General features: G+C 35.3%; 5 protein-coding genes, 1 long non-coding RNA gene and 1 pseudogene across 7 annotated transcripts; 5 read left to right on the top strand and 2 right to left on the bottom strand.

Annotated features, from left to right (window-relative positions):
• Window positions 1-19,756: 19,756 nt before the first annotated feature.
• LOC123917841 (DNA ligase 1-like) lies at window positions 19,757-22,239 on the top strand. The gene is made up of 3 exons (XM_045969707.1): window positions 19,757-20,012; window positions 20,713-21,106; window positions 21,200-22,239. The coding sequence occupies exons 1-3, from the start codon at window positions 19,938-19,940 to the stop codon at window positions 22,054-22,056; spliced, it is 1,326 nt and encodes a 441-aa protein (XP_045825663.1). The 5' UTR covers window positions 19,757-19,937; the 3' UTR covers window positions 22,057-22,239.
• Window positions 22,240-24,361: 2,122 nt separating this feature from the next.
• Window positions 24,362-33,074, top strand: LOC123903040 (vacuolar protein sorting-associated protein 35B-like). Its single transcript, XM_045952900.1, has 22 exons — window positions 24,362-24,847; window positions 24,941-25,037; window positions 25,139-25,262; window positions 25,696-25,884; window positions 26,088-26,175; window positions 26,394-26,450; window positions 26,545-26,634; window positions 26,736-26,858; window positions 27,340-27,414; window positions 27,482-27,541; window positions 28,017-28,133; window positions 28,247-28,486; window positions 28,559-28,624; window positions 28,821-28,910; window positions 29,001-29,090; window positions 29,550-29,639; window positions 29,880-29,948; window positions 30,960-31,040; window positions 31,127-31,234; window positions 31,663-31,766; window positions 32,343-32,456; window positions 32,539-33,074. Exons 1-22 carry the CDS (start codon window positions 24,755-24,757, stop codon window positions 32,747-32,749), a joined length of 2,376 nt encoding a protein of 791 aa, XP_045808856.1. The 5' UTR covers window positions 24,362-24,754; the 3' UTR covers window positions 32,750-33,074.
• A 795-nt stretch (window positions 33,075-33,869) lies between these two features.
• LOC123893814 lies at window positions 33,870-39,075 on the bottom strand (annotated as a pseudogene).
• A 528-nt stretch (window positions 39,076-39,603) lies between these two features.
• On the top strand, window positions 39,604-44,157 carry LOC123893727 (synaptotagmin-2-like). The gene is made up of 12 exons (XM_045943555.1): window positions 39,604-40,155; window positions 40,745-40,843; window positions 40,970-41,020; window positions 41,121-41,244; window positions 41,338-41,456; window positions 41,605-41,706; window positions 41,811-41,885; window positions 42,140-42,216; window positions 42,312-42,558; window positions 42,699-43,052; window positions 43,543-43,674; window positions 43,767-44,157. The coding sequence occupies exons 1-12, from the start codon at window positions 40,045-40,047 to the stop codon at window positions 43,893-43,895; spliced, it is 1,620 nt and encodes a 539-aa protein (XP_045799511.1). The 5' UTR covers window positions 39,604-40,044; the 3' UTR covers window positions 43,896-44,157.
• Window positions 44,158-45,085: 928 nt separating this feature from the next.
• Window positions 45,086-48,519, top strand: LOC123896963 (UPF0329 protein ECU05_1680/ECU11_0050-like). The gene is made up of 2 exons (XM_045947459.1): window positions 45,086-45,589; window positions 48,024-48,519. Exons 1-2 carry the CDS (start codon window positions 45,209-45,211, stop codon window positions 48,192-48,194), a joined length of 552 nt encoding a protein of 183 aa, XP_045803415.1. The 5' UTR covers window positions 45,086-45,208; the 3' UTR covers window positions 48,195-48,519.
• A 2,372-nt stretch (window positions 48,520-50,891) lies between these two features.
• LOC123896836 (dentin sialophosphoprotein) lies at window positions 50,892-56,787 on the top strand. 2 transcript variants are annotated; one of them, XM_045947277.1, is made up of 2 exons: window positions 50,892-51,216; window positions 53,109-56,787. In XM_045947277.1, the coding sequence occupies exon 2, from the start codon at window positions 53,218-53,220 to the stop codon at window positions 56,329-56,331; it is 3,114 nt and encodes a 1,037-aa protein (XP_045803233.1). In that variant the 5' UTR covers window positions 50,892-51,216; window positions 53,109-53,217; the 3' UTR covers window positions 56,332-56,787. The 2 variants fall into 2 exon arrangements, with proteins under 2 accessions (XP_045803233.1, XP_045803302.1); XM_045947346.1 differs by having other exon boundaries at window positions 50,904-51,216; window positions 53,155-56,787.
• Window positions 56,788-61,429: 4,642 nt separating this feature from the next.
• Window positions 61,430-63,376, bottom strand: LOC123924856. The gene is made up of 2 exons (XR_006814861.1): window positions 62,909-63,376; window positions 61,430-62,564 (listed from the first exon to the last, which is right to left on the bottom strand). It is a non-coding gene; the product is annotated as an uncharacterized LOC123924856 (long non-coding RNA).
• Between the last annotated feature and the right edge of the window lie 212 nt (window positions 63,377-63,588).

Genomic DNA, 63,588 nt, shown 5'->3' with positions numbered 1-63,588 from the left:
TTTCATATCAGTCGTACAATCAATATGACAAGAGGTTGTAGCAGGGATAGAAACAACCGTCGTCGTTGCCAACCTCAACAGCATCAATGGTCTCAGTCTTCTTATCAGTGGCCTCTATGGACCACTCCAGCTTATCCCAGACAGCAGCAATGGGCATATCCATGGCAGCCACCATCAGTTACTCCACCTCTTATAAACAGTCAGGCTGCAATGCATACTTCCTCTACCTCTCCTCCTGATGATCAATGGTATATGGACAGCGGAGCGACTTCTCATATGACGGGCAATGGAGGTAATCTCACATCTTATTTTAATATGAGTAATAATATTACTGTTGGAAATGGTCATCATATTCCTGTTATTGGTTGTGGACATGCATCTTTACCCAACTCCTTAACTTTAAACAATGTTTTACATGCACCGAAACTTATAAAAAATCTTGTTTCTGTCAGAAAATTTACAATTGATAATGATGTATCTGTTGAATTCGATCCTTTTGGTTTTTCTGTGAAAGATTTTCAGACAGGAACACTTTTAATGAGATGTAATAGTTCTGGTGACCTTTACCCTCTTCCCACAAGACCAAACACAACAACATTACCATCATCTGCCTTTGCCGCTTCATCTACCGAGTTATGGCATAGTCGTTTAGGACATCCAATCCAGGAACTCCCATTTTAAATTCTCTTCATCGAAATAAAATTTTGCTATGTAATAAGTTTCAAAATGATTTCTTTTGTCACTCTTGTCCACTTGGGAAACAAATAAAATTGCCTTTCTATAATTCGTTGTCCTTTACTTATATGCCTTTTGACATCGTTCATAGCGATCTTTGGACTTCTCCGGTATTAAGCTCCGGGGGACATCGCTACTATGTGTTATTTCTTGATGATTTTACTGATTTTTTATGGACTTTTCCAATCTCAAACAAATCACAAGTACATTCTATTTTTTTACAATTTCGTGCTCACATTAAAACACAATTTGAGCGTGACATCAATTGTTTTCAATGTGACAATGGCAAAGAATACGATAATGCTCTCTTTCATAAGTTTTGTGAACTAAATGGAATGTCTTTCAGATTCTCCTGTCCTCACACCTCCCCTCAAAATGGAAAAGCCGAAAGAAAAATTCGTACAATCAATAACATAATCCGAACCCTCCTTGCTCATGCTTCTGTTCCACCGGTTTTCTGGCGCCATGCTCTTCAAATGGCCACTTACCTACACAACATATTTCCAAATAATAAACTCACTCTCAAATCACCCACCAAAATTCTCTACCAAAAAGACCCATCTTATTCATACCTTAGAGTTTTTGGGTGTCTTTGTTATCCCTTAATTCCTTCCACCACTAGGAATAAACTCCAACCTCGGTCTACACCATCTGTCTTTCTAGGATATCCGTCTAATCATAGAGGTTATAAGTGTTATGAATTGTCAAGTCGCAAAATCATTATCTCTCAGCATGTTATTTTTGAGGAAAATACGTTTCCCTTTTCCACCATGAATGCTCCTACAACGACTAACTATAACTTCTTAGATGACGACATAAACCCACTTCTTACCTCACAAATGTACACCACACCTACACCGGCCTCCTTTCCCAACATAAGAGTAACCCAACCATCATCACCAACAACTCAACAAACTACTTCCCCTCAAACCACGAACCAAACAACCTCCCCTCCCTCAACAACCCCCTCAGCCCAACAACCTATACCTACAGCTAAAACATATTCTCACTCTCAAACAACGATCTCATCTTCAAAAACAACACCTACCACCTCCTCTCCACCTACTCAGACACCTATTACCCCTCCTGCACCTCTTTCACCTCAAATGACAACCCGAGCACAACATGGAATTGTCAAACCCCGTATACTTTTCAACCTACATACATCAACCCACAATTCTATCTCTCCTTTACCTACAAATCCCATTGATGCATTAAATGATCATAATTGGAAAATGGCCATGAAAGAGGAATATGATGCTCTTATTGAAAATAAGACGTGGGAATTAGTTCCTCGTCCCTCTAATGCTAATGTTATTCGAAGTTTGTGGATTTTCAGGCACAAAAAGAAATCTGATGGTTCTTTTGAGCGATACAAAGCTCGACTTGTAGGTAATGGTGCAAATCAACAATCAGGTGTTGATTGTGGTGAAACATTCAGTCCGATCGTCAAACCAGCCACTATCCGCATGGTACTTAGCATTGCATTATCTAAGTCATGGTGTCTTCATCAACTAGATGTCAAGAATGCTTTTTTGCATGGAAATCTTCATGAAACTGTGTATATGCACCAACCTCCTGGATTTCGTCATCCACAGTATCCTGAGCATGTTTGTCTCCTCAAGAAGTCTCTATATGGTCTCAAACAAGCACCTTGTGCCTGGTACCAGAGATTCACTGACTATGTTACCACACTAGGTTTCTCTCACAGCATCTCTGATCACTCTTTATTCATTTATCATCACGGTAATGATACTGCTTATATCCTTCTATATGTGGATGACATAATTCTCACTGCTTCCTCTGATGCTCTTCGTGACTCTATTATGTCTCAACTTAGCTCTGAATTTGCCATGAAGGATTTGGGTCCTCTGAGTTATTTTTTGGGAATATCTGTCACTAAACATACAGGTGGTCTTTTTCTGTCTCAAAAGAAATATGCAGAGGAAATTATAGAACGAGCAGGCATGTCCTCTTGCAAGTCATCACCCACACCAGTCGACACCAAGGCAAAACTCAGTGGCTCTTCTGGAAATCCATATCATGACCCAACCGAGTATCGAAGTCTTGCTGGTGCATTACAATATTTAACTTTTACAAGACCCGATATCTCTTACGCTGTGCAACAAGTGTGCTTATTCATGCATGACCCTAAAACACAACATATGTCAGCTCTGAAGCGTATCATTCGGTATATTCATGGCACTCTTGATTTTGGCCTTCACTTATATCCCTCCTCTATCAGCCAATTGGTGTCTTACACTGATTTGGATTGGGCTGGTTGCCCAGACACCAGGCGATCTACCTCTGGCTATTGTGTCTATCTTGGTGACAATTTGATTTCATGGTCTGCCAAACGCCAACACACTCTTTCTCGGTCCAGTGCAGAAGCCGAGTACCGCGGAATAGCTAATGTCGTGTCTGAATCTTGTTGGATCAGAAACTTACTACTAGAACTACATTGCCCAATTACAAAAGCTACTTTAGTCTATTGTGATAATGTGAGTGCAGTTTATCTATCCGGCAATCCAGTTCAACATCAACGCACCAAATACATCGAGATGGATATACATTTTGTGCGTGAAAAAGTTGCTCGCGGCCAAGTACGAGTCTTACATGTTCCCTCTCGTTACCAGATTGCTGACATATTCATCAAAGGACTTCCGTTGCAACTCTTTGAAGATTTTCGTGATAGTCTCAACATTCGTCAACCTCCTGTCTTGACTACGGGGGTGTATTAGACTATTATTGTATTTGATTAGTCAATAATTGTATTTGATTAGCAATTATTGTATTTGATTAGTCATAATTGTATAGAAACATAGTATGGAAACTCTCTTTGTATATAACCCAACACAAAACAATGAAAAGGCAAGGCCTATTATTCTTATGAATTAATCTTGTCAAACCAAATAAAATTTCTTATTCATTTATCAAGTACTATTTATTAAATAGATAAGCCAAAAATATATTAAAAAAAAGTTGTATATCATCATATTAATTCATATTATATATAACATTTTTCCTTTTGTCAAAAAAAAATTGCATAATACAGTAGTACTTTTCACTAGAAGCACTCTACCAAGAGTAGACCATAAAGATGTCTTTCGAGTAAAACAATTATTCCACATGTATTGTACCGTTTCGAATTTCCAAATTAGTGACCGAAAGTGTTCTTTTGTTTGTATAAAGTTTTTTTTGGTTGCTTGTTTGTATAAAGTTGATATTATTACTTTTGTGTTATTTAAAATTTTATTAAAAAACTCTTTATTTCTAGTTTCTACAAGAGAATGTTTCATGTCCTATTTAGTTTGGTTGCTTGTTTGTATAAAGTTGATATTATTACTTTTGTGTTCTTTTGTGTTTTAATTGGTAATTTTATTTTTTTCGGTTCAATTTTAATTTTGTCTATCTAGTTCAACTTCAATGTTGCAGAATTTTGTTCTGCTAATCTTGACTTTGTATCTATAAATAGAGAAAACTCAAACCACTTAATCAAACTCATGCAATGTATAATTAATAATTGCAAGACCTCTAAGAGCGGATTTGGATTTCCTGTTGTACAAAAAACACGCAGTTTCACGCTGTACTGCTTCCTGACCGTCCGATCACAATCCAACAGCTTAGATTAAATACAGTAAAAAAGCAACCACTACAGATCTAATCTGTTGGATCGTGATCGGACGGCCAGATGCAGTACAGCGTGAAACTGAGTGCTTTTTGTATAGCAAGAAATCCAAATCATCTAAGAGCATACACATCAATAACACTAAACTTGGTCATTTAAATAGGACTATGTACAAATTTTTATATTATTTTATACTTCACGATTATTTAAACAACTCAATTATATTTTTTAAATATTCATGCACATGGAAAAAATTACAACGGAGTCCCACTAATCTCACATTATGCTCTAAAATTATTATGCTGCAGTGGTATCGAGGGAAACATTGCACAATTGCACTACGGTGCTTGAAGGTGAAATATCCATAATATAACACAATGAAATGACACTGGTAAATGTGATATCATCCACAAAAATAACCCATATTGGTGTGCTCTAAACTTGCATCAAAAAATATTGGTGCTCTAAACACGTGATCAAATTCTTGTGCTATACAATCGTCTGCAGAGAATCAATAATCGAAACACAACAAATTTCCCTTTGAATGGGAAGATGGTAACACAACAAATATTCAGATTTGGCACTTGATATTTTTAACCTTTGATAAGGAACAAATGGTGAAGTCAATTAGAGAGAAAATTAAAGTCAACCTAATTTCAACTATATTTAGTTAATACTGTATAATTTTCAGTCTTGTAATCAAATTTATCAGGAAAAAAAAAATTAAATCTCGTCTAAAAGCATGTTGGTACTTGCTACACATTAAAAAAAAAACCAAGTTGGAAGTGTAATGATACGAAATTGGGCCATGCAAATTTGCAAACAAAAGAAAGGGGCCTAATAAACCACTAGGTTGATCCGGAACAAAAATATCATAATTTTGCCCTCCAAAATATACTCCTACCCCAAAACACTTGAAGTTGAACTCCCAAAAGATACATTTTTTTCATGACTTTCTAGTCATTTTTTCATGTTTTGATATGGATTTCAAGCTATAAATCTATAATTTTCTTTATGTGCATTCTCAATCATAAATAAATATATATATGTTATATCCTAAAAGAAAATCATATATTTGAAAATTGAAAAATTATATGCAAACATAAGTGAAGAGACTATTATATTGCCACTTCATCCAAAAATAAAACTTATTATTATTATGCTAAAAACCAGCATGTTTCTACATCTCACTTAATTTTATTCCACTTTTTTTTTTCTTAGGGCTTTGGACCCGTTGTTTACCCAAAAAAAATATCATGCAGAAGGACTTTGTCAGCTTTTGTAATTAAAATTTAAAAGTATAGTCAATCTGAATCATAGCCAAGATTAAGTTTTATTTTATTTTTTTGAATAAATTCTATCATTTCTTTTATGCAATATAAAGAAACAACAATGAAAAAAGCAGCTAAATTAAGTCTGGATTAAGGAAATCCCCATTGAGTCAGCAAGAAGGTAGGTAGAAAGAGGGGTTGGACACTGCCTCTAAGAGACCACGTCCCCCTTCAATCATGCTCCATGTTTAGTTAACCAGTCCACACAATTATTACCCCCTCAAAGAGTGATGGAAAGACAAGAGCCAAGGATAGTCAATGAACCTATTGATGAGGTCAATAACATATGCGTAAAGGTGAGTTGTAGGAACTCCATCCTGAATAAAATTCAAAGTCGATTGACAATTCAATTGACACTCAACATGCTGAAAATCGTTAGTGTCTCAGATTAAACCTCTGAAAACATAGCGTCCCTGGTTACGAAGAGAGCTACCATGAACATTTAATTTAACAACTGGACTTGTAAGAAATTTCCAAGCTAGCATATGTTTTTTCTTATGACTATTGGCCGAAACAAAACACCTAACAGTTGCTTCTTGTTAATAATTAATGAGATTCAATAAAATCCAGTCAGCCCACAAGTTGTTAGAAAAAAAGTTGTTCATTGTGAGCTCTCTATGAACCAACAAGATATAAAAAATATTGTCTATCCTTCTCATAAGCAAAATGTTTAATGCACTCGTAACAATTAGACCTCAAAAAGTTTTGAGAACTAAAAAAATGCAAGAAGTTCCAAATTCTCACGACTTTCGGACAATCCTTCAAAGTGCACATAATTGTTTCCTTATCCACCCCACATCTTGGACAAGATGCATCACTTGTCATGTGATGATTAAATCAGATAGAGTTGTTTGGTAATTTTTCATGCACAATCAACCAAGCAAAAAATCTGATATTTTCAGCAACTGTAACTTCCAATCCATAACCAATTGGAATCCTTAAGGCACCGATTGTTGTCTATGTTCAACAACCACCTATAGGAACTTTTGGTCGAGTATAAGTGCCTGAACTATGAGGTTCCCAAATAATGAGGTAAGCATAAGTATTATTCAAAATAATGTTTTCCATTTCAAATCTTGTGTCCGAAGGAATTTGAGTAGCTAAAAGACTGAAATTCCAAGAGTATTCAGATTGAACTACATCACAAATCTGGAGATTAGTATCACTTATCACTTATATTTACAAAGAGAAGTCTAGTACATAACTTACCTTTATGCAGCCACTTCTCATACCACAAAGATACTATTCGAACATATCTAGGGTCTGTTTGGTAAAAATAAGCTATAAGCTAGCTGATAGCTGATAAGCTAGCTGATAGCTGAAAAGTTAGCTTATAGCTGATAGCTGAAAAACTAGCTTATTGAAATTAAAGTGTTTGGTAAAATTAGCTTTTAAAGTGGTTATTAAATATAAAATTACTTAATTGATAGTGGGTAGTTTATTTTTTAGAGTGGGTAGTTATTAAATTAAAGGGTAAAAATGGAATAAAGTGTAAAAAGCTATAAGCTATAAGCTTAAATGCTACTTGAAATAGCATCTGGAAAAAAGCTATAAGCTAGTACAAAAAGCTTGTTACCAAACACCTCTAATTTTTTGAAACAAGCTTATAAGCTCATATAATAAGCTATAAGCTAGCTTATTTGTGTTACCAAACACACCCTTACAGTTTTCCTAACAAATAATAATATTTAGAGTTTACTAAACTTATTATTATTAGTAGATAATTAGTAGTTAATGTAAATTATTATTAGGATATACTGCTATATAGTATTTTTTATTTATTTATCAAGACATAGTATTATATACGGAAGAACATGATATGAGTGAAATACATAGTTATATATAGAAGAACATGATATGAATGAATACAAAGCCTAAAATTATCTTATGATGATATGATCAATGCTAATAATAATAATAATAATAATTTTTTTTGAAGAAGCCAAAATGAAATATATTAACACAAACAGCCTCCTTAGCACAAGATGTACCAAGGTAGACTAAAAAAGTTTACAATATAGTCATAGAGATACAATCACAATCAAATCAAACAAGACCCAAACACAACCATGGACTAGACCACCAGCTATGGTAGTTCAAAGTTAACGTAATACTCGTCGACTTCAACCACCTAAATGAGAATAGCTTGATCTTGTCCAACAAAAGATGAGGTGTGCCTTGATGGATTATTTCGCAAGTGAACGAATTACCACGTAGTAATAAAAATATCGATCCACAGGGATTGTGTGATCAGACTAGTCGAACAGTGTTCATAGACATTATGCAAGAAATACACATAGATTGGGGGTTTGGTTTGAAGGATGTGTTTGTACGAAAATGTTGAGAAATCAAATGATTAAGAATGAGGTTGGATCGTCGACAATTCCCTAAACAATAGTATTCACATGCAATTCAATTGTATCGTAATGAATCACTCGAATGTTACAACTAGATCAACAATATGGTGAATCGCAATCTCTTGTCAAAATCCACCCTATCCTCTACCGATACTTCTCCAATCTCTTGGATGGAAGCTACCGGTAGCGGAGTATTTGAAAACGCGTTGATCGTATGCTACATTCTATGTTTCAATCTCTCGACCGGAAACACTCAAATGCACAATGAATTCAGTTCTGATTTCAACTCATACTCTCGTACATAATTAAAATCTAAGTTCATTGCAAGATTGATCAGAAATTGTAAAGCATTAAGGATAGAATTTCATTGAATAACATTCATAAAAGAGAGATTCAGTACAGATACAATTGATTACATGAAATACATTGGTTTAGTTCCTCATCATGATCCAACCTTAATGGAGGTCTAGCCTCTCATCGTGAAGTAGCTCAATTCTTGCTCCAACTTCAAGGAATCAACTCCCATGATGTTGAATGGTTCCAATCTCGCCACCTTCTTCCTCTGGAACACAGGATCAGTCTGCGAATTGTGCCTGGAATTCCCAAGATCAAGATCAGATTCCCCAAATTTTCCAACCCGAAAACAGAATTATGCAGAAACTATATATACAGAAGGCAACCACGCCGCGCGCCAGATCTATCACGCCGCGCGTGGTTGCAAATCCATCAACTACGCCGCGCGTGGTAACCGAATCACGCGGCGCGTGATCAAGTCAGAGAGCAATCTTCATCTTCAACACAGCTTCACGCCGCGCGTGGTAAGGCTTCACGCCGCGCGTGATCAGAGTAAAATTCTTGGCTCCCTGTGAGCTCCATCACGCGGCGCGTGATGGGCTACGCCCCCAGCGTAGTGAAAATCCTCCATTTCCTGCAATTTTTCCTGTTTTCTTGCAAATCAAGTAATCAAGCTTTTGGTTAGATTTCTCTTATATTTATTGCTAAAAACCTACTAAAATGCATCTAATGTTGCTAAAATAGGCATGGATTAGAGAGTGTGACGATTCGTCATCACAACCCCAAACTTAAACCTTTCCTTGTCCTCAAGGAAACAACTTTTACCTCAAGCTTTTGTGTCAAGACCTTGGCATTTTCCTTAAATTCACTCGAATCATACATACGTGAGACTCACCTGATGATCAATGATCCACCTGCAAACAATGCTCAATTGCACAACCGTTCTCGCAAGACATTTTCAAGTAGTTCACACTTTTCGACCACGGCTCTTATGATTTCATCACACTACTCACATGCACTCTTCAGTATGGGTAATTCACTCAAATCAACACATCAATGCAAGTCAACAATAATTTTGCAAGTAGTCTAAGAATTCATTCGGTTCACTTTGTGCACACACATTAGAGGTCTTTTAGGGTTATAACGTGGCTTGGCTAGGGTGGATGGTGACATTTTTGGATAAGTAGTAGAAAAACTTGGAGTTAGATCCCCCTAAGGTCAAAAAAATTCATAAACCAACCCTTTTCTTTTGAACTATAGTGGACTAGAGAACATTTCATTTCAACACACAAGTTTGCAATTCTTTTTGTACTCAAAGCTATCACTTCTTTTTGCATTTCTTTTCTATTTTTTTCACATTCATCTCTTTTTTCATTTTTTTTCATTTCTTTTCAACATATCTTTCTCTAACGCCTTGAATCTTTGAAAAATTTTCAATTTTTTTAACCAAAAACTTTTTGTAAGTTCTCTAGTACCCTCACCCCAAACTTCATTGTTTGCTAATTCCAAAGAGCAACCCCAAACTTAGTGGTGAGCATTGCGCATCAACCACTAATTAGGTGCCTAACCTCCAAGAAAGTCATGCCTTTTTTTTTTTTCAAAAATTTCTTAAGGTTTTGCAAAAATAACATATTTTCTTTCAGCTCAAATTGGGTAAGCAAATGATATATATGTAAGGGTGGATAGAAAGGCTCAAGGGTACCAAAACAACATGCCTCGTGTGTGCGACAAAATTACCAATCAAATAAAGAGACGACAAGCAAAATCGAGAGACAATACACGAGTGGATATCACACATAGAAAGGATGAGAAGTGTTTGGCTCAATACCTCACGGTTGGGTCGAATCAAAGAGCCGGTCAAAAAGTGTGCGTTCCCGTCCTTTGCCTCTTGATCACATGAGTGCAACAAGCTATTGCACTGCAAGTTTCACAAATCACACACGGAGAAAATCAAGTAATTGATACTCAAGTAACTAGAAAGAACATGCCAAAGTATTGAAACAAACTCTAAAAGTAAAAACCATTCCATCATTAAACAAGAGAAGATTCAAATTTAGAGTACACAAATAAAATATCCAGCCAATATCCAAGCAACATCAATTATTATTACAAACTAACGAAAGTAAAAGACAATTAAGTAAAGATAGAGATAGAGTAGTAGAGTAGTAAAGTAGTAGCAGCAGCAGCAGCAGAACATCATCACCAACAACGTCAAACCGCATCATCCGGCTGGCCAGTGAAGTAGTTTGTGAATGGGCTATTCAAGTTCAGATTCAACCCATCCACGTCCAGCATCTCCCTCTCCATAGCAGCAGCCTCATCCTGCTCAACCCGGCGTCGCCTCTCGATCTCGGCCAACTCAGAAGTTCTCAAACCAGAATTGTAAGCTTGTCTGGCCTGAAAAGATGTCAATTCCCTCGCCTGATGCGCCTCCCAATCAGTATCAACTGGATATAAAGTCCCAAAAGTAGGAGGAGGGAAAGTAGACCGGTAAGTCATCGCCTCGGTGTACATGGAAGAGGCAGTATCAAAGTAGAGATTCGGCAGCCCCGAATATTGAGAAATTTCCATCTGATGCAACATTGAAGCAAGCTGATTAATATCATGAGAGTAACGAGGAGGAGCATGTGCTGGTATTTCTTGATACTCATGTACCGGATCCCCCTGTTGATCCGGATGGTTACCTTCTTCAAACCGATTAATCTCTTCTTCTTCCCTCAAAGCTTCCTCTCTTGCAGCATTCCCCTCACCTCGGGGCACAATAGGACCTCTCTCAAACTTTTTGATGAAGTAAGATAAAGACAGTGGTCGGACGGGATGAAGATCACCTTCTTGCACATTCATGGGAACATTATTCGCCCTACACAAAGCAGCGATGAGATTACAATGTCCCAAAGTAAAGGTTGGGTTCGGATGATTGGCTATCTCATGAAGATCTTTTTGTAACCAATACCCCAGATTAATATACTTCCCTTCAACCAACAACCGGACCGCGTACGCATTATCAAGCTGAATCTCCGAATTGTTACCTACAACCCTCACATTCTTCAACCAAAATTCACCCCAAGCACGGTGAATAGGGTTAAAACTTGTTAAGCTCAACCTTCTAGGGAGGGAAGCTGCTGAATGGGCTAGCCACATTGCTCCCGGACGACACACTATATTCTTTAGTTCCTCCCTAACTTCGATCCCACTCTTGTCAATCCTCTCTCTATCACGCAAGAGTTCACACACTCCTCCAGCAGCACAACCAAGCAGATTGTTTATAGTTTCAAAAGAATAACTCACCTTAACACCCCTAACCACAGAAACATACTCCGGAAACAATGGTTGATCCGGTAAATAGGCATTTGCAAAGAATTCCCTAGCCCACATCTGGTTGCCAGGATTAATCTCATCTTTAATCATCAACTTATTAAATTTCTCCCAACCCCTAGACTTGATCTCATTCCCTAACTCAGCTACACCATTCAGCAAATCCTCACCAAAACCCTTCTCTTGATTAATAGTAAAGGTTCAAATTTGTGAGTACCTTTTTTCATGAACTGCACTGATGAAGTGGGGATGGACCTGTGGTTGAGTCACGTTGCTCCGGCGAGGAGGAGATGCTTGAGCGGACCGAGAAGATTGGCCCTTGCTTGCACTCATCTTTGTTCGTGGTTTCTTGGGTGGCTCTTGTGTTGGATTAGCATCACTCTTCTTCTTTCCCTTTCCGGTTAGCCGTGCCAACATCTTGATACAGTAAAGATTGAAATGGGTTAATTTGGGAAGGTGGTGAAATATGATGAAATGAGGAATTTGGAGTGGAATTAGGAGTGGGTGATATGGGTGGTATGTGAATGTGAAGGAAATGGATGATTGAAGGTGATTAGAAGTGAAATTGGAGAGGTTTGAAGAGTGAAAATGGGTTATCAATGGAGTTTTTCGTGTGGGAGACCGTGTGAATTGATGATGGGACGGATGGAGTAGTTGGAAAGATGAAGAAATTCAAATTTGACACGCTTTTCTGTGTAACCACGCCGCGCGTGACCCCTGCTACGCCGCGCGTAGCACCAATTGTAACGGTCAAGAACTTCTTTCAAGCATACCACGCCGCGCGTAATCACCATCACGCGGCGCGTAATCACTTAGTCAGAGACTCCATATTTCTCCAGTTTTCACGCCGCGCGTGATGCATCCCCCACGCCGCGCGTGATACATGCTGAAAACTCCTTCCTCTGTGTTGAAGGATCACGCCGCGCGTGATTGTACTACGCCCCCGGCGTAGTAGAACTCTGTTGTGCCCTGTTCTGCTTCCTGTCCTTGCTTCTGCTACACACCTACCTACATACTTCAAAAACAAACATACTAAAACATTAGAAACCGTTGGGTTGCCTCCCAACCAGCGCTTGTTTAACGTCCCGATGCTTGACGTTCCATACCCCTAAGGGTTAAGGAAAAGAAGTGCCACCATGTGGCAAGTAGTGTGCATTCCAAGGTATTTTAAGAGCATTTTTAACCATGTGATCATAAACCTGAATTCTAAAACACTGTGGGTCTCCGTCATCACATGTCATCTTGTCAAAGACATTGAATGTAACCTGCTGATCATCGGTCCTTAGCATGAGTTCCCCCATCTCTACATCGATTAGGGCACGGCTAGTTGCTAGGAAGGGTCTACCGAGTAGCAACGGTTCCCACTCCCTAGTTTCTTCTATGTCTAGAACCACAAAGTCTGCGGGAAACACAAATTTACCCACTCTAACCAATACGTCATGGAGGATACCTTCCGGATGCACTATTGATCTATCCGCCAAAGAGAGACTCATCTTTGTCGGCCTTGCTACTGCTCCCGGTATCTTCTTCATCATTGATAACGGCATCAGATTAATGCTCGCACCCAAATCACACAACGCCTTTTCAATAGTGAGATTTCCAATAGAGCATGTAATTGTAAAGCTCCCCGGATCTTTCTTTTTCTGAGGTAGCTTCTGCTGAATGATGGCGCTGCATTCTTCCGTCATACTTACCATCTCATCATCTAATGGTTTTCTTTTCTTTGTAAGCAGCTCCTTCAAGAACTTTGCATAACTCGGCATTTGCTCCAATGCCTCAACCAATGGTATGGCCATCTCAAGCTTGTTCAACACCTTCATGAACTTCTTGAACTCCTTCTCCCGCTCAAGATTCTTAACTTTCTTTCTCCTAGGAAAAGGCATCCTAGCATATGGCGATTCATCAACTCCTCTACCTTTCTCAACCTTCTTACTCTCTTTTTCTTTTATCTCCCTCTGTTTTTCAACTTCTTCTACTTCATCCTCACTATTTTCCACTTCCTTAAACAGATTTTCATTTTCTACTTCTCCCTCATGTCTCTCATTTTCAACTACAACTTCTTGCTTATTTTCAACTTCTCCCTCAATGACCTTCTTTTTCAAGGGCTTCTCCACAGCTGGCCTTTCCGGTATCTCTCTACTCCTCAAAGTGATTCCATTGCAAGTTTCATTTTTCGGATTATCATGAGTGTTTCCACCGAAACCTCCTTGGTTTTGCAACATAGAAAACTGTCTTGACAGCTGACCCATTTGCACCTCAAGATTCTTTATAGAAGCTTCATGATTCTTGTTAGAGGTTGCTTGACTCGATTTCATCGCTTCAAAGTTGCTTTGGGTCATGAGCATGAACTGATTTAGAGTCTCTTCCATCCTTGATGGAGGCCTTTGCTGCTGTTGCGGTGCACCTTGACTTTGCATACCGTTCCCCCACCCGGAACCGTTGTTATTGTTGTTGTACGGCTTCCGGAAATTGGCTAGGTAACGAGCCTCCTCTGAACCCTCCGGGAAGCATCCGCCATTTGGGTGGTCCTGCAAACAAAAATCACAGCGCACATTGTCAATTTTACCTATTGGAGAAGATTGAACTTGCGGATTGGACAGCAGCTTCATCATTGCTTCCATTTGGCTAGTCATGAGCTTTTGCTGTGCCAATAGCGCTGTTTGAGTATCCAATTCCAACACTCCGCCTTTCTTCTTGGCTCCTCTATCATTAGTAGCTCTATACTCGTTTTGAGCCATGCTTTCCACCAATTCTCTTGCTTCAGTTTCGTCACGGTTCTTCAACGAACCACCGGCTGATGCGTCAAGTATCATTCGCGTTTGAGCCCTCAAACCTTGGGTAAACATTTGCATCTGATTGTGGCCATCGAAACCGTGATTCGGGCACCTTTTAAGACAAACTTTGAACCTTTCCCAAGCATCATACAACGTTTCACCATCCGCTTGTTCGAAGTTGCTAATTTCAGCCCTTCTTTCTAGGAACTTATGAATAGGGAAGTAACGATCTAAGAACTTCCGCTCCAGCTGTCTCCAAGTCTCAATAGTTCCGGCGGGTATCGTGTCCAACCAATCTTTAGCACGGCCGGTGAGAGAATGCTTGAATAACCTAAGTCTTTTGTCCGATTCGCTCACCCCCGGTGGATCGGTATAGTCGCAGGCTTCATAGAAGTGAGACAAGTGTAAATTCGGGCATTGAGCTTCCGAACCTGAATAAGGATTCTCTTTTAGGGCGGAGAGGACCGTGTTCTTGATGTCGAATGAGACAGGATTCGCCGGCTGAAAGCCTTGATTTGCCAACGCGTCATTGTCTCTTCTCCCATAATCACCAAGGGTACGCCTTGGCGGTTGAGGAACCGGTGGAATCTGCTCTTCTTCCATTGTTGCTGCAGTCCGTCCTTGACAGTCCGGTGTATCCCTTAGCAACGCTGTTCCCCTTGAAGCTTGAGCTTCCCTTGTTGCCTTTCGAATTGCGCGAGCTGTCTTTTCAATCTCTGGATCAAATTGCAGCTCTTGAGGACCTGTTCTCCGCATGCACAATGAAACACACAAGTAGAACGCTCCGGTAGAAAAATATAAAACAGAAAAATAAAGAAAACACAGAAAAATATGAACACTATCGCCTTGTCGAATCAATCACAATCCCCGGCAACGGCGCCAAAAACTTGATGGATTATTTCGCAAGTGAACGAATTACCACGTAGTAATAAAAATATCGATCCACAGGGATTGTGTGATCAGACTAGTCGAACAGTGTTCATAGACATTATGCAAGAAATACACATAGATTGGGGGTTTGGTTTGAAGGATGTGTTTGTACGAAAATGTTGAGAAATCAAATGATTAAGAATGAGGTTGGATCGTCGACAATTCCCTAAACAATAGTATTCACATGCAATTCAATTGTATCGTAATGAATCACTCGAATGTTACAACTAGATCAACAATATGGTGAATCGCAATCTCTTGTCAAAATCCACCCTATCCTCTACCGATACTTCTCCAATCTCTTGGATGGAAGCTACCGGTAGCGGAGTATTTGAAAACGCGTTGATCGTATGCTACATTCTATGTTTCAATCTCTCGACCGGAAACACTCAAATGCACAATGAATTCAGTTCTGATTTCAACTCATACTCTCGTACATAATTAAAATCTAAGTTCATTGCAAGATTGATCAGAAATTGTAAAGCATTAAGGATAGAATTTCATTGAATAACATTCATAAAAGAGAGATTCAGTACAGATACAATTGATTACATGAAATACATTGGTTTAGTTCCTCATCATGATCCAACCTCAATGGAGGTCTAGCCTCTCATCGTGAAGTAGCTCAATTCTTGCTCCAACTTCAAGGAATCAACTCCCATGATGTTGAATGCTTCCAATCTCGCCACCTTCTTCCTCTGGAACACAGGATCAGTCTGCGAATCGTGCCTGGAATTCCCAAGATCAAGATCAGATTCCCCAAATTTTCCAACCCGAAAACAGAATTATGCAGAAACTATATATACAGAAGGCAACCACGCCGCGCGCCAGATCTATCACGCCGCGCGTGGTTGCAAATCCATCAACTACGCCGCGCGTGGTAACCGAATCACGCGGCGCGTGATCAAGTCAGAGAGCAATCTTCATCTTCAACACAGCTTCACGCCGCGCGTGGTAAGGCTTCACGCTGCGCGTGATCAGAGTAAAATTCTTGGCTCCCTGTGAGCTCCATCACGCGGCGCGTGATGGGCTACGCCCCCAGCGTAGTGAAAATCCTCCATTTCCTGCAATTTTTCCTGTTTTCTTGCAAATCAAGTAATCAAGCTTTTGGTTAGATTTCTCTTATATTTATTGCTAAAAACCTACTAAAATGCATCTAATGTTGCTAAAATAGGCATGGATTAGAGAGTGTGACGATTCGTCATCATGCCTGTTGAGCCTTTGAATAAGCGATGATTTCTCTCTGTCCATATCACTCAAACACACACTAGCCAAAGAAGCTGAAGAAAAGACCGTCGTGCTCGAGATACACCTGCCGAAGCTATAAACTGGACAAAATGAGCATGTAAAGTAGTAAAATCCAGCGAAGAAATGCCAACCCACTCACAAACTAAGTCCCAAAGAGAGGCAGCAATGCTACAAGATGAAAATAAGTGATGGACCGTCTCAGTCACTCCACAACCAAACACACAAGAATCAGCGGTAGAAGCTAGAACTCCACGAATGACCAGGTTGGCTCTCGTGGGTAACCTATCCCGCAATAAGCGCCACGCAAAGATGGAAACCTACAACGGAACCTGACGGTGCCAAATAAGATTTTCCGCATCATGTAAAGCAACATAAACCTGATGAGTCAGAATCTGATAACCTCCCGCAACAGTATACCCTGCGTCAGGATCCGGGCTCCATTGCCACCTGTCCAAAGTCTGATCCTGCAAAGAAATGTCAAGAAGTAATAACTGACACTCCCTCAACAACTCCTCCTCCCACGCCCTCAACCGCCTCCGCCACACCCACGCCTCTCCATCGGCCCCCCACCCTAAAGCAAACATCTCTGCGACTGTGCGCGACTTGGTCTCAGCCAACGAAAAAAGGCGTCCAAACCGCTCCCTCATCGGAATCTCATCCAACCAAGGGTCGGTCCAAAAAAGAGTATCTGAACCATCCCCTACCCTCCTCAAAACATGCTCCCCAAACCACCTCCCACCTAACTCACCCTCACCCTCTCTCAAACGCACAATCTCCCTCCACCACACCGAGCCTCGCTGACCTCCCTCACAAAGTCTACCATCCTCAACCCCATACCGAGCTGCCAAGACTCTAAACCACAAGCCCTCTCTATCCACTAACATCCTCCAACACCACTTACCCAGCAACGCTAGGTTAAACTCACGCAACTGTCTAACCCCCAAACCTCCATACTCCTTACGCGAACAAATGTCTTTCCAACTCACCCAAGAGATTTTCCTAGAATCCTCACCCCCCCCCCCCCCCCCCCCCCCAAAAAAAAATTTAATAAAAAGAGATTCAATAGAGGAAATGATACCTGAGGGGACCTTGAAGAAAGAAAGAGCATAGACAGGTAAAGAAGTCAAGACAGACTTTAACAAAACCAAACGACCACCAAACGACAAGAATCGACTTTTCCACCCAGACAATCTATTCTTTATGCGTAATAATAATAATAATAAGTTTAGTCAACTCTGAATACTCCCTCCATCCCATAATGAGTGAGTCAGTTGACTGCGTCACACATGCCAATGCATAACTTTAACGATTAATATTTTTAATTGTGTACTATTAAAAATTATAAAAATATGATATTTTGAAAATACTCATCGAGATGAATTCAACAACATCTTATATGCTAATATTTGTTTTTTTTACAACAATATTTGTTTTTATTTATTAGAAGAAAAATAAGGTCAAAGTAAAATATGTGAATAGTGTATATAGTTAAAACGGTTCATTCATTTTGGGACGGACGGAGTAATATGTTCGCTACTAATTATCTACAATCAATGCTAATAACAAAAACAATAATAACAATAATAACTTAATAAGTTTAGTCATTTATGAATATTTTAATAGATACGTTCCCACAATCAACTTTAATAATAAACCCGTTGTTGAGAATCATCGTTGTCTTCTTTATAGATGTCCAAGTGAAAGATGCTCATTTGTACTTACAATCATAAAAAGATATAGAAATTTTGAAGATATTTGTGTAATAGTAATTAAACCCATAACTTATCTGGATGATGAAACTCCTAACCATATTTTTCTAACATAGAAGTATTGATGTAGCGGACCCTTTGTATCCCAAGACCGCCCTGATTTCTAGGTTGAGCAATATTGTTCCACTTTACCCAATGACAACTTTTACCACCCCATTATGTCAAAAAAAAAAAAAACTTTTACCACCCCAAATAAATTGATTAATGCAAGAGTCAATCTTATCAAAAACTCCTTGAGGAACCAAAATATTTTGCACCATGTAAATAAACATTGAACTCAAGATGCCAACTATCCTCAAAAGCTTACCTTTCCAACCTGCTAGTTTAGTACTCCCTCCGGTCCTTTTTATAAGGAACACTTTGAAAAAATTACACAGACCAATGAAACACATTTAACATAGTTATTTTCATTTAATACTCTTATAAATTTAAATTTATTCCATGTATACCCTTATTTAATTACTCTTTATTCAACTAACTTACTTATTTTTAAATTTTCTCTCATAATAAATAAGGGCATAAGTGAAATTGAACATTTAAAACATTTGAAAATTGGTCAAAGTTTCTTATAAAAAGGACCAAATTTTTTGCCCTAAGTGTTCCTTATAAAAAGGACCGGAAGGAGTATTAATACGATCTAGAATAAAAGAGAAATTTATATTCTATCATTACAAAGTTTCCATTGTAATTTTATTCTAATTAAAAATTGAACCGAAAAAAATCATTAGGTTTAGTCTAGTGGTGAGAGGTTTGGGTAGTACGTTATATGTCCTGAATTCGATTCCCAACTCATTATAAACTAAAAAAAAAAAAATTGAACCGAAATTATTTCCTATATTCTTAAGATTGATTTAAAGATAACTTTTGAATTGATTCTAAAATTAAATCAAGCTTAAAATTGAAATTTGATAAATTTTATTTCAATTTTAAAATTATATTCTTAAAAGTTAAAACAAAAAAAATTATATTATTAAAACGGTTCCTCACTTGTAAAAAAAAAAGACGGGTTGTCACTCTACTAAAAATTAAATTCATTTTTTGGATAATATAAAGAAGGACAAAATCATAAAATTTTTTTTTTAAAATAAAGGGTAAAATAAAAAAAAATAAAAAGATAAAAACTATAGCAAAGTTTGATATTATCTTCATCACTTGTTGCAAGATTCTATAACTTTTTTTTTCTTGTACAAATGTGTTTTATATTTTATAATTTTCTATCTGGCCAATATGAAAGAAGAATAAAAAAATATCAAATCTGATTCAATTTAGATTACAATTGAGGGCAAAACAGTAATAGCGCATAATGTATACGCGTGATTGAAGGCCCAATAAGTCGGTTACTCAGTCTATAAATACAAGTCCTTGCCATTCAGAAATTTCTATTTGCTTTGTGCGTTTTCAGATCTTAGGGTTTTTTCTCTCTCTATCTTTCTCTCTTTCCCTCTCATAGCCGCCACAAAATTTTCTTCAATCAACGAATAAACCCTAGGTCTTTTGTGATCTTTCTCTCTTCTCACGTTCGCTATAAATCATCTGACACTCTTTAATCGGTGAAGATGTCTCGTTGCTTCCCTTTCCCACCTCCAGGGTATTTGAGGAAAACCGATGCCTTGATCGAAGAATCGATTAAGGTTTGTTGAGCCACTTTCGATTTTCCGTTTGTGCTCAACTTCGTGTGTGTTCTTGAAATTTTCTGCCTATAACATGCGAGACGTAGATTTGTGATTATGATTAGGTTTAATAATTAGATCAACCTTGAAATCAAATTTTCGATCCCAAATTTTTTGACCTAGAATTTTGATTTTCCTGAAAATAACAATAGATCTGTGTTATAATAATTGGTGTTTCCTTTGAAGTTATTGAAATCGCTTTTTGTAAGAAGATAACAAATTAGGGTTTTGTTTCAAATTATTGAAATCAAAATCTGCAATAATTTTTTTTGTAAGAACATAACTCATTAGAGTTCGACAATTTATACAGATCTTTTTAAAATTAAAAAAATATTTTCTAATTATTTGTTGGTGGGTGTTTATGGGCCATGTGATTATAGGAGTGTTTTTTTAAAATTAAAGTTTAAGTAATTTTCCCAATGTTGAACCAGTTTTTTCGGTATGCCATTAGTTTTTATGTTAGTGTTAGGTTCATATTTTAATCCTTAGTGATAGTTGTTATGAAAATAGGTCTTGATCTTCTGTTGCAATTTTGTGTCATGATACTTGATTTTTGTAACTGGTTTGTATGAAAGATTGCAATGCTTGCTTGAATATAGCATATTAGCTTCTTTGGTCTTCCGTATCTGCCATTTGAAAATGTTGTTATGGTGCTTTAAAGATCCGTTTGGACTTGGATTTGGAGAAGCCCAAGAAAGAAAGGAAAGAGAAGGACAAGAAGGAAAAGGAGGAGAAGAAAAGGGAGAAGGAAGAGAAGAAGAGGGAGAAAAAGGAGAAGAAGGAAAAGAGGAAAAGAGACAAAGAACATAAACATAAAGATTCAACATCCTCTCATGCAACTGTTGGTATAAAGTTCAAGTTCATTGATGTAAAGGAATCTGAAGCCAACGGGAAGTTGCAAAAGGTTGAAAATCATGAGAATGAACAACTTGAGAGGAGTGGTCTTACAGAAGAACATGGTCAACCTGTCTCTTCTCCTCAAGAGCCCTGCACCTCTGATAGTTCTCAAAGTAGCAAGAGGAAAAGGGACTCCCTGTTACCTAGTGAAGATAATGGTGAGAAAGCTTAAAAGCTGCTCAACTACATTGATCATTGTTGTGTTGTTAAACCCTTGTTTGAAATCTAATTTGTTCTCTTATGTGAAACAGGTCCTCCCATTAAAATTCGACTTCCATTGAGGAAACACCAAGAACCCGAGGAATCCAAACAGGGATTTCAATTAGGGTCTTCTTCAAGAACTGTTGGACTTCCTAGTTCACACTCTCAGGAAGCTAGAACAATTGAACGGCCACCGCAGGCTATCACAAAAGTTGAATCTAAACAAGGATTTCAATTGGGTTCTTCTTCAAGAAGTGTTGTTCAAAATTCACACTCTCATGAAGCAAGACCAATTGAACGACCACCGCAGGCTATCACAAAAGTTGAATCCAAACAAGGATTTCAATTGGGTTCTTCTTCAAGAAGTGGTGTTCCAAATTCACACTCTCATGAAGCAAGAACAATTGAACGACCACTTCAGGCTATCACAAAAGTTGAATCCAAACCAGGATTTCAATTGGGGTCTTCTTCAAGAAGTGTTGTTCCAAATTCACACTCTCATGAAGCAAGAAGAGTTGAACGCCCACTACAGGGTGTCACAAAAACTGAGACTACCAATCAGCTACATGGAAATCCTGCTTCCAAAGTTTGCAAACCATTGCAGAATTTGGCTCCTGTTAATGCTAAACCAGCAAATGAGACAGTTAATAAAGAAAGTCGTAGGGATAAAGAAAGTCGAAGGGTTGAGGCTTTGTATAAATCTTTACATAACATTCAGCCGGTAACCTATGATGGGTTGGATTCATTAGATCAAGATTGGTTATTTAGTTCGGTACCTAAGGAAGCAATTCCTGTCGCAAAGAAACAGAAGACTGATGCCTTTCAATGTTCAAAATCTCTATGGCCTCGGGCGCAATACATGCCAGAGATTGACATTTATGCTTTGCCATACACAGTTCCATTTTGATTCTTTTGGAATTTTTGTAGACTGTAGAAGGTAGCTTTTAGTTGGGAACAGTGTTCTGCAATATTGAAAGAACCTGTGCATTATTTTTTAAACAGGAAAAAAAAAAAACTTGTAACAAAATTTCATTGTGGCAGAGAACCATATACAATTTTTATCAACCATGTAGTTTTTAATTGGATACCATTCGCCAGTAGTATTGAAAGAATGTGCATACTTATATTACTATTTTATCTAATATGAAAAAGATGAAGTATTACTAACAAACTTTTAACTCATCATTATACACAAGTATATTGAGTGTTGCGGCTTGTTTTTTGTGCGTTTATCATAGTAATGTTCATACATTAGTTGTGTGTGCGTTTAACTGAAACAGTTGCACAACATTTTAAAATCAGCTGGTCATGTTTGTTACATATTGGTTGGAGTTCCAAACATAAGAACCAATTCCTTTCATACAGATATAGTGTAAGTTCTTGTAGAACTGGAAGCAGTTAGCAAATAAAAAATGAAAGCATAAAATATGCTGCTCAACTCACAACCTCTCTGTGACTAAGTTAGTGAACTCCACGCAAAATGAGGTTGAAATCTGATACGAAACCCGAAACTTCGCATTGCAGTTTGAAATATTGTGTTCTTATAGAAATTGAGGGTTTTGAAGAAACTGCCTCTCTACCTGATCTCAGCTTCAAAAATAGGGTCCTTGCCTTTGTATATTCATGATGTGCAATCTTAACATTGAAGCACCCGAAACTTTTTCGTCACTTACCCCCCCCCCCGCTAAGTTTCTTATGTTCCACTTATATGTAGTCTCTATTTTAGTTTCGTTTAGCTCTTTTTTTTTCTTTTTTTTTTATCAAGTTTCTCGTTGCATTGAGTTTGAGCATTTAATTTTTAATTAAAATGTGACGACTTAGTTTCAAAAAAGTGTAGGAAGTATTCACCAATTTGGTCAATGACATTTACAAATTTCTACCAAAAAATTTGATTGATCACTTTAGGTATTCCCTTTCGATAATTTTTTACATCTGCAAGACTCAAATATTAAACTTGAGAAATCCAAATTTTTAGTTTTACTCGAATCAACTTAATGTCGAGATATAATCGATGAGAGGAGATCCTCTCCGGTTAAATTTTCTTACGGTGTAATCAACACCATTCAAATTACCTCCGGTTAATTGTCCACGGGAGAAGATCCTCTTTCATAATTGACCACATTGAAATTGACTTTGAGTATATAATAAGATTACGACAAACCAACTTTATGTTAGTATATAATTGACCGCTTTAAAAGAGACTAGACTTCTGCAACACGACAAACAAACAAGTTTCGAATGTTGGTATATAATCGACCACTTTTAGGGTTGAGAACAGGCCAGGCCAGACCAGGCCTTGACAGGCCTGAGCCTGGCCTACGATTTTTTTTCAGACCTGAGCCTGGCCTGCGGCCTATCAAATGTTAATTTTTTTGGCCTGGCCTAAGCCTTTTAAAAGTCTGGCCTGGCCTTGTAGCTTGTTTAAAAGTCTGTGTTACATTAAAGCTCCTCTATATAGTTTTTTTAAATAGGCTAAACAGGCCTTAAAAAGTTCACATTTAAATTTTTATAATTTCTACAACATTAAGAAAAAGCTAATAATATGATTAACACAATAATTAAACACTAATAAAATAACAAATACGATTACGAAAAATAATAATTATTATAAATAATATTTTTTTTTATAAGATATAAATAATAATATTATATAAATAATTATTATTATAAACAGGCTGGCCTATCAGGCTTCGTAGACCTTTTTAGAAGCCTAAGCCTGACCTATTTATGTAAACAGGCCGTTTTCAAAGCCTAAATCTGGCATTTTTAATAATCAGGCCAGACCATGCCAGACTTATACAAGCCAGGCCGAAGGCCCCTGTAGGCCTGACCTATTCTCAACCCTAACCACTTTAACAAGACCAAACTACTACAACACAGACAAACAAGTTTCAAATTTCAATAAAGATACACTCACCTTTAATGTTAATGTTACGAATCAAATAAGATTAGGTGAATATAGTAATAGATAAATACTAACAAATACTCTTAAAAGTTAAAACACATAATAGAAACTTTAATATAAAAATATTCATCATACAAATTGTGCGATTGACTTTTCATGAAACAAAATATTGTTTTTTAATTTTATCAAGTAGCTTAGTGAATATAATTTCATTATTTTGTTTTAAGGTGAAGATTACCGAGGTTTGCATTTTATATGCAATGTTCCAACTAATTAAACTATGTTCACAGCAACACTGAAATATTGTATTCTATGTAAAGAATTTTTGACCCCTTAAATAAATGGTATGGATTGCGCACCCAAAAATTCACTTGGGAGGCTGTAAATCCGCGACCTACCTACCTATAGTTACCCGCAGAAATATTTATACCGTAACGCAAAAAAGAGAAGCATGGAGGGAGTGTCTCATTGCTGAACAAAGGCAGTTGAGTAGTTCTTCACTATTCACCAAAAACAAATCACTTTTTGGCACTTTCCGTGATCGTAAGTAGCACTTAGCTTCGCGTGTCACGTTGGTGGGTGTGTGCTGTGGGATTCATTCATCCACCGTTATACACACGGCATCAACGATCTTCTCCACAGATTCAGTTCAACTCTCTGCTCGTGGCGTCTCCGACCGATCTCATCAATTCCAACATAAATGATTGCAAATGACTTCCACGACGAAGACAAATGGCTCGCCGAAGGAATCGCCGCCATTCAACACAACGCATTCTTCATGCATCGCGCTCTCGTACTTATTATTATCCTAACTTACTCACTTTCATAACCTAATCCTCAATTTTCTTTAATTCCAAATTTCAATTGAATCGAATTGCGTTTGCAGGATGACAATAATCTCAGAGATTCACTCAAATACTCTGCGCAGATGCTATCTGAGCTTCGAACTTCTAGGCTTTCACCTCATAAATATTATGAACTGTGTATAATTCTTATTCTCTTATTCTTATAGTGCATTTTCTAATCTATTTTTACTTAGGTTTCAACTTTGATTCAATTGTTCTTGTGTATTTTGTGCTTTAAGATATGAGAGCCTTTGATGAGCTACGGCGGTTGGAGATGTTCTTCAAAGACGAAAGTAGACACGGTGTTTCAATAGTTGATCTGTATGAGCTTGTTCAACATGCTGGAAATATATTGCCTAGATTGTAAGTGGTTTTTGCAATCAATATTCATTTTTGCAACTTACTAATATTGTGCTTCTTACTTGAATAGTTATGCGGTTTCAACCTATAGTCTTACAGTTATCTCTCATTGGTTTAGATGAAAACGACTACTTATTCTGTGATACAATCCAATTTGTATAGGGCTATAGAAGCTAGAAATAAAAGAAAGAAAATTTATTGTTTTTTTCATTGATTCCAACTTTGTGACCATACAATGCTTATATAAATTGATGCACACACAGATCAACATAGCTACATTAACCATACAATAGTAGTGCTAATAAATAAACTAATATAATATGCATAAAAGATCCTTCTAGAGTAAACTTGTTCAGTCATTATTCGTTTGGTATCAAGGATCCTATTGTTGTGGTTCTGAATGAGTGTGATGCTATTGTTTTTAATTTACTTCCAGGTATCTTCTTTGCACGGTAGGATCTGTTTACCTTAGGTGTAAGGATACTCCTGTAAGGGAGGTTCTTAAAGACCTAGTAGAGATGTGTCGCGGCGTTCAGCATCCGATTCGCGGTCTGTTTTTGAGGAGTTATCTTTCTCAAGTCAGCAGAGACAAGTTGCCTGATATTGGTTCCGAATACGAAGATGGGTGAGGCCATTTTTACTTTTAATGCATCTGTAGTTTTTGAGTATCTTTGTTAGTTAATCAGAAAACTTTGTACTTCCCCTCCTACATGTAACCATGTCTTTGCTTTCAATTTTGAATATAGGAAATTTTATATTTTTGATGTTTTGTTTTGGTGAACAAGAATTATATGAATGAGGATTGAGTCTGGATGCTTTTGCCTGCAGGGATTATGGCAGTGTAAAGGATGCAGTTGAATTTGTTCTAGAGAATTTCTCAGAAATGAACAAGCTCTGGGTTCGATTGCAACATCAGGTTCTTTGAGCTTCTTTCACTCTAATCTAATCTAATATAATCTAATCTTGTCTTATGAGATGCATAGCACCACAGTACTTGCATGCCATAGCCTTAGAGGTAAAAATAAATCATGAGAACATGATTTCTGGCCATGCAGGTGTTATGGTGCTTGTGAATCATGCTTAATCTTTGGCGATCCTGAGCTCAGGACTTCAATTGGGCTTTCTGGTCTGCAGGGACCCGGTCGGTTAAAAGAGAAGAAGGATAAAGAAAGGAACGAGCTTCGCGATCTTGTAATACAAAAATATGACTATCTCCTTATAAAGTTGTGTGCTATACGTTTTTGTACAAATAGGTTACTCATTTTCCTTTTTCTCAAATTATTAGGTAGGGAAAAACCTCCATGTTCTGAGTCAGATAGATGGCGTGGACCTTGAGATGTACAAAGACACCGTCCTTCCAAGTGTTCTAGAGCAGGTCTATTAAAGTACTTTTTCTCCCCAAAAAAGTATTCTTTTCCTCTTATTATTAGCCTTGATTTTATAATGGCTCTCAACTGTCTAAATTGGCTTGAGCAGGTTGTCAACTGTAAAGATGAGCTTGCCCAATTTTATCTCATGGAGTGCATAATCCAGGTTTTTCCAGATGAATACCACTTGCAGACACTTGAGACACTCTTAGGTGCTTGCCCCCAATTACAGGTGAGCAAAATAATTATAGTTGAAATAGATGACCTTTTATGTGTTTGCAATTTGAAAAGACATTCTAGTGGTGACTGGTCAACCTTATGTGCGAGGAGGAATAAATTTTTTGTTGCTGTTTGTAATCCTCTTCATGGAGGAAATTTATTTGTCACTTCTAATTATCCACGCACTTAATTTTTTGAAGAAAATTAAATTAATGAAATTAAATTTACCGTCTGAAATTTTATAATTCTCAATCCAAAACAATCCTTGTTTATTTTTTGTTTCTTTAATGTACTCTACTAGTGGTGGGTTTCTTTGCATGGATGATGAAGAATTTTATTGGATGCAGTGGGTCATCCATGTGACTCTTTTTTAGAATATATATGTGGAAATTCTCTGATAAGTGAAGAGCAAAGGCAGTGCAAATATTTTTTTTATGTCGTTCTTAAAGTTGAAAACATTTTCTCTGCTTTGACTGATTGGATTGTATTTGCAGCCTACAGTAGACATCAAGACAGTGTTATCTCAGTTAATGGACAGGTTGTCAAATTATGCCGCCTCAAGTTCTGAAGTAAGTCTTGTGCACCTTTGTCATAAGTTAAGCTCCCAATTGTTTACTGATAACATTTATGTCTCAGGTTTTACCCGAATTTTTGCAAGTGGAAGCATTTACCAAACTAAGTACTGCAATAAGCAGGGTAAGCTGCGCTTTCTCGACTTTGAAACTTTTACTTAAACTTGTTGTGTGAGAACTAAAGAAAAATATCTCCTGATATAACTTCAGACCATGACGGAACAAATGTGGTGATTTTGTTCAATGTTTTTTTTCCTTCGTGAATTATGATTAATGTTTTTGCAGCAGTTCCTTATATCATAACTTATTCATATAATGGTACCTCTAGAATTCCTGAAGCACGTTTCTCTACTATTACTTCTTTTTACGGGTTGGCAGCGCACTGTTGGAATCAGCCAAGGCTATGTAATGTTGTCATCCTGGTCTCATTTGGTGTCATAGTATAGTCATTTGATTTTTTAGGACTTGACCATTATCCCCTTGGACCAAGCCCCCCAAATAAAAGAAAAGAAATTGGAGAGAAAGAAAGGAACAGTGTAATTATGCTTTTTACTGTGTGGGCAGTTGATTTGTAATCCAAGACCTTCATTTGACTGCAGGTGATAGAAGCACAGGTTGACATGCCTATTGTGGGTGCCATATCTCTGCATGTCTCTCTTCTTACATTTACTCTCCGTGTTCATCCGGACCGACTTGATTATGTGGATCAAGTACTGGTATGTTACTTTTCAAACACTGCAGCATCTTCTTGATCCGTTATTTTCATATGGCATTCTGTGGATAGGATTTTCACATTAGCTAAGCTGCCCCTTTTCTGGAATTTATGCAGGGATCATGTGTCAAGAAGCTGTCTGGGAAACCAAAGCTTGATGACAATAGAGCAACAAAGCAAGTTGTTGCACTTTTAAGCGCCCCACTTGATAAATACAATGATGTTGTGACTGCTCTGACACTTTCCAATTATCCTCGTGTGATGGATCATCTTGATAATGTGACAAATAAACTCATGGCTCTGGTTATTATTCAAAGCATTATGAAGAATAATACCTACATATCTACCGCCGATAAGGTATATTACCTTGCTGTTGGTTGATTATAACAACTTTATCTCTACGTAACAATGTTATATATGCTTTTGCAGGTTGAAGTTTTATTTGAATTAATAAAAGGGCTTATAATAGATTTGGATGGAACATCCGAGGATGAGGTATACCTGATACTTATTGTTTTTGACCTTTTGCTTGTAAGGTACAATTGCTATATGTAATCTGTACATTTTCAAATGTTCATAAAAATTATTTATATGACCAAACCAAATTTGTTAAATATATCTATGCTTTTTTGCTAAGTAAGTATAGTGTTTGCTCAACACAATTTTAATACTTCTTTTGTCTTGCCCATAGATCGATGAAGAAGATTTCAGCGAGGAACAAAATTCTGTTGCCCGCCTTATAAACATGCTTCATAATAATGACCCGGAGGAAATGTTCAAGGTAATTATAAGTGTATTAAGAGTCTAATTGAATTCCTCTGGTGTTTCTCTATCCACTTCTACACCTAACTTGTAACTCACTGTACTTCAGATAATATGTACAGTAAAGAAACATATTATGAGTGGAGGACCAAGGCGCCTACCTTTCACTGTTCCTTCTCTTATATTTTCTGCACTTAAGGTATCTTTCTTCCTTTATTGTACTATTTCTTTCAATGTCTCTATTGTCTACTATATTTGGCATGCTTCTTGAACGGAACTCTACGTTGTGAATTATCTGAATGGAGCTGTCTGGTATTGTCAGGTCCATATTCCGTAATCCATCAATTGATTATAGATGGCTCCTTTAATCAACCCCTTAAGTTAAGCTACGGAAGCATTTTGTAAACATTTACAAAATGTTGTACCATGGCAATGCCTTCAACTTTAGAGTCTCAAGTTTTCATATTTATGATTTAATTGTCAAACCTCAAATTATTTTAACCTTGTGATGACTTTTATTGTGACAAATATTATGTTATCATATTAGTATATTACATAAATTGTACGCCTCGCTGTGTAAGTGGGTTTACTTATTATGAGTGAAGAACTCAGCTCTTTCTCTGTCTAATTTTTCCTTTTGAATCATGCTTTACTGCAGTTGATCAGGCAATTGCAAGCCCAAGGTGGAGACATAGCAGGAGAAGAAGAACCTGCAACACCCCGAAAATTATTTCAGCTTTTAAATGAGGTGAATTAAAAATGTACTTCAAACTTAAAGAATAATTTAGTTTTGCTTCACAAGCCCATACTGGCTTACAACTCTAAAATATTCTTCATTAAACTATCTCGAAACATTTTTTTTTTTAAAAAAAATCTATAAGCATACTGTGTAGTTTACTAAGTCATATCTGATATATATGTTATGTTTTATGCACCATATATCATCATCAGTCACATGTGATGGAAATATAACCGTATTTTGATACAGACGATCGAAGTTCTATCTTCTCTATCATCTCCTGAACTGGCCCTGAGGATGTATCTGCACTGTGCTGAGGTATGCTTGACCTTGCAAGCTTAAATGATCAAATTTGTTTTGCTTTTGTTTCCCCCTTCACTCTCAATCCGCCATCAGAATACAAAGAAAACAGGAATACATGTTAAGTTGGGGCTTGAAAACTGATTCTCTGCGTCTGCACCCAAACATATTTTATGGGCATACTTTTATTCTCATCAGATTGATAGTTTAGCTCTTTAGTCTGAATGGGAAAATTATTTATATGGGTTTTTTGCAAAGAGGCTTTGCTATTTTTATGCTGGGAAAAGAGTACACAGCCACTTTACTCGACCTTTTGGTCAGCCCATAGTTGATAGGGACTTTATCATATTGGGAATGAAAAGAATGTACTATTATTGAATGAGTAGCAATCAAGTGGTTGACCTTAAGTGATTAATGAGCGTCAGTTAAGATTGAATCAATCAGGAGTATTCGAGTTTGATCCCTGGCTGGAACAATCATTGGCTAGGTTTTACATATCCCCTCACTGAACCTCAAATTACCAGAGCTCCATTCTCCCGGGAACCGGAGGGCGGAGGGGGTTAATACCCGAAAAAAAGAATGAATAGCAAGAACACACAAACTCCTGGATTTTTTAGAGATCCTGACTCTCCCAATTCTAAATTCACGAATTTCCTCCCTTTCCATCTCAATCCATATTCTATTTATCGGTCACATGCTTGGTTTATTCCTTCCAACCAACTCAACCCAACAAACTAAGTCTTTTAACTACCCTCTAAACTAACCAATGTATCATATTATTGCAATAAACTCTCTGGTTAAAAATAGTAGGGCTTAAGAATTAATAAGGATGAAGCAAACGTTCAAGGTGCCTATTTGCAAAAGGCACAATGTTTACAGTGATTTTATGTTCTTCTCCATAATCACATTACTATTAGCTTTAATAGTTTTCGAAGTTATTATGTTTTTTATCATGATTACGATAAAGTCTGTCATTTTGCAAAATTATTTTAGTGACTTTTTTGTACCTATTTTCATTTTGATTATCAGGCTGCTAATGATTGTGACCTCGAGCCTGTTGCTTATGAGTTTTTCACTCAGGCATTTGTATTATACGAAGAAGAAATTGCGGTACTTGCTAATACAACAATCCTTTTTATGATTTTCTTCATGTGACTAAGGTGGTCTTGTCTAATCTGTCTGTTAATAATATTTAGGACTCCAAAGCCCAAGTAACTGCAATACATTTAATTATCGGGACTCTCCAGAGAATGAACATCTTTGGTGTTGAGAACAGGGATACATTAACACACAAGGCCACAGGGGTATGTTATTGATTACATGCTCACTCTCTCTCTCTCTCTCTCTCTCTCTCTCTCTCTCTCTCTCTCTCTCTCAGACACACACTCCTCTTTTTCTTTAAAAGAGTCTGTCTCGATGAGGGATAACGATGGGGATTGAAGGGGACAATAGGGAAGGGAATAATTCCTCTTTTTTTGGGGGTTCAACCATTTTTTTTATGAGAAAGGGAACATTCAGGCATTATTTAAAGTCTCCTCCCAAAAACCAAGCTTCTTAAAATAATAAATAAGGACCATATTGAAATGTTACACTTCTAGAAATCGTTATAAATTAAGTTGTGTGATGAATTTTCTCAGGAGGGTGGTTATTAGACAAAGGGTTTGTGGCAATTGTTATCAGCTTTTTATTGTATTCATGCCACAGCCTAATATGGCGTTCTATCTTTCTGCAGTATTCCGCAAAGCTTTTGAAGAAACCTGATCAGTGTCGAGCTGTTTATGCATGCTCACATCTCTTTTGGGTTGATGATCAAGATGGTATTAAGGATGGAGAGAGGTATGCTGGTAAATACTCAAGTAGGTTTAATTGGGATGATTTGATTGATTTCATGCATTGATGCCTTTTGTGTTTTCTGAATTAATTATGTCCTATACTCAATGTAGTACTGTTAGACCATGTGTCATTAATAAGTATCAGATGATAATTAGGCATGCTATGTCGGTCTCCTAGTTTTCAATATAGTATTGGGTTATTTTGGATTAAGGAAAGGGAGAGGCCAAGCTCTCAAATCTTGGTAGGAAAACGTCCTTGTAACTACACTATCCTTATTCTCTGAAATTTTCTTGTATGTTTTTGCATCTGATTTTTGAAATAAATGTGCAGCCCTCTGTTTGACATGCTGTCACAGGGAGTTTGTTTCCATTCTATCCTATTTTTCCCATCTCTTAATTATAATACATTAGATACTAGTTCTAACATGCGTCGAGGTTCTTAACGCATTTATGCATTTGCATGATTTATCAAATCTGTAATTATGTCACTGCATCATTTGACGTACAGGCTTATAAATTACCACCTTTCTTGTCTTCTGGTTTTTGTCTTGGAGATGGGTTGTTGACAGTTTGATTGCAGGGTTTTGCTTTGTCTCAAGCGTGCTTTGAGGATTGCAAATGCTGCTCAGCAAATGGCCAATGTTGCCAGGGGTAGCAGCGGACCAGTTACACTTTTTGTTGAAATACTGAATAAGTTAGTCCCCGTAAGCTATAAAACTGTTTGCTTTGGTGTACTGTTTTCATGTTTTTTTCACTTACAGATAAGTATGTTCCAGGTACATTTACTATTATGAGAAAGGAAATCCACAGATTACCAGTGCTACTATTCAGGGGCTTATAGAATTAATCAAGACTGAGATGCAGAGTGACTCTGCGTCAGCTCTCCCAGCTTCAGATCCTTTCTTTGCTAGCACACTGAGGTACATTCAATTTCAAAAACAGAAGGGCGGTATACTGGGTGAAAAATATGATTCTATCAAGGTGTGAATCACTACCCTGCTGAACTGGCTTATTTGAGATGCTCAAATGTACAGTTATGCGGAAAATCGGCCATGTATTTAATCATTGTTCATCTTCATCCCAACAACAAAAACAGTAAATCAATGTTCATCACTTTTGCATTAAAATTGCAGTGCCAAGGTCATTTCTCTAAAGCACTGTTCACATATGCAGTGTAATGTTTCGTATTAAAGCCATATAAATTGAATATTCCCCCACCGTGCATTAAGATATTTGCGGTGGCAATAATGCCACATAATACAGCATAACTGACATTTTCAGTTTAATTGAACATTTTCAGCTCACTCATCAAGATTGGTTCGACTTATAATATTGACCAATTTATTTGGTTTTAAAAATTATATATTTAGGTTTGTCAATTTATATATATATATATATATATATATATATATATATATATATATATATATATATATATATATATATATATATATATATTTACTCAACTAAAGGTTCTGTAATAAACATAACGGAATCATATTTCATATACATGATGTGTTATTTTTTATAAAAATAAAAATTAATCATTTTTATTAACTAAAATTTCGATGGCTTGATTTATTTGTAGTTTATTGCCAATTTTTTATTCAATATATTATAAAATATCAAAATTATTATGTAATTATTTAGTTCATTTAGGTTGTAAAGTTTTTGGTAACTACTTACTATCGAACAATGGTTAAATTATTTTTTGAGTAAATCATGGTTAAATTATTAAACATGAATTTGGTTTATGAGTATAATTATAATGACTGATAAATTTTGAAAGATTTATAAGTAGGGCATTTTCACTCAATTACTTTACTTTCTTACTTTAGTTTTTGGACAAAATTTACTCGTTTTTTACTATGACAAAACTTACTTGTGCTACATTCATTGGTTAAACAGTATTTTGTTGTCCTACAATTAGAGGGACTCTGAACCTCTCCTATGGCGTAGCAAAAAAATTTCCACGTAAAATAGCTACCAAATGCAGTTGTACGTTGTCTAATTGAATGGAAAAAATAATTTCTGCACGGTGAGAGAGGATCCAAATCCCAATTAGAGAACAATACCAGCAACGTAAAACTTGTCAAAACTGCAAAAATGATGGATATGATATGAACTTCTTTTGTTGATGGAAATGATATTAAAAACTTGTCTTTGAATAAAAAGGTCAGCTCTGAGTTTCATGTGAATGAAACTATGGGAAATTTAAAATGATTCTCTCATGTGAAAATTTCCTATTTATTTTACTCCTTAAACCTTTACAGTTTTCAGTTTTTGATACGATAACCAATGAAATATTTGTTTTTATATGAAGAAGTGATAGGCTTTGAATGATAGAAACGCAAATTACAGAATTTGTAAGTTTGTAACATTCTGCAAGAGAGAGTTATAGGCTTTGAATTTTATGGCAGGATGTGTATATATAAACAGTATGTAGATGCACTACGAAAACGTCTTTTATGGACGGATTGGTCATCAGACTCAGACATAATCTTAAACCCTTACCTTACCTCAATTCAAGCTGCAAGCTGCAAGTATAACTTGAATCTATAGACTTGGGAAACTCCAAATGAATTCACTAATGTTCTTCTGGTTGACGCTTTTCTTGCTGTAGACTAACCAATTGTTTATAGATGCTTCTGGGTTTGGCCATAAGCTTCTCATGACTTCCCATTTCTGCAACCTTCCCATGTTGCAGCACTGCAATGATGTCTGCATCACGAACAGTTGAGAGCCTGTGAGCGGACAAAATTGTCGTTCGATCTTCCATAAGCGTATCAAGAGCCTCTTGGACCAGCCTCTCTGATACTGTGTCCAGTGCACTTGTTGCTTCATCCAGTAGAAGAATGGATGGATCTTTCAGAATAGCTCTAGCAATTGCTACCCTTTGTTTTTGTCCTCCTGATAACTGCACTCCTCTCTCTCCAACCTCAGTTCTATACCCTTCTGTGGCATTCTACTGATGAATTCTTGAGCATTTGCTGCTTTCGCTGCCTTCATTACCTCTATTTCTGATGCCTCCTCTTTACCATACTTGATGTTTTCGTAAACTGTGGTAGAGAACAAAGCAGGTTCTTGCTGAACCAATCCTATTCTCTGCCTTAAAGATCTCAAGTTTATGCTTTTGATATCACATTCGTGTATCAGAACTGACCCGGAAGTAGAGTCATAAAATCTCATTACAAGACTCTTTCCTACCGAGACACTGAGGTTCAAGTTCTATAATATGGTTATATATTATCAGGTCTCGTTGGGTACTTGAAGCACACATTTCGAAACTATACCTCTCCTTTGACTTCAGCTATCATCTTGCTATTCGAGTCGTTTGGGTTGATGGCTGTTCTCCTATGGAGGATTCTGAAAACTGATCCTAGTGCCTGTGACCCTTTCACAATATCCGGTGTAAGAGCTAGTGTTTCTGTTATTGAAAGAGCAGTGATGATTAAAACCATAAAGGACTTCACGACACCTCCAAAATTTGACTCTTTCTTCTTGATTAAGACGGATGCATACCAACGCCCAAGTGCATAGGAGCAGAAAGCCAACAGCTGCGTCACACCATAACCAAAACCTGATATGTGGCCTCTTGGAAGTGCCTGCTTGTTAGGTTTGTTCAGTTCAGACATGAATTGGATTGATATTCGATCTTCTGCACCAAAAGCAGCAACAGTACGTATGTTGGCAATAGCTTCCCGAGCCAAAGAAGTTGATTTAGAATATGCATGGCTGTAATCTCCACCAAAACCCTTGAGAAATAATTGCTGCATAAACAATTATAACTTTCAGATGAAATTCTCTTGGTTATTGATTATGCAGTAAAGAGTGAGCAGATGAATAATGCACTAAAGCATGCAACATGAAAGAACTCATAGTGAAGTTTGTTTTACGAGGTTAACCTCTGTGATGGAAGCTCCTATGAGAAGGGTAAGGCAAGCTACAACCACTAATGTTAGTTTCCAACTCAATGTGAAGGCAATAATAAATGCCGTTAGAGTGAGAGCTACCTTCTGCACAATGGTTGAGAGTCTGTCGAATAGAGCACTACTTACTAATGTTGCATCCGCAGCTAACATTGCTGTTAATGAGCCAGTATTGTTCTCATCTAGATCAAACCATGCAATTTCATTAGTAAGAACATCCGCAAGTCAAATTAATTATAATGATTTAGTAATGTGAAAATATATTGATTATTATAATAAAAAAGATGTAAAATGCTACGTGATCAACAGCCGCTCCAACAAATATAAGAGCTACATGATCAACTTCTTGCTTGATCTTGGAACCGTGAAGAGAGTAAAATGCTGTCAAAATGTGGGTCATTCCAAGGGCAAATAGAGGAGCTTCCATGCCAGCAAAAACTGCACCTACTGACCCAAGAATTGCATAGGGCCACTCTGGAGCATTCAATTTCAGTAAATCCAAAATTGGAGTGGAAGCATTGTTTGATGTCAGGCCTTGATCACTTGATTGAAGTTCTCTTTTCTTTATTCAACTCCAACTCCTCCTCATGATTCAGGTTGTCCGGGAATTCTCGAAAACTATAATTTCTTGAACTTCCTGAGCAAGATATTGAGCTAGAGCTTGCAAAACTTTGTGATGCCTGCAAACTCACTAGACTCACATACTCCCCATACTTGGACATCAACTCTGAATGAGTCCCGCTTTCAGAAACCTGACCGTTCTTCAACACAATAATTCTATCTACATCGTGTATGGTGGATTATCGGTGTGCAACAACTATTGTTGTCCGGTTTAACATTATCTTTTCCAATGCCTGCTGGACAATGAGTTCAGATTCAGCATCCAATGCGCTGGTTGCCTCATCTAAAAGCAATATTTTGGTTTCTGAGCACTGCTCTTTCTATAGCAATTCTTTGCTTTTGTCCCCCTGAAAGTTGTGTGCCACCTTCTCCAACCTGATTTGAAAAGAAAAAAAATGTTATTTGCTAATATGAAAATGACTTATATGAGAACATATGAATTCACCTGAGTATTATAGCCTTCAGGCAATCCTTTAATGAAAGAATGAGCATTTGCAGCCTTGGCAGCTAGTATGATTTGATTTATGTCGGAATCTTCTTTTCCAAATAAAATGTTTCCAGTTATTGTAGTGGCAAATAGTGCTGGTTCCTGACTCACCAAACCCACTTGCTCTCTCAACCATCTCAATTGAACATTCTTTAAGTCATGACCATCCAACAGGATCTTACCTAGTGAAAAATATTGCATTTGCCTATTATCTACATTCTACAGGACCTCATGATGTATTTTGTCTTATCTGGTACAATTAAACAACTTAAAGGACTGCAAGATGTAATTACCTGAAGTGGGATCATAGAACCTTTGAATAAGGGAAATAATTGTGCTCTTTCCAGAACCACTCGGACCAACAACTGCTACAGTCTTCCCAGCATTCACCGAGAAACTCAAATTCTCAAAGATCATATTACTTCTTGAGGGGTAAGCAAAACAGACCTCACAAAAATCAATTTCCCCTGCTACTTGTGGCAAAACAGTGCCTTCATCCAACCTTTTAGATGAATCTGAAACGGATGCAATCATGTTCATGATATTGGCTGCAGCTGCACGGCCTTTAGCAATGGAACCAAGGTTTGGAGCAGCTTGACCAACGACACTATTATAAAAGGGAGCAATTATATCGGTAAAGCCATTACTTAAATCAAATTCATTCATTTGCTCATGCATATTTTTAATCTTCATAGGATTTTTTGCATGCATGTATCTCTAGAATGAAGTATTTATAGTTTTTAAGATTAATAGTTTTAAGAAGTCAAATTAAATGTGTTTAACCAATCCACTAAAGATGACATTGATGATTGTTGTGAATGCTTTCCCTCCATTTGTTTTATGATGTCTCACAAGAATGCTTGCATACCAAAGAAGTAATGCCCAAGCACAGAATAAAAGCCCATATGTAAAGCCTACTCCAATTCCTTTTGCAAAACCACTCTTCTTTCCAAGCTTCAAAGCCTTATCAAGTGACTTTGAGTATGAACCAACCGCTTTTTCTTCTCCTACAAATGAGTAAACTGTACACACTTGAGAAATTACCTCTTCTGCAACCTTTCCTGCTACGGCATAAGCTGCTTCACCTTTTTCTGATAAAGTAGACATAATTATTGTGTAAGCTCCGCCTGCTATAGCTATGAATGGAACAACAGCCAAGGTGAGTAGTGTAAGCTGCAATACTGATGTAAATCCAATGCCAAATCCAACTATGAATTGAGAAAGGTAACCCATTGCATGCCCGGTCTACATTACAATGAATCATCGGTTGATGTTATCGTACTGAAATATTTAATTGAATTGATTATTTTAGAAGAGTAAAATCTAGATTAATATTAATGTATACATATACCTTGTCACCAATTGCGTCTTGTACCAAAATTGCATCACTAGAGATGTGGAAAATGATATTGGCATCCCTGGCTTCATTGTCAAAGAAATTGATATCCTTCTTTAGTACTGACTCCAAATATTTTAAACTTAACCGGGCCATTTGTCTTTCGCCTGTTTGCATCCAGAATGCAACACCTGAAGAATAGTATTAGCAATGATCATTAGCTAGTATATTCCCTCCGGTATCAAATATAAGCAAAAATGTACATGTTTATGGTAAAAAAAGAAACGAGACAAGGTTGCGGTTATGTTTACCCATCCAAGCAGAAGCTAAAACAACTACTCCAAGATAGACCAAGTACAAAGCATGCTGCAATAGACAAGGAATTAATTAAAAGTTAACACTTCCACTATTACATATTTACATAGTCTAACACATGCATGTTAGAGGAGTTTGTTGAAGATGACATTATACTATCTTTATTTTTTTCTTTCACATTATTTTGTCTATCTCTTTGCATAATAACCAAACAAATGGGACTTCCATTGGGAATCCAGACCTACTTGTGGAGGTCTGTTTAGGAATAAGAATATTAATATCCTTGGTTGTTTTGCTTTAAACCTGGGTATTTCCAATGCCTATTCAGTAGAGCTTTTAGGGGCTATATATGCCATTGAGCTTGCTCATAGAAAAGGTTGGAATCAGCTTTGGTTGGAGACTGACTCCAAGTTGGTTACCTTGGCCTTCAAGTGTCATAGTATTGTCCCTTGGAAGTTGAAAAACAGATGGTTAAATTGCTTAAACATCGTGAGCAACATGTCTTTTATTGTTTCTCAGATCTTTCGGGAGGGTAATGATTGTGCTGACAAACTTGCTAATTTGGGACTTTCCATATGTATGTTGGTTTGATCAATGTCCCGCTTTGACTACAAAGGACTTTGTTAAAAATGTTAAAAATAGAATTGGTCGACCTTATTTTCGGTTTTCTTAGACCTTGGGGAGGGTTTGTTGTCTTCCCCCTTTCTCTTGTAACTATCTTTTTTATTAATATATCCTCATTTATAAAAAGAAATTAACAAAATTGTGTTTAAGGATTATGCTAATTAGTTAATTACACAAATTTTAAAATAACTTTATTATATTTAATTTCTTAACATGTCCTAAAGTCACTGGTCAGAATTTTTCAAACAAATAACTTAAAGAACTGATCATGCATCTATTTCTCCAAAACTAAAACAAAAAAATTAAGAAAGCTCCAACCAATTGAAGGAAAAAACAAATGGAAAGGAACAGCAAAAAATTTTGTCAGTTTTTCACAATTGCTAAGGACACATGGAGGGCCAAAAGCAGGCCAAAAAAGGAATAATAAAAGCCAAAATAGAAAGCACATGTACCTCTCTTTATTCCATTCATTGTTTTTAAGTATCAACATTATTTCATAGTTGGTCGGATCATTATCTCAGGATAATCATGCATTTAGCTTAAAAATAATTTTGTTTATTCATTCAAGTAATTATGTAACTACATGAATTATGTGAAATATAGGATTATTTAAAATAAAATGTGTAAAAGAATAGACCTTGCCGACACCTACAGCAAATATATATCATTGTCGACTATTTATGTGGATACCAAGTGGCCTATGATGTAAGGTAAAGAGTGGCCAATAAATTAAGAGCTACATTATTTCCCTTTCAAACAACATTAATAATAATACACGTTCCTTGTCTTTTCTGTTTATTACTTGTTTTTTAATATCCAAATTCAGAAATTTAATCCATTCATTCATCCACAACAAGTACTTGTTTATCAAGATTAATTTGGAACTTTCCACTTTTGATATGGAAGCAATTTAGCTACAATACCATAGCTAACTAGCTAGTATCTATTTACATTAGAGAGTGAAATTGAAATGGGTATTTTAAGTACTATTACTGGTTTTTTGGGATTAGGAATTGGAACTTCACTTGGACTAGTCATTGGATACTATTTGTTTATCTACTTCCAATCAACAGATGTCAAGGTAAGTTTTTTCTTCACATGATTCTCTTTTTTTTGTTTTAAAATTCTTTTTCCATGCTGTTGACTTTTTTTTTTTAGCTGTGAATTTATCCTTTTGCTACTGTTTTGTTTTTGTTTTCTTGGAGAAATATCATAATGGAGTAAGAGGGGTACATTAAGATGGATGAAATTAAAATAAGATTACCAAAAAGGATCAGATTTATAAATAAAAAAAAAATTGTGAGTTAAATAATGTTGTACAGAAAGTTTTCTGCTCTCTAACTAACCTTATATGTTGTGTGTTTTTTGGATCACAAGTTTCAATTTTAAGTTTGATATAATGTTTGTTAATATTGTTTCATTTCAAATGAAGGGATCTATATGCAGGACATTTGTTTCTTCTCATTGTTTAACTATAGACTTATGCTAGATAGTAAATATAGTATAAGACTAGTTTACAATACATAAGTGTTAGAGGACTAAAGTTCGAAGAAATTTTTGAAAGGGACCAAAAATGAAAGTTGGTATATTTAGAGGGATCAAAAATATATTTAACCTTTTATTTATTTTCTTAATATGTTCAAAATATGACATGTTTGATATAATTTCAGGATCCGACGATTCGTCCTTTGGTTGAGCTAGATGCAAAAACTCTGCAACAGTTACTTCCAGAGTTACCCTTTTGGATAAAAAATCCAGACTATGATCGTGTATGTTATTATATTTCTTTAAATTTCCATTTAAGCCCTCTGTAGAAGTATATAAGTGATTATCTTTGGAGCCAGAAATGCATTTTAGGCTCTATTGAAAATTAATAAATATTTTGTTTTTTGCAGCTTGACTGGCTTAATAAATTTGTTGAGTCTATGTGGCCTTATTTGAACAAGGTATTATGCACACATTTTATCTTTGAGATTTTGTATTATTAATGCAACTATTTTGAAATATCAATATTCAAAGAGTGCCAACAATTACTTAATGTTATAGGCAATATGCAAGACTGCAAGAACTATAGCAAAGCCAATTATTGCTGAACAAATTCCAAAGTACAAAATTGATTCAGTTGAGTTTGATGAACTTAACTTGGGTTCTCTACCACCAACTTTTCAAGGTATATAATATAGCAATATGAGCAAATACAAGATTAGACTTTAGACTGATAAATACTTAATTATGTTGATCAAAATATATACTATGGTTGCAGGAATGAAAGTGTATAGCACTGATGAAAAGGAATTGATTATGGAACTATCAGTGAAATGGGCTGGTAATCCTAACATTATAATTGCCGTTAAAGCATTTGGATTGCGCGCCACGGTTCAGGTATTTAATAATTAGTACCTTCATTCATGTACCTTTTTAACCACAGAAAATGCAAATATTTTGAAAGATTTTTATATGATTTAAATTAAACGATTGCAAGTTGTTACTAACAATACTAACATTGGCCGTTTTAAAAAAACGATTGCAGGTTGTTGATTTGCAAGTATTCGCTTCTCCACGCATAACGTTGAAGCCTTTGGTTCCAAGTTTTCCATGTTTCGCCAATATTTACGTGTCTCTCATGGAGAAGGTATATATACATAATGTCTACTTAGTGAGGACAAAAACATCTGAATAACTAACGTATAGTGTGTAACATGCAAGCACAATCTCATTTTGATTCGTTGATTGTAGCCACATGTCGATTTTGGACTAAAACTGCTTGGAGCTGATGCAATGGCTATTCCCGGTCTTTACAGGATTGTCCAGGTAACATATAAAAACTATGATATAGTGATCAGTTAAGAGACTAAAATTGTCAAATCGGTCGCTAGCCTTAGCAACTAGTTGTTTTAGCTTCAGCCACATTTTTCAAATCAATCTCTAAATCAGTTGCAAACTGATTCATCAGTCAATTTAGAGACTGATTTGGAAATTCATTCGCTAGAAAACATTTCAATTTAGCGAATTTTCAGTAGTGTAAAGTTTTAGCATTGATATCGTCGCCTCTCACTTTCTTTCAGGAAATTATAAAAGAACAAGTTGCAAAAATGTATTTGTGGCCTAAGGCCTTAGAAGTGCAAATAATGGATCCATCAAAGTATGTATCATTGTTTCTTCCTTAGATTTATCAGTTTATAACATTATTAAGTGTTAATTAGATTGGCTAATTTTACCTGATTAATAATTTGTCAGGGCCATGAAAACGCCGGTTGGAATTCTTCATGTGAAGGTTCTGAGAGCATTGAAGCTTAAAAAGAAAGATATAATGGGAGGAGCAGACCCTTATGTGAAACTTAAACTCAAAGATGATAAACTTGCTTCAAAGAAAACAACTGTGAAATACAAGAACTTGAATCCAGAATGGAATGAAGAATTTAATGTGGTCATTAAAGATCCAGAATCTCAAGCCTTAGTGCTTAATGTTTATGACTGGGAGCAGGTAATTAGTTCCTTCACATGCAAATTTAGAAGTTTTGGGTCAAATTCAAAATTTTACAAAAGTTGAGGGACCACTTTACAATTTAAAAAATTTTAGGGACCAATCTGCAAAAAATTAATTTGTTATTGTTAATTAATTAGATTGGAAGGCATGAGAAGATGGGTATGAATGCAATTCCATTGAAAGAGCTTACACCAAATGAACCAAAAGAACTTACTCTTAAGTTACTTAAGACACTTGAACCTGATAATCCTGAGAATGAGAAGCCGCGTGGAGAACTCGTTGTGGAAGTTATGTACAAACCTTTTACGGAAGATGAGTTACCTAAGAATCCTGCAGAAGACAACAATGGAATAGAAAAGGCTCCTGAAGGAACACCTGCTACTGGTGGTTTGCTTGTGATTATCATCCATGAAGCTGAAGAGGTTGAAGGAAAACACCACACGAATCCGTATGCGCGGCTCATATTTAAAGGAGAGGAAAAGAAAACCAAGGTATTATACTATCAGATTCTTATATCATATTAATCATCTAATTCTTATATCATATTATATCATGATTATGATTTTTGGTATGCACAAAACCTCATATCACTAAAATATTGTTGTAGTAGAATTTGATTTCTCTAAAATAAGAAATTCATTTTAGAGTGTAAAACCAATGATTTGATGGATTAATAAATCAACAACTGATAGTAGGTAGTGATTGGATTGATGGTTGGATTGTCAGTATCATAGTAAGCCACCATGATTTTGACAAAAGTTACACTTTGTAGCTTCAATAAAATTATGATATCTCCGAGATTTTGTCAAACTCGCCACTCATATCCAACATACACTTTACAAGTATAGATTCAAATATCAACTATTGAATATTTCTTCACTTTAGTCTCTACTTACTTTAGAGGAATAAAATATATTTTACCCTCAGTTACTTAAGAAGTTATGTGAAATTTTACTATTATTGTTTATGGCAATTTTACAGCATGTAAGGAAAAATAGAGATCCAAGATGGGGTGAAACGTTTCAATTTACTCTAGATGAACCTCCCACTAAGGAAAGGCTTTATGTTGAAGTCCAAAGTGCCTCCTCAAAGTTAGGCCTATTGCATCCTAAGGTAACACTATAATAAGATCAATTCATATTTGTCTTATGGTTTTTTTTTTTTTAACATTATTATTGATATATACTACGTACCTTGTTATTCAGGAAAATCTTGGATATGTGGAGATAAATTTATCTGATGTTGTTAGCAACAAAAGAATCAATGAGAAATATCATCTTATTGACTCTAAAAATGGAAAGATTCAAATTGAGCTTCAATGGAGAACTCCCTAATGAATGAATATTGGTTTGTAGTAATTTATGGTACCATTGTAAGTTTGTAATGCAAGTTTGGTACATTTTGTTATTATATAGTTAGATTTCATTCAATTGCAAACCACTCGTCAAAAAAGATAAATTCAAATTCTTTTTGTTTGTAAGATAAATTCAAATTCTATCGTTTGTTCTTAACACTCGCAAGAATAATATGCGTTGTTTTTTTTTGTGTGTATACGAGATTATATATTAGCAATGGCAATGTGACTGTGTTGTGTTAGGAAATTGATTATATATGCATTTCATATACATCGTTTGTCTGAAATTTATCTAAAATTTAGTTTCACAAGGCAAAAGAAAAAATAGTTCAAAAGTTATCTTGTTGGGGGGAAAATGAGAAAATATATCATCTAAACTCTATATGGGGTATATTAGCAAATAACAAAACTAATTCAGTTTGATTCTCGATCGATTTTTAATTTTTAAATTCAATAAATTGAATTGAAATACTTAGGGTCCGTTTGGCCTAGTCTATTTTTAGGCAAACCGATCAACAATATAATCAGTTTAGTTTGGTTCTATTTCAATTTTTGGAAAACGCTGAAAACCAAACTAGTAAACCAATAGATTTTATTAAAAACTAAACTTAACTGAATTAATCATTACACCCTTAGTTAGAAGAAGCGCAATTGTGAAACTCAAATATGTACTGCGAAAATATCTTACAAGTTGGTCCCTATATTTTTTTTTAAAAGAAAAAAAAAAAAAAAACCAATCTACTAAATTATTAAGTTGGTCTCTATATTCACTACTAGAAAAAAAAAATGAGACTAGTCCCGTGAATTTAGCTCAGTTGATAGAAACATCGCACTATAAATTAATCTAATTTGACTAAAAAGAAATCTAAAATATACTATTAAGTAATTTAATTTTTCTTTCAAAAATAAAAAAAAATATAGTAATTTAAAATATACTATTAAGAAATTATCAAAATAAAAAAAAATTAAGTAATTTAAAATATAAGTAGTACTATTAAATAAGCCAATCCCTAAAAATGCAAGTGAAAGAAAACGCAGAATTGGGAGTTCAGATCAGCTCCATTTCCCTTATCCTCCAGTCTCCTAGTTTTGCTTCACCGATGCGCGACATGTGGCAAAAACGATTTTAACGGTTCAGATTAAATTAAAATCAATAACAAAAAAAAAGTAACAATTGAGGAGTAGTACCAAAGAAAACGCAGAATTGAGAGTAGAAGAGAGAACCCTAACCAACCAACCGCAGAATTGGTTTCATTTTTTTTTTCTGTTAGGGTTTCGATTTTGAATTCAATCATGTGGAAGACATTATCGCGTTCACACGTGCGTTCATTCGCCACACGTGCATCAAACTCCCACCACAACAACCACCGTGAAAATCACAAGTTCCTCTCACCGAGTTCCTTTGTTGGAAGCTGGCAAGCTCCAAAGGATCCAAAGGAAGCAGAAGCAATGCTTGCTCAGCTTCGTAGAGACTATGCAAAGCAAGTGAAAGAGGTTCGGAAGGAATACATCAGAGAAATGGAAGCTATGGCGTTGGAGAAGCAACGGAAGGATGAGGCTCGGAGGGAATCGCTTCGAGTCGCTAATGAAGAGCGTAAGAAGCTTAAGGCTCAGGCTGCTCAACTTAGAGCTCAAGAACGTAATATTGCTAAACAACAGTTTCAAGAAACTCTTGTAAGTCTTTTTCAATTTATAATTATTGTGGAAATTGAATCTATGTGTGTTGCATGTTGTGAATGAATGTGAGGATTTTTTTTAGATGATGAACAACTTATTACAATTTGGATTACACTTTGTTTGGACAATCAACTTAATTAAGCACTTGTAGTTGTAGCATAATTGTTTATCACATAAGTGCTTACCTATAAGCTATTTATACGACAAAGGGCCTGTTTGGATTGACTTTTTTTTATGTTTTTATGTTAATTCATAAGTTCTCACCTAACAAAAATTGTATCTTTATAAGCTGTGTTTTCATAAACTACATTGACAAACTTATGAATAATATGTAAAAGCTTGTTTATTTTCATAAGCTGTTTTGCATAAGCTCAAAAACAAGTCAATCCAAACGGACTCAAAATATAAAATAAGGGCAAACTATTTTTATATTTGCAATAAGTTCTTTTCAGAAGCTTTCCCAAACAGTTTCACTTGTGTTTATGTAGTAAGTAGATAAATGTGACTTATATTCAATTACATATCACTATATAGATATTTATGAAGATATTATAGGAATGATCTGAGACAGTGACATTATGGTGTAACTTGTGCATAAATATATTTTACACTGTCTGCGTGTATAAATTAATCTCTCATTACAATTTTTGCTTATAAGGGTCAAATAGGGAAACAACTATTTATATAAATTAATCTATCATTACAACTTTGCTTGTAAGGGTCAAATAGGGAAGCAACGATTTACATCTACTTTTTCTTGTTTTGAAGTTGGAACATATCATTGTTTGAAAATGTGATCTTTATGTTTGATTTGTTCATATGCACTTGTTTGTTTTCAATACTTGTTATTAGTAGTTAGTTAGTTTAGGTGTTTTTGGTTTAATTGAGGTTTATCACTACGATGACTGGTAAACCCATCATTCTTATTAACTGGTAAAGATCTTGTACAAGAGCATGGATCTAAGAAAAATAGTGGAGACATATGTCTGAAATTCAACCACGTGTCATTAGGGTTAAACTTAAACCTACCTTATAACTTCGATGACAGTATACATCGCTTTGCATGCTTTGAATTATGTTTGATTTAATTGAGAAGGTAGCTGTTAAATATATAAAAATAAATGGATGTGTGGGTTGTCTAACTTATGTTTGACTTCCTAGCAACACATAACTGAATGTAAATGGTCATAAGCTAGACAGAAGTAAAATAAACCTGAACTAACTTGTGTCTCTTTTTATTTGTTCATATTTGAGATTTGAAATTCAATTTCTTGTTATTTTTTAACTTGGTTTAAACTTTAAATTTCAAAACTGGAAGTCTACTTTGATGTAAGATAATGTTCTGTTAATATCCGTGTCCTCTAACTTATCCCTGAATACATTTATCACATCTTACTCTGTGAAAAGTGAAAACATTTTAAATCTACAATATGTCTCTTTGGTTTAATACTTATAAGAACCTAATTTTATTGTAGTTAAGGTGGATTTCACATTGACAATGTGCAGGATCAGAGAGTCGATGAACTTTAAAGACTAATTGTGCAATTATAAATTAAGTGTCCGTGTGTTGTATTTATACCTTACAGTTGACCAGACTTCATTTTCTAAGCAACATTATTACAGTATTAGTATAAAATTTGAAAGGCAAGCCAATCCATCTTTTGTTATTGAAAGAGAGAAAGAGAGTGAAGCATAACCGTATTGTAACTAACTTCTTCTGTTTATTATTGATTTGTTATCTGATGATTACAATACAGAGATAGTCTTTATATAGACTTTGAACTAGGAGTGTGTTAGTTACTAATCAGTAAGCTAACACACTTGTATTAATGCTTAGTCTAATCTAAACATCAAGTCTAAACTAATCCTTTTACTGTATAGTTACAAGGGTATTTACATTGTACACTTACATTTGTCTCCGTATTTCAACTATCTGTTAATTGATGCATTTGTCATCCATACCGAACATCTATATTCAAATAAGTTATGCAAGTGGAATTGATAGGAATAGGAATAGGACTATGGGAATGGGCCTGTTAACAAAGAAGGGGATGTGCTGGTTTACAAAGATAATGTCGAGCCCAAAGTGTGGCGTGTGTGTGAGGGGAATTAGTTATGATATCACTTCATTTTGTATTCACCCTTGTGGTTAGGCAGTGTGAGAAACTTTCTCTACTGAGGAGCCTTAGCTCTGGTTGTATTTCCAGTTTTTCATTCATCATATATACAATAACTTCCTTTCCATCTTATACTGTGATATCTGCTCTATCAGGAATTGTGGAACTAATTTCTTGTTTAATTTTATGTTTAGGAGAAACTTTGATCTAGTTACTGTGCACAATGTTTGTTTCATGTTTTTTCAATTAAATAGTCATTGTTGGTATAGATTTTGCATATTGATAGTAATATATTTCTTATGTTTGTGAATCAGTTAAAAGAGAGAGCAGAGAAACTTGAAAGTTGGAGGATGCAAACCAAAAAACATGAAGAGAAGAAGGCTGAGAAGAAAGAATTATTGCATAAACGAAGTTCGTTGTGGGTTGATGAAGCCGAACTCGAGAAGGAAATAACAAGTGTTGTAATTGCTACAACATATCTTTGAGCCCCTTGCAGTTTCATATTTCTACTGGTTAGTAGAATCTAGTCATATGTTCAAAGAAGCCCCCGAGAAAATAATTCTTGTATGAAGAGTAAATCATGTGCTTAGTGGTTGGTCTTTTCGAACTTTGAAGGAAGTAGGTAAGCATGAATTGCAAACCATGCTGCAATCTTTTAAATGATTTGGTAGAAACAATCAATGGGAGGATTTCATGCAGATCCCTTATGATTGGAAACATTGTGAAACAGTGCTTTGATTAGCTTTTTTCTGAAACAGTTAACTTGGAAACGCAGGCAATTAATAAACACCTAACCTCTTAAAATCTTAATACTTGAGTTTGCTCCTTGATGATGATAATGATGATTACTTGTTATCTCAAAGAGATGGCATTGAAAATAACAATACGAGTATATGGTTAATTACATTTAGTGTATTGTTTATGAATATAACAAATTAAGTGTTGCAACTTATTGTTCGTCAATTGGACACAATTAACGATTTTGTATGTAATTAAAGTAAACCCATTTTCTAGGTCCTTACATGTGTACATATATCAAATAACCATTTAAATTGTGTTCAAATATTGATGATTTTTACGTGTTAAAAAATATAGTAAATGATAGTATTCATTAACCACATTTTATATTTGGAGTAAATATGACAGTGTCAAGAGTCTACCTTGGAGAAAACGGGAAATAAGTGATATTATGCCCACTTCACTTCTCTACAGAAGATGACACACCACTGCCAATTTTTTTGAGCAACAACACCATATTTAGAAAAAGCTATTTACACAATCCTGCTTTTACTTAAACTTTAGAAGGTAGTATATTAGTAAATATGGGATGTGTAAATATCAATGCTTTTAGATTTGGACATGTGGGAAGATTTGAAAATGAAGTCGCCCATTTGCTTTTCATTGTTTAGGCCCAATCTACTTTGGTTGGAAGAAACTCATTCTATTTTATGTGAGATTTACTTTTGTCATCCTAACCAGTTTTTCGCGCCTCTTATAAAATTACCAAAATATCTATGTTTGCTACTTAGATAGCAGAATTCCTCTATCACTTAAGTAACAATGAGTTAAAATTTCTATTGATTAAAACCTTATGGGGGAGAATTCGAGAGTAAGTAATTAATATTGTCTTGAAAAGTAAATAAGTCATTTATTGAGACAAACTTTTTTTACAAGTGTATGTATATACTCATTGTAGGATTTAGGGACTTAGGTTATTTATTTTACTATATATTTATAAAACGAAAGTTGGACTAAACTCCAAAACCATAAAAGATGTTATGTGGCACAAAAACCCCAAAATTAGGAAAAGTGATCTTCCTATGAAGTTTTGAGAAGTTTTGAGTTAGGTTTGTGTATTTGAAGGCTAGAAAATGTTAGGCAGTATATTTGTTGATATATTTATCTTAAGAGTTCCTCCCTCCGTCCCAAATTATAAGGGAAAAAAACCCATTTTTTTTGTCTCAAATTATAAGAGAAAAAATTATTTTAAAGAATGTTTTTTCCTTATTTTCATAAAATTAAATGCAAATTGCATTTAATTTCTTCTCTCTCTCATTTTCTCAATAAACAACAACCAATAAAAATTGTTTTTACATCTTCCTATGCAACTTATTCCAAGGAAAACCCACAAAAACATACTTCAAATTCTCATCTTTTACTTTTTCTTAATAAGTGTGATTTTTTTTTATTTTCCCTTATAATTTGGGACGGAGGGAGTATCTCTAATATGATAACGGACAACTAAATAACAGTTGAACGAGTTTTCAGTGTTATAAATATCATATGATTGAATCTTTATATAATTACTCCCTCCGTCTCAAAATATAAGTAAAAGTTGGTCAATAAAAATTAATGTATTTGGTCTAAATTTTTAACCAAATACATCAAGTTTCTTTGACTCATTTTTGCCTATATTTTGGGACGGAGAGAGTATTTATATAGAGATTATATTTGTATTCATATTGAAAATAGAAAATCAATCAATATTTACAATATATATTCACGCTTTCATAAATAAAATGTATTTTATTTTATAAATAGACTTACATACTTATGGTGCGTTTGATCTGCTAAAAAATAGAGGATTGGATATGACAACTTTTATCGTACCCTGTTTGATTTGAAACTGGTTATGGGACTGGACAAATTAGGTAGCAAGGGGCAGGACAAAAATAATTTTTTTTGTCCTCACTGAACCACGAGACAACTTCTTGTCCACAGTACAACTGTAAAAAAAATACAAAAATACCAATTTTATTTTCGAATATAAAAATATTATCGTCTTATATGTCCCCGATACAGTTTTGTCATGTAATGTATTATATTATTCTATCTTGTATTGTTATATCCAATCCTTACTGTTTTACGAATCACGTAAAAAAAAATAGACTTACAGATGTTAATCAACATCATACCATTATCAACTAAATTGTAAAAAAAAAAAAAAGTGTACATTCAATAACCATTGTACTTGTTCTTTACCAAATGTATAAGTAGTAATACTAGATAGATACATTTGTTAATGGAGAAAGGGACATTGAAATAGTAGATTAATGGAGAAAGGGATATTGAAATAGTACTAGTAGATATGAAATGAAATTAGATTTTTAATAAAAATAAATAAAGTCACACGCAAGCTCACGTCACATCATTTCCAAACAAGTTATGGCGTCGCACGTGTTAATGCCCAACTTAACTTACAAACCAAAAAATTCACAAAAAAAATAAATCAAATCAAATCATCTTCACCGAATATTATTTGGTATTTTCCAAGATGAAAATGAAAATATTCATGAACAACAACAACTACTAAACACTTTCTTATTCTTCTTCATTTTCAATTTCTTCTTTTAATATTCATTCTTCCAACACAACACAACCAACTCACTCAACCTAATACAATTCCAAAACAGAACATTCTAGAATTTCTCCACAACCTAAGACTGTCGAATTTTTCCTTTTTGCAGCTGAAACATAGCTGCTAGGGTTTCGATTTGTTTCACCGAGGTAAAACTCATCACTTTCTACCTCAATTTTTGTCTCTCTTACTCTTAATTTCATTTTTTTTTTTTGTGATTTGCGTTTCTCGTTACGAATCTCACCTTTTTCATTATGATTTATTGTTTCGTATTAACTTCATTCATTTTTACATTTCAATACAACAATTCAATTTTTAATCTTTTAAGTGTTTTTATTTTCTTCTATAAAAAAACTTCGAATTTAGGGTTTTGCAATTAGGTTTATTTTTCCCCTTTTACATCAGAATTTATATGCTATACTTTGTTGAAATTGAAAATTAATATGGTTCTGAATCTGTTTTTAATCATGATTTATTTGTTAATTAAATTAAGTGAATTACATTTTTGTGTTGGGGATTCTGATTTGGTTGTTGCAGACTTGCACTATGAATTAATATTGATTTGGTAGTTACAGCTTTTTCTTTTTAAGCGTGACTTGATACCTGCTCTTGAAGTGATTGCTAATCTTATCGTTGATAGATTTAGGTTTGGATATTCATTCATGTAGTTAATTATGTTCTATTGTTGTTATTATTATTTGCTCTGATAATTCAATATCGAAACCATGTTCCAATGTCAAACTTGTTACATGGACTGAACTCTAGGGTCTTCCAAACTTGTGCTCATTAACTCCGCACGTGTTGATCCAAATCAGTTTTAAAAAACGACAAATTTTGGGGGGTGGTGCTAGAATTCTACATTCAATTGAAATAAATGTTAAACAAAGATGTTTCCATGTTGACAATTTGACTTTTTATTCGACATTGTTGTGATGGCGCAATTGCTGCAGTTGCTTATGGAGTGATGCAGGGTTCATTAATGCATATATTTGTTAATTAGAACTAAGATTCTGCAATTGTTAAGATTCTGCAATTGTTTTCGTTATCGATTTTGTTAATATAGATATTGAAATGCGTCTCTGCTGTCACTGTAAAAAGCTGATTTTGAGAATTTTTCTTTAGAATTATATAGATTTAAAAGTAACTTCAGACCCACACTTTCTTTCCCAATTATAATAGGGTTGGGAACTGTCCAAACTATAAATTTGCATCATATATCTATTGGATTATCATTATAGTAACAAAAATGACTACATTTTGCTATAATCTTTTATTGATCAAACCATCAAATAGTAGGATCTTGAGAATTCATAGTATTCAGTAACAATAATAGATAGAAAGACTAACCTTCCATTTAATTATCAAATCATCGTTTATATTTATCACATCAGACATATAATTTTCTAACATCTTCAATAAACTTGATTTTCCCCATATAAACTGTGACTAATTTGTGATATGATAGAGTAGCTGATCTTTGTAAATGATTTGCATTAGTAAATCTGTAAGTATTTTGTAGTTGACAAAATTTTTCGGTTAACTATTTTTTCCCCCTACTGCTTTATGACAAAGAAAGCCATTGGTCATGTGGGCTTATCGACTAGATTCCAGGGACAAGGATTTGTTTGATATAGGATGAGAATAATTTGTTAGGTCTGGACAGTGGACACAGGAATGCTCTTCTTTTATCTTGTTTTGTTGCCATTATCCTTCACTGTGAATACTTTTTCTCTCTATCTTGTTCCTGTGATATTGTATGAGACTTTAATTGAGGACCTTTCATAGTTTTCGTTGTGGTTTAGCCTTTGTTATCCACTTCTGTCTTTATTTCTGGTGTCTTAAGACTAGAATATGACTGAAAATTTTGGTGATATAATCTATTAATGATATTTTGCAATACTATTACTGTAATCTGGAACTTTATTTTTTGCTATAAATCTGTGTGAAGTGAATTTCCTTAAATACTTTGCAAACATTAAACTGCTTGTTCAGAATATTGTGTTAATAACAGTCATACTTACTTTGCTATTATATTTTGCAGTGCGGGCTTTTGAAAATTTTCTCTTAAATCCCAAATATTAATGCAGGAAAAAGTTCTGGTGTGCCAAAAGGACAGCCTTGACACATTGAGGAAGCTTATGTGAAACAATATGACTCTTGAAGACTTCTTTACCTTGACTGAGATGAAAGATGGGCTCATAGCCCCTTCTCGGGTGCAGGAATTGGTCTCTGTAATGAAGAAGGAGCAAGACAGCGTTGTGAAGATCACTGGTGATACAATGAGACAGTGGGCTGCTGTTGCAAGCACTATTGCTGCTACAGAGAATAAAGATTGCCTTGACCTTTTTATTCAATTAGATGGACTGTGGTTCATCGATAAATGGTTAACTGATGCTCAAAAATTTGGTGCTGATACAAATGATGGTTTCGTGGAAGAGTCAATTACTGCAATGTTACGAGCAATTGAAAAGCTATATCTAGACAGTGAAAAGCCAATTACATCAGGAATTTGGGCCACTGTAAGTAACCTTCTTGATCATCACAGCTCCAAGGTTCAAGATAGAGCTAGAGGATTATTTGACAAGTGGAAAGGGGTTGAAAACGGAGATGCTGAAACTCATGATATGGATACTGGTCAAAGAAACCATATGAGTGATAAGAATCTTAAGGAGGAAGGCCAGTTGTCTTCAGTGGATGAGGCTAGTAATGACAATGATCATGTGCTGCAACTTGAAGGGGGTGAGAAGTCGATATTGAGAAGCTCGGATACTCAGATACCAGATAAGGTTGCTAATGTAAAGAAAGAGAGTTCTGACAATGCACACCAATCCTCTGTAAGTTTGGATTGTGAAGATAACAAAGAGCGGTCAAACCATCTTGCTACTGTTTTGACTTCTGTTCAAGAAAATGCTCCCGCAAGTGAAGGTGAGTTGACATCGTCTGGGATCTATAACTTACCTGTACCGAAACTTAGAGAACAACCAGATGATTTACAGTTAAATGACCTATCCATGAAGGAGAAGCAAGAATTGAATGATAATGGCCCTGCAGAAAAAATAGGAGCACCAATAAGTCCTAAGCATGAAACTGTTTCTGTTGGTGTTAGTGAAGCAAAAGTTAAGCCTGTGCCTGCACCAATAATGCCTGAATCTTCTTTGGAACATAAAGTTAAAAGCAATGAAGATGGTGTTAGTGATAGAGTAATTGTTTCTTGTAGCATGAGAACGCGTGCCTCTGATAGAATGAATGTGTTGGATGGTTCCAGAACCACGAATTCTAGCAATCCACAACTATCCAAAGCTTCGGTGAAGGAAGAAGGCAAGAGCCAAGTTTCTAATCAAGGTGACGATACCTCAAATGGCTCTGATTCTTTTAAACAAAGAAAAGATCCCACAAGCCCCAACATTATTGACAAGAGTTCTGACATGGAACTTGAGTATGGTATTGTTGATGCTTTGGAAGTCGCCCGACAAGTTGCTCAGGAAGTTGATAGAAAATATGCCAGATCTGTAAAGGAAGACAAGGACCCAGTTTCTGATCAAGATGATGATACCTCAAATAGTTCTGATTCCTACAAACAGAGCAAAGGTTCCAGAAGCCCTAACATTGTTAACAAGAATTCTAACATTGTTAACAAGAATTCTGACATTGAACTTGAGTATGGTATTGTTGATGCTTTACAAGTCGCTCGACAAGTTGCTCAGGAAGTTGAGAGAGAACTCAATAACTCTTCTTCAGAGAAAATCTCAGAAGGTGGAATCAGGCAAGCTGGCAGCCCCGATTCTGTTGGGAAAAATGATGACCTTGCTTGTGCCCTACCTGAGGAGGTGTCATTCAGGCAAAGCAACTCTGCTGAGGCATGTCCTGAGAAGAAGCATATGAGTGTTTCAGATGATATTATGGCTGAGCCAGAATGTATCCCTGACTTGGAGTCCTCGCAATTGACTGAAGCAGCTCAAGATCCAGGAGGTAATTCAGAGAAAAGCCTTTGCACCTTTGATCTTAATGAAGAATATGGTTCTGATGATGTGAATGTTTCTGCAAATACCATATCTACAACACCGATACCTGTTGTCTCTGCTTCAAAACCTGCACAGACTTCAGGATTGCCAACAGCCCCTTTACAGTTTGAAGGAACACTTGGATGGAAAGGGTCGGCTGCCACCAGTGCCTTTCGTCCTGCATCACCTCGTAAAATTTCTGATAATCAAAAGACTGTTTCTGCTGGTGGGAACTCTGATATTTCAAAACAGAGGCAGGATTTTCTTGATTTTGATTTAAATGTGGCTGGGGGTGAAGAAGAATTGGTAAAACAAATTGGTGAATCTTCAAGCCTGCCTTCTGGGCAATCATCAGTGGAACATAGCCCTAAAAGATCAAGGAGGTTTGAATTAGATTTGAACAGTGCTGGTGATGATGGTGATAATACCCAACCTTCATATCAGAGGATGGAGGGGCAGCTCTTCTTTGGAAGAAATGGCTATTCGAGCCCATCACCTGCATCATCTTCGTCGTCAATGCAGCCTTCAGTTCGAAACATTGATTTGAATGATAGACCATACTTTCAAACTGATTTGGTGGACCAAGGGCCTATTAAATCTTCTTCAAGCATCGAAGCATATGGACTTTCCAAATCTGACGCGCCTGCAATATCTATTTTGGGTGCCAAGGTGGAAGTTGGTAGAAGAGAGCATGTTCCTCAAATTTGGTCTTTGCCAAATGGCAAGGCTGTTGAGCCTGCAATGGATCTTACAATGATGCCAGGATCAGGTGGCGTTTCAGGGATGGGCCCTGCGGTGTCCTACAATCATTCAACTTTTTTGGGATATAATGGACTGGCGTCAATGCCCTCTTTGTCTTTTTCGCCAGCCGCTTATGGATCAGGTGGTACAATTCCATATATGGTGGACTCAAGAGGAGCCCCAGTTGTGCCTCAAGTTGGGGGATCTTCATCAACTGTCCTGTCATCGTACGCTCAGCCCCCGTATATTATGAGCATGCCCGGTACGCAACTTGGTTTAAATGGTGTTGGACCTTCCCGTCCCAACTTTGATCTTAACTCTGGCTACTTGATTGATGGCGGGAATAGAGATGCATTGGCTACAAGGCCATTTTTGTTTCCTGGTCAGAGCAGAGCTATGGAGGATAGGACCCTTCAACAATCCTCAAGTTCAGGGGTCGGTGGGAAAAGAAAAGAACCAGATGGTAGCTGCTGGGAAACCTATCCATTTGGCTACAAACATCAGCAACCGCCGTGGAAGTAGATCTGTCTAATATATGTTTTTGTCTCTTCTGATTTGTTCATAGATATAGCCTACCAATTGAAGTTTATATTATTACCTAAAATGGTCCTGGAGAGTAGGTCAATCCATTGAAATCCCTTATTCAGAGAAGAATTACAACCAATAAAAAGGTGGGAGGGTGATGGATGTCATATGATTCATGATATATTTATTGGCAAAGGGGGGTAAATTAGGCTTTATTTCTGTTTTTCTTTTCCTGCAGTTCCATAGAAAGTCAGTACAGGCACATAAAGCTTGTCATATGTAGTTGTAACTTGTCTTCTTTCATGTCAAAGAAATTATAGGCATAGTATCATGTTTATCACCCTCAGTGGTACTTGACTACATGGCCACAGATTTAGTTGATTTTAGTGAGTTTTCATTATCAAAGCAATAACATGTAAAGAGAAAGCTTTTTGTTCAAAACTTTTCAACTTATATAAATTACAACCTAACTTGAGACAAGTTGTTATGGACAAAATTCATGATCTTAATTATGTCTTTGGTTTCATATCCAATGAGATTTACTTTTCCCATCCTACCGGTCACTTGTGCGTCCTACGAGTTTTCCATTTTACTTTTCCGCTACTTAAGTAGCGGACATGTAAAAAATGAGTAATTTTTGAGTTAAAAACATCCTACCAAAATTTTTATAACATCTGCTACTTAAGTAGTGGACGTTATAAAAATTTTGGTAGGGTGTTTTTAACTCAAAAAAATCTCATTTTTACAACGTCCGATACTTAAGCATCGGACAGAATTATGAAAGTCTCACATTTGAAGTACAAAGTCTCACATTTGAAGTACAACTTTGATATATAAAGCAAAAAGTCCCACATTTGAACTTTCATATATAAAATAAAAAGTCTCACATTTGAAGTACTCCCTCCGTCCCAAAATATAAGCAAAAACTGGTCAACTAAAGTGGATGTATTTGGTTAAAAATTTAGTCTAAATACATCCATTTTAGTTGACCATTTTTTGCTTATATTTTGGGACGGAGGGAGTACAACTTTCTTATATAAAGGAAAAAGTCTCACATTTGAAGTACAACTTTCATAAAAAGTCTCACGTTCAACTTTCGTATTTGAAGTACAACTTTCATAATTAAAATATTACAAAAGTTACTAAAATGAGAAATTTTTATAACATCCGCTACTTAAGTAGCGGACGTTATAAAAATCTTGATAGGGTGTGAGATCTCAACTGGTTCAAAAACTAAAGAATTTTAACACGTCCGTCACTTAAATTTCGGACAGTATTCCATGACCTAAGTAGCGGACAGGAGTAGTATGATAATTTCGTAGGACATGCCCAAAATTAGTAGATGGCAAAAGTAAAACTCTTTATGCTCCTCCAAATTGTCTTATATTTAACCAATTGCCGTTGTCATAAGAGAAATATGCTAACATAGCGTTCAGCTGAGTGTCAGTGATTGGTTTATTTGCTCTGTCAACGTGAGCAATACCAGAGGGCTGCCAAGGATCTGTCCAAAAGTGAATTTTTTACCGTCTCCAACATTCCATTGTATCCCAAATAGCATATCTTTCCAAACTGCTAGAATTCCCCTCCAAGTGATTGAGCAATTTTGCTTCGTTTTAACATCAGGGACCGTTCTACTGCCACACTTGTACTTAGACTTCAAAATTTGAACCCTTGCTTCGATTATTTAAGATTGTAGAACCTTACTTAGTTACTATAACAACTTTATAGTCATTTTTATTATGCGGCAAGCAAACGATAATTATCTTCAGCGTGATAATTATCTCGCATGAAATTGAAAAAGTTTGTGGAACTGGAAAGGACCTCATATAATACAAATATTTATGTGAATTGCTTCTCATGAACGTCTTTTAACAAACTACCGCAGAAGCAGACAGAGAAATGGTATCGACCCCATCTGCCCTACATGTGGGAATGAAGATGAGACTATTATCCATATTTTGAGGGATTTCGTCTATGCAATCCAAATGTGGATCAAGCTAGTGACTTCTAATCATATTACTAATTTCTTTTCGTTGACTTGCAGGGAATGGATATTGGATAATATGGAGAGAGCACATAATAGAGAATGGAAGACTATTTTCATGATAACGTGTTGACACTTGTCGATGTGGAAAAATAAGATTATTTTTTAAGAGGATTTTCGGCGTCCCAACAACCCAACTCATGTGATTCTCAAGATGTCTATGGAGATTTATAGATGCGAGCAAACTCATTTGGATGGATGGACTCGTCGAAATGATATTATTTTCATTGGTTGGAAGCAAGCAACCTCAGGAAGGATGGTTCAAGCTTAATTGTGATGACGCTCATAAAAATTCAATTCATCTTTCGGATGTGGCAGACTCCTCCGCAACAACAATGGTATTTGTGTGAGTAGCTTTGCCCGCAAAATTGGCTCTTGTGATGTGCTCCATGTCGAGATGTGAGGCATTTACATTGGAATGGATTTAGCGCGAAGACAGAGAATTACTCATCTTCAAGTGGAAAGTGATTCAAATGTGCTAGTTGACATGGTCACATAAAATTGCAAGGTCAACAGAAGGATTACAACGCTAATCGGGCGCATTCGCGCTCTCAAGAACTTGGATTGGCAAGTCCAGATTAACCATACTTGACGAGAAGGAAGCAGATCTGCCGGTTGGTTAGCGAACTTCAATTTAACCTTTAATTCCTTTGATTTGCATATTTTTTAGACTCCTCCTTGAGGGTTACAAAGTCTCATTTTTTATGACTTTTCCGGCACTTGCATGCCTCAAAGTGTGTTCGTTTAGTTTCTTATTTTCTTTTGCTTTCGCGGCTTTGCCCCTCTTTTGTACCAGAAAAAAAGAAAAAGAGATTAATATGCTTTTATTTTGAAAAAATCAACTGGCCTAAACTTTATATTATTTTTTCAAAACTAAACCAAATCGATGAAATTGAAAACCATATAGTAATAATAGTATATAGTTAACGTTAAATAAATAAAAAGTATTGTACCAAAAAAAATAGAAATACCATACAAAAAAAAATTAACATTTCGCGCACAGATTAGCATTATTCGTATGAAAATGCAATGCTAAAGTGTGAGAATGAGTTTTCTTTGAACGAGACGAATGAATTAATTATTCTCTCTTAAACGATGTATATGTTTCACACCTTGATGGGTTATATATCAACATAAATTGATATTATTTTTTTCACTAAAATTGATTATTGTTACTTTCTTTTTTTTCATAAAGGAATTATTATTTATTTATATTTGTATGATTTTTTATTTTTAATTATATTTAGAGTGAATAATCATTTTTGTATTTTACAATTTTTTGACACTTTTTATATTGAGTATAAATTAGTTTTTGACTTGTTATAATAAAAGAACTAATTTGTTTTTTAAGTATGAAAATATATAGACTTTAAATATTTGTCCCTAAGAGATGTTTACAATATTTTAAACATATATATGCAAAATATTAGTAAGGGGACTAAAAAAAAGTTTTTTTATAAGAACTAAAAATATATTTAGCTTTAAATTTTGAGTAAATATTCATTTTTAATCTCTCACACTTTAAATATTTGTCCCTAAGATGTTTACAATATTTTAAACATATATATGCAAAATATTAGTAAGGGGACTAAAAAAAGTTTTTTATAAGAACTGAAAATATATTTTGAAGGTGTGAAAACACTCCAACATATTTAGCTTTAAATTTTGAGTAAATATTCATTTTTAATCTCTCACAATTTTGAAGGGACAATTCAATTTCTAACAAAAATAAACTCAGTTAGTCCTTGACATTTTCATGTGAAAGAAATTAGTCTCATAGTTATAACAAATCGGTAACCATTTTGTGTCTGCTACGAAAATGTCATGGACTAGTTTACATTTTAGTTTCTTTAATGATTAAATTGATCCGTCAAAAATTTGTGAGGGATCAAAATAAATTCAGTCTTAAATTGTATAAGTACCAATTTTTTTTTACATATATAAATAAAATGACAAAGTCGTCATAAACACACAAATAAAATAATTGAGGTTTGAACCCCAATCATGGTGTTCGGTCTGACAACTTAGACATTTTTCTAAGTTGAACTAAAACTTATAAAATTACAAAAAAATATTTAATTATCTTATTTTGATGGAATATATTATATATATCACCCACATTTTAAACCTACACAAATAATATTTTACAACAAATTTAACAACAAACTTTTGAACTTAAATCACTTTTGGACACTTCAGTTTGTGTGATTTTGGGTGTGAGGAGATAAAAACAAAAAAATAAAAAGATGATGATGAAAAAAAAAATATAAGACAGATAAACACATAAAAAGACAATAGGAAGGACAAAAGAAAAAAGAACAAGGATATGAATTCCAAAATTTTGATGTTCATTCTTCATTTCTTCTTAACTTAAGAACTTTAAAATAAAAGTTTTGTATGGAATATTAAAAAAAAAAAATCAACTTTTATAGTTAAATGTGTAATTTCTTTTTTCGGAAAAGGATTTGCTAACTTAGACCCACCTAAAAACATGAAGATCTAAGTTAACAAGGTGCACCTTTTCACTTTAGACCAAAACACCTTTTTTTACTATTTTAATATAGTTTCAAGTCAAGGGTAGTTTAGTAAAATTGATTTGATGTTTTAATATGAATGTCTAAGTTAGCAAAGTGCACCTTTTTAAAGTTGAGTAACATGTTTTCTTAAGTTGTCATTTTTTATTTCCTATGTTGTTTATTTAGATTGCATATATTTATAATTAAGTAAGTGTAAATTAGCAAATGACCAACCCTCAATTTTCTAGTGTAAAATAACTAAATGTCAATGTTTTTTTGTCCAAAGTAAAAATGTGCACCTTGCTAACTTAGACCTTCATGTTTTTAGGTTGGTCTAAGTTAGCAAACTCCTTTAAAAAATGTAGTATTCAACTTTTAAAACTAATTAGGACACTTGTTAAGTTTCTCCATAAAAAAATACTCAGAACATATTATCGTCTATATCCATTAATTTAAAATATAATGAACAATATATCAAAATATAACAACATTGGAAAATACTAAAGTAAAGTTATTTAATATTGACAAAAGCTGATTAAAAAGACCCACAACATTATTAACAAAAGTTAATACATCAACGTTTACCAACAAACAATAACAATCAAGCTAGACTTATAGTGGAAGATTCAGAAAAAGTTAGACTTGTATAAACATCATCATCTCTCTAAACTCTGGAACTAGAATGCAATTAAAACTCGGAAATAGGATCAATTAGAAACCGCTATATCATCCGCACCCGACCGAAAACTGATAAACCCGCATTCAGAATCACACTTTCGGGTCGGTCGAGTCGGGTATGCGGGTCTTCAAACTGTAAAAATCAGTTTCACATGAGTAGTAGTGGGTGGGCGGGCTCGGTTCCTATAATTTTATTTTCTTATAACTGAACCCGACCGAACATGCTTATATATACACTTTTATTTTTTCAATTTTCAAATATGTGGTTCAAGGCACATGCAGACTGCAAAGTGGCACTGCAGCCTCTGCACATCTGTCTCTCCTGCCTCCTAATAATGTCTCACAACTACCAAGTACTACTACTAGTATTTTTACTCCATACATAATATAAAGTAGACTATTTTTTTTATTTATTTTACTGCATTCATATATTTTTTCGGTTACACCACAACACAAGTATGAACATATAGATCCAATATACTCCTACTTTTTAATTAGAAATAGAGCGTGGAAAAGCTTAAACCCATGGAATCCATTATTTCTCTCTGTTCTGTTCATGCTCTCTTTTCAAGAGAAATCTATTTTTGCCCTTAACATAATCTCTAGATCTCAAGGTTGAAGATGACTATTGTGTCTGTGAAGATGTTGTGACACCCAAGGGTGGTTCAATTGCTTTTGATGGGAATAAGTCTACTATTGAGAAGAAGATTGTGTCTTATTCTACTTATATTCTCACCTTCTCTTCTGTAATTTTTTTAATTTTTTTTTTATAGTTGTGGCCCGAACATAACCATCCGAGAAAACCGTGACCCGCACAACCCATGACCCGTCGAAACCGAAGTGTGGAATGGTCGGAAATGGGTCTCAAAATTGCTCTATCGGTTTTACACAGATGAGACATTTCTGGCCCGAAACCGCCCACTGCTCAGCCCATGTAGTTAGGGAGAAAGTCTTTTATAAGCACAAACTTAGGAACCAGAATGCAAGACAACCTGCAATTAAAGCTCGGAAATATGATCAGTCAAAAACCTCTATGTAGATAGGGAGAAAGTCTAGGCACAAACGTAAATAATATTTGTTAGACACACTTACATATAAAAATAGTTAAAGTTATATAAACTGATGTGACAATTTTATTTTTAATTTTTGTGATTTGATGTGCTGTCCAAATAATTGTGCCTAAGTATCTATGTAGTTAGGTAGATATTTTCTATTATTATAAAATTAATATAAACATCTTATTATTTATCCATGCAAAATCATCTTATTATAATATATGTATATACATCATGCCTCAACACATAAGAAAACTAAATATCTTTGTCAAGAAAAGGACCTGGAAAATATATATATAGTTTTACTAAGTATCATGAGGAAGACGGAGGGGAATTTTCAAGCGCATCTTTGAAGCCGGATAGTGGTCCGCCACGCCGTGCCAACAGATTCCACCTTTACAGGACGACATGGTACGAGGTTGTTCTTGTTCTTGTTCGGGGACAAATACACAACAACTAGGATTAGTACTAAACTTCTGGAACAAATCCCAAATTAAGGTTGCCACAAAAATAAAAGCCAATATGGTTGTGGACAGAGTCAACACAAACATAAAGTTATAGCACACCCCATAAATCTTAAGACACACGATTATTGCTAGGTAGAATATGGTAAGGTTACTAGCCACTATATCGCAAGCACCCATATATTGAAATTCAGTATAAAACACAACAAAGAAATAGTGAGTGAGTGAGTGAGAGAGTGAATAAGGGATTTTATATGAATGAAAAATGAAAATAGATAGATGTGTATTAATTGGGTTTGTCAATGGAAATGTTTATAGGATTTACTAGATTGTACAGTAACCCGGTTATAGAATAGTGAAAGTGGGTCCCCCTTTACTGAATCATTCTTATCTTCTTTCTATTTTCTTTACTTGCAAAACAAGAGAATTCCTCTTTCAGATTATCTTTCAATTTACTTTAGCCACCGTTAAGTGATTTATAAATTTACGTTTTATTC

Source organism: Trifolium pratense, linkage group LG1, assembly GCF_020283565.1.
Source record: "Trifolium pratense cultivar HEN17-A07 linkage group LG1, ARS_RC_1.1, whole genome shotgun sequence".
Lineage (NCBI taxonomy): Eukaryota > Viridiplantae > Streptophyta > Magnoliopsida > Fabales > Fabaceae > Trifolium > Trifolium pratense.
Note: the sequence above shows the minus strand (reverse complement) of the source record. Positions and strands in the feature narration are given on the sequence as shown.

Excerpts from the sequence above, each read along its gene's own strand:
- LOC123896836 (XM_045947277.1), top strand. The coding sequence starts at position 53,218 with ATGACTCTTGAAGACTTCTTTACCTTGACTGAGATGAAAGATGGGCTC.
- LOC123903040 (XM_045952900.1), top strand. The coding sequence starts at position 24,755 with ATGATTGCAAATGACTTCCACGACGAAGACAAATGGCTCGCCGAAGGA. Across the intron at positions 25,038-25,138 it reads TCATAAATATTATGAACTGT|ATATGAGAGCCTTTGATGAG; the intron begins GTATAATTCTTA and ends TTGTGCTTTAAG. Across the intron at positions 28,625-28,820 it reads ATGGAACATCCGAGGATGAG|ATCGATGAAGAAGATTTCAG; the intron begins GTATACCTGATA and ends TCTTGCCCATAG.
- LOC123917841 (XM_045969707.1), top strand. The coding sequence starts at position 19,938 with ATGTCTCGTTGCTTCCCTTTCCCACCTCCAGGGTATTTGAGGAAAACC. Across the intron at positions 20,013-20,712 it reads TGATCGAAGAATCGATTAAG|ATCCGTTTGGACTTGGATTT; the intron begins GTTTGTTGAGCC and ends GGTGCTTTAAAG. Across the intron at positions 21,107-21,199 it reads GTTACCTAGTGAAGATAATG|GTCCTCCCATTAAAATTCGA; the intron begins GTGAGAAAGCTT and ends TATGTGAAACAG.
- LOC123896963 (XM_045947459.1), top strand. The coding sequence starts at position 45,209 with ATGTGGAAGACATTATCGCGTTCACACGTGCGTTCATTCGCCACACGT. Across the intron at positions 45,590-48,023 it reads AACAGTTTCAAGAAACTCTT|TTAAAAGAGAGAGCAGAGAA; the intron begins GTAAGTCTTTTT and ends TTTGTGAATCAG.
- LOC123893727 (XM_045943555.1), top strand. The coding sequence starts at position 40,045 with ATGGGTATTTTAAGTACTATTACTGGTTTTTTGGGATTAGGAATTGGA. Across the intron at positions 42,559-42,698 it reads ATGTTTATGACTGGGAGCAG|ATTGGAAGGCATGAGAAGAT; the intron begins GTAATTAGTTCC and ends TTAATTAATTAG. Across the intron at positions 43,053-43,542 it reads GAGAGGAAAAGAAAACCAAG|CATGTAAGGAAAAATAGAGA; the intron begins GTATTATACTAT and ends GCAATTTTACAG.